The 72,089-nt window shown below is 40.9% G+C and overlaps 1 protein-coding gene across 1 annotated transcript; it reads right to left on the bottom strand.

The window, feature by feature from the left end:
• Positions 1–49,294: 49,294 nt before the first annotated feature.
• LOC138405165 (uncharacterized) lies at positions 49,295–53,295 on the bottom strand. Its single transcript, XM_069511732.1, has 12 exons — positions 53,068–53,295; positions 52,529–52,600; positions 52,281–52,399; positions 52,061–52,121; positions 51,860–51,954; positions 51,099–51,711; positions 50,920–50,991; positions 50,672–50,790; positions 50,450–50,510; positions 50,249–50,343; positions 49,556–50,024; positions 49,295–49,433 (listed from the first exon to the last, which is right to left on the bottom strand). The coding sequence occupies exons 1-11, from the start codon at positions 53,122–53,124 to the stop codon at positions 49,559–49,561; spliced, it is 1,830 nt and encodes a 609-aa protein (XP_069367833.1). The 5' UTR covers positions 53,125–53,295; the 3' UTR covers positions 49,295–49,433; positions 49,556–49,558.
• Positions 53,296–72,089: the final 18,794 nt, after the last annotated feature.

Below are 72,089 nucleotides of genomic sequence, written 5' to 3'. Positions count from 1 at the left end.
ACTCCAGCCAATACACCACCATACAACTTCCATATATTGTGTGCAGTCATGGGTATTCTCTCTCCTGAGAAACGCCACTATGGTTCTTGATGTCCACGACAAGCAAATGTAAGAAATGTAAGAATGTACATTTATACAGTTTGTGGGCGTACAGTGTTGTGACTGTCTTTCATAACTTTAATATATATATTTTAATATGAACTTATTTATTTCATGTAGATCTATGTCTTTTTCCTTCAATTCCAACCTTAATAATAAAGTATTATTTTTAACCAAGTTGTCAACGTTCATATTTCCTGCATGAAATATCACTGTAACAACACAGAGGGTGAAATATCTAAGAGATACTTTCTGAAGTCCATCTTTGGAAGATTAACCACAGCACATTACTTACAATGCAATGGTGCACAATTATGTAGTCGAGTGTAAAGAGCATTGCGGTTCTCCTAACTCCTTACAGCTTCTCATTTACATCTTTCCTTGACCTTGTGATGTTTGCTATTGGGTTCAAGTATTAATGGTTAAGAAATTTGATTATTTGGACTTTTCTACAGCAGCACTGGAGGTTTGAATTTGACCAGCACCATCTTGGCATTTTGTAGCCAGAAGATACCGTATTAAGACAGGAGGGTTAAGCTTGGTAGCGGAATGAAGGCTGTTCTCTGAACTCTTAACCCAAGGTCACTAAACACATCTACCTACTCTGGCAACTTGCATTATTAAATATAATCAAAGGTTGACCTGATCTCAGAGTCCAATAGTTTTAACGTCCACCTGGATAAATATTACATTTTTTGGGTGTCGAAGCTAGTTTTGTCATCGTAGCTGAATTTTCTTTTCAGCCTACAGTATGATACTATGAAATGTCGCAAATGTGATTTAGTTTTTACTTTTATCTTACTGAGGGACAAAGAGGGATTGAAATCATCGTGAGAAATTTGGTGTCTAATTGGGACCAATTCGGAGATGTATTGAATTGTGCTACATACAGCGCGGCTTTGCTGGAAAAGGCTTTGTGATACTGATAGAATGATCCTTCCGTATGTCAGCTTTAGATCACCGATTAAAGCCAGATCGTGGAGCATTTGGGACGGATGGAGCAGACTGTGTCGCTGTAAATGCTGAAGCAACGAAGAACTGGCTGATCAGCACGACTGTTTAGATGCAGATCCACAGATGGGCTTGCATAGGTTAGTCACTTGTGAAGACCATCATCATTTAACCCTGAACCCCTACATACTTCTACTATATGTGTGATTACAAGTACCAGAAGAAGCAGAATCGCGGGCTGAGAGGCTCAGAGAAATGTACTTCTGCGGCTGCTCATATGAGTATTGATGCTTTGCAGTGCTTCCACCTCCGGTGTGTCCCTTCCGTTATAGTGACCTAATTGATCCAAGAAACTGTGCACCAGTTTAATACTGTAATTATAAAAAATTTAAAAAACATATCCCAGTTATTCTCTGGATGTTCAGCTTTCTGTCGTAGAAAGCATAGCTTGGAAAGCAGCTTGTACCAATAAAAAAAAAAAAAGTTCAGAGTTTTGCAGACGCATGTTGTATGAAATAGCCAATAAAATGGAAATGGAAATAGAAATAACAATAAAGGGAGAGCTGTCAACTATAAGACAATAAGAGTCTAATCTTGCTGCAGGTTTTTTTCTAGTTCAACTGATGTGAACTGTCACAACAGTGGAGGTTGATTTAAAATTGCAACGGCTGGGGTAGAGGCAGAGATCCTGTAGACTGTGTGGATGACGACAGAGAAATCGAGGTGGAGGAAGGATTGGTGGAAAATCAATTGTAGATTGAAGTGGAGGAGGAAGAGGCTTGAGGTGTCGAGAGCAGCACCAGGCCGTGTGGATAGGGGTGCAGAGCTGCCTCACTCCACAGATAAGTGGTGGTGTTGCTGTGGCACTGAAGCTAACAAAAGAGGAGCTGCTGTGTTGCAGCAAAGTTCTAGCTCCAGCATGCTGTATGTAATGGCTGGGCCACACTAGCTGCACGTCGCTCACATCTGTCAGAGCTGGGACGATCTCAGGGGGGAATCCAGAGCAGAAGAGATCAGGAGAGCTCGACGCGGTGAGGACAAGGCTGAGCTTAGGCCTGATCCAGAACATTGTGGTGATTGGGGATTTTGAGATCAGTGCCATGGCTAAATTCTTGAGATGAGGCAGGAGGGAGCACTGGCTTCAGGCAGGAGTCAGGCCGAGGAACTTCGGGTACAGATAAAACAGGATTACAGGCTGGAAAGAGCAAGGAACAAGATCTTTTTAAAGAAAGGCTGGAAACAGGACCTGGCAGGGAGTTTAGGGAGGAACAAGGTATTTGTAGCTGAGCAGGATGATGGGGATGATTGGCAGCTGGTGGTCTGACTACATATATAAACACACACACAGACACATCATTTTATGTGAATGTGAAAAGCTATTTCAGTAACTCTATAGAGCAACCATGTTCTCCCCGCACAATACAGCATAGTTTATAAATATGAATACATATTGATGGTTGAATTCAGCACTACAAGGGTGTAAAATAAAGGTTTTGAGGCCCACATGTTTTTGGCACCCAAACATTTTGCTTATTCAAAACCCATTTTTTACCATGGTGTCGAAATTGACACGGTTCTGGCCTACTGTGGGGATTAAAAGGATTATGTGGTATTCACAATACCTTGATCGGTAAGACAGGCAACATAATAACCTTATTGTTATGCATGAGTTTTGAAGAGGATATTTTTGATTCAAGGACATCGCCTTGTTCTTGAATTTGCCACATTTGACATTCTTATGCATAAGCTGTCAACGGGAAAACATTGTCTTCTGTGTTTCTGTATATCCAGAGAGCCAGGGACACATAGTACAAGTTGCTCCATAATAACAAAGAGAATCATTTAAGGAAAATAAATACTGTCCCAAATTCAGAGACAGAAAAATATAGATTATCAAGGATTGAGAGCAGTCTTTTCTTTTTGCTGAGCTCTGTCTTTTTTTTATACCTCTGAACTACATCTTTTAACTTGCTTAAAATAAAGTAAAACATCTTCTACAATTTACTTCTAGATCTTTGTATCGTGAGAGGGTGTTTAATAAAACATATATAAAGTGTTCCCGACAAATAACTTGGTCCCAGTCTTTTATGTCTGCCCAAACCCTGTCTTTGCCTCCACCCGCTCGCCTCACTGCCACATGCAGCTGCCCAGACATCCACTAGCCTTTGATATGAGGCAATATCCATCAGAAACAAATAATATCTTTTCCTCCTAACTGTTTCAGTTTTTCAGGGACAACTCTGGGAAAGCAAGGGAGTGATGCAAACAGGAGCAACATGGCGGCAGAGCATCTGTCATGAAGTGCCCGTAGCACAAGTCTCCGAGGATTATGGATCTTTCTTTCTTCAACAATGTGTGTGGATGTGGCCATACGGCTAAAGGAAATAAAACCATCACCCAACAACCAACGGACAGATTTTTTTTTTCTCTACAATACATATGAATTAAATTTTTTATTATTTTCAAATCAACACAAATATATAGTTATTACACTATTTATAGCTGTTATAAGCACTTTCTAGTGATTAAAGCTGGGACATAATTAATTAATTAAAATAAAAAGTTGGGGTTTGAGCTGAAATTTGTTAACACAAGGTTAGAATTGGTTTAAACCAAGATTGCTGGGTGGCGTTCAAGAAAAAAGGATGATGATAAAATCGGGAATGACAAACTGGGACCAGCTGTTTGGATGTCACTTTGCCCAACCCAAAATTTTTTTTAGCACACATTAAACAAGCAAGAGAACATATTAATCACATATTAAGCTTATAACTTAATAAAATCTTCCCTAACAGGGTAAGGCAAAATTAAATTAAGTAATATTAACCTCCACCATGTAGAGGTTAATATTTTCACCCACATTTGTATGTTTGTTGAAACATTACACAAACGACTGGACAGATTACCATGAAATTTAAAAGAAGGCTGCAGTATGGGTTGGAGGGCTCAATTTAAATTTGTTGCAGATTCAAATTGCTATTCCAGTTGTTGAACAGCATATGGTTTTATTTTATGATAAGAAAGCAAATAAGCACATTGACCAAAAGCTCCTCAATTAAGCATTATAGAAAATGATGGTGTGGCGTCAGGTTATCGGGAGGGTAAAACAGAAATAGATGAGGAAACAGGACAATCATCTTGAGTTACTATGCAAGGGAGCAGGCTGCAGCTGGTGTGGATGCAGACGCCCACCATACTGACCTGCCAGAAGGACAGACTCCTAAACAAGTGGATGAATAGAGGTTGAGCTTTTTATTTTTTGCAAAGATCGTTAAAGATCATTCTCTTTCTTCACTTTCATATAACCCCATATTTGTGAAAAGTTTCGGTGTATGAAAGGTTTAAATAGGAAAAAAAATACCTCTCCAATAAAAGTAAACCACAGAAAACACACAATAAGTTATTTTGTTCACAAGCCTTGAAATTAAAAAACAATCAATCAATGTATGTCCTGGCACTAGACAGGCTTGTAGCAATTTTATATATTTATTTTAACTCATTTTTCAATGTTTTGTCATCACAATAGTTTATGTGCAGTGTTTTCCTGGAGATTTACTTGAAATAATTCGCTGATCAAGTCTCAACTGTTTTGGAAACAGTGACAATTGTTTGCTTTCACACACTGGTCACATTGTTTATGTTCATTTCATTAAAACTCTCCATCTGTCTGACTGTGAAAATGATATTGTTTTTCTGTGTGGGGTTTAAGATTTCAACTGTAACACTAGTATTACTCAGCCCACACCCAGAACACCGTGAACACTTTCTGAAATGGAATAATGATGCAGTGTCAGCCAAGTACTGTGCAATGTTTACTTTTTTTCCAAATATTAACGCTGTCGCTTAAGTTTAGTAACGATCAGCACCAAAGCCTGCAAAATAATCAATTAAATGGCAGATAAGTCACTTGAAATGCAGCGTGTGTTTCTTCTCCACAGGCACCAGAGCAATGAAGTAACTGGAGCAAATTTGTGGGAGCAAAGTTTTAGTTTTGCTCACCCACATTTTGTATTATGAAGATAAACCTATCAGCATACAGTCTGCGGGTGATTATATTTGAGCAGCCTTCATCAATGTTTGTTTTACTATTTTAAGACACTGACAAAAGATTTAATGAAAATCTGGGAACCTTGGACCTTTGAGCTGCTTCAGTCCCATCAGTCACTGGTTGATGAGACAGCGCTGTGACAGACAGACAGAGCTTGTCCTCACAGTGTGAATGTGTGTGTATTAACTAACAGCCAAATGTTCAGTGATAATGATCAGTCACTTTGGTTTAGTGTCAGTTTTATTCAGACTGGAATCATATTCACGTACAAGGACACATCACTCTGGATGATCATCCAGCTGCTCTTTTCTGCGCTTTCATTATGATGATCGATCTGTCGTGTTCTCATTCAGGGAACATGAGAGGCACAAGTTTACTGTGAGAGCTGGTTTCCACCTGAGGTGCAGTTCTCCAACATCATGATCCTTTAAAAACAGGAGGAGCAAAGTTCACCTTCAGAGATGTGGTTTAAAATATCCCTACATAGGTAACATAGGTTAAAACAATCTCCTTTTGCAGTTATGATTATTCATTCTTCTATAACAGGAACAATACAAACAGACTGTTTAAGACTTGTTGTTGTAAGACTTATGAATATTCAGTGTGTTTTTCTGGTGTCTTCCTGGATCCTGGGCTTGTTTGTGTATGTTTGATTGTGCACCTATACTCCTAATAGTAGCTGTGTCTCAAATCAAGGGCTGCATTCTTCGTTAGGACACGGTCTCCGTGGGCCACAAAAGGTTCGAACTGAAATGAGATGTCTGGTCTACAGAGGACTTCCGTGATCTGTGTCACCAGCATCGTTGTTGTTGTCAAGTAAGATAAAGTCATAACCCCCCTTTTGAGATGTGTACTGTGAGCTGTTAAGTTGAGTTGAAGTGCGATACTCAAGCATCCCACGCTTTAACCTCTTTGAAACACGTTAATCAGTGAAGCACAATAATCCCTGGGAGTATCCACCTGTCAGAGCCCTCGTTTCTCAGGGATGGAAGGATGCATTTGTCAGCCACATTTGAAGGAGTCTTTAAAATGGGACAGCCTGGTCTATCTGAAGGGGCCTCCCAGCAACGACTCAAAAACTATTACTCTGAAACATTTTTCTCTCTTGCATACTTTCTGTTGTTTTATTTACCTGCATGACTGTTCCCTAACCTCCCGTTTTCCCTCTGCTCAAGCTCACCTACACATCATAATGAGGAGGTGTGAAGTTAACTAGTAGAAAGTGATTCATTGTTTGTTTCTTAGTGCCAAACATGTTAGGTTTACAAACAGGATGTAGTATTATAGTGGATTGCGCCTATGAGTGCATGTGTAGCTTAGCTTAGTTTAGATTAGTTTATGTAACCACTGTTTCCTATATGGTGACAGTTAACATGCATTAGTCAACTTTAACTCACCCACAATCAATAGTTGCATCATGGTGAACATATTACACAGCAGTCAGTCACATAGAGTAAAGAAGAATCCATTCATACCATGAATGTGGTAGTCACTATTTATGAATGTATTTGTCATTTGTATAAGATAAGTTTGATGAAAATGCATTCATTGTATACAAGTTTAGTTTTTAGTATTTTTGTATTTTTTGTAATTTAAAAATACAGTAAAATACTTTCTGTGAGATGTCGACTTGATAATGATGATAATAAACTTTATTTGTACAGCACCTTTTATTGAAGAAATGCAACTCGAAGGGATGTCGTCATAAAAATGAAAATCAATGCATGCTGCCTCTGATTGGTGTCTACTCAGTGATCTGCCAAAGCTTGTTGAGATAAGAACATTGAGGTTCAGAACATTGATGACCCAGAGAAGAAGAAGCACAAAGTGAGAAATGTGCTGGTTGCCATCTCTCCATTGATTTTTAGCATAAATTGCTACAATTCTTAACAGCTCTAGCAAACTATTTAACCCTAATAATGTTAGCAGCCTTCAGTTAATATATGTTTGTGGCTTATTGTCATAAACAACATGGTGCTGCAAAGCCATGAAACAATAGGTTGATATCCATTCTACCACTGGCGCTTGTTGTAGCTCAAACAACTTCTCTAAGTGTAAGTGAGGACTGATTTTGTTTCATGTGGTTTACTAAGTGCACAATTTGATGTGAATCAAACATGCTTAAATGTCAATATGACAATTTTGACCTTCAATTTGATTTAATCGGCTCTCTTAAATTACACACTTAGTGATAATTGGATCCTTAAGATCCTAACATGTATTAAAATTGTGAACATTCTGTTTCCTCACCTAGACTAAAAAGTGGCACCCTGTTGTTCCCGCTGCACTTCAGCAGAACTACGATCGAAACAAGGGTTTTAGTCCACATTGTTGGCGTCTACATCAGTTCTTAAGTTCCCCTCTCCTTAGTATCATGGCACCTCTTTAACACTATGGCACTCATGATTTGACCTTGTTTGAGGGTTTGATTTAGTTCCGACAGTAACAGTGGATTAAGACCACTTCACTTCCAGAGCTGCAGACATTCAGGAGATGAATAGTGAGAAACGATTAAGCAGAAAAGGAGATGTTAAGCTCGGTTTCACTACACATCTTTTTTGAGGTATATGCAAAACATGTCCGTGTGCTGAGTTAGTTGTAAAACTGTAAAACTTCAGTCATTGTGCTTCCATTTTCCTCCTAAATTCACTCCAGACAAAGCACAGTTTATATTTTTATAACAAGGGTGAGTCATCGTCATGGTAAAACATTTTAAATAGCTGAAACTAACAAAATGTGTGTGTGATATGATGCATTTGTTTGCATTAAAATATATTATATGTAAATATTCTTAATTAAAATGTCATACAACAAATGGAACTATGTTGTATATTTTTTTGACTTATACTGACATTATCCGAAATGTGTCCAACAATATTCAAACCCAAAATTTTTATCAAGGTAAAAGGATGTTTTTTTTAGGGTGGGGGGGCTGCCTTTTAATCTCCTTTAATTGTGGCTTTGTTCGTTTCTGCAGATTTAGATGTTAAAGCTCTTAGTCTTTTGATTTGTAAGTAAAGATTAATGATCAATTGACACAGGGAGGATTAAAACTGTGAACATTTATTTATTTTTGATCATCTTTAATTAGCTTTTCATATCCTCATGCATGTGTAAAATGCAAAGGGCCATAGCATAGATGGGGACTAAGCGCATTTAATTATGTACTGTTGTTTTATAAATAAAATATTTCTATTGTTTGTGGCTGTTGTAATAAAACGGTGCAATTTCACAACAGTGCACATAAAATCTGGACCAGGTCCGGAAGAAGGCAAGTTGCCAGCAGTTTAGGAATAGTGTGTGATTAGTGTCAAGTTGTGAGGAAAAGAATGTTGTGATTTGTAATTCCACTTCAACAACAACAATAGCTTAACAATAGCTTAGCATTTGCAATGGTTTCCCCTCTCATTTCATGTATTCACACTGCAAAATGTGTTTAAAAAGCTCATTATCAGTCGTTTGGTGCCATTTAGATAAATGGAAGGCTAGAATATTGAAAGATAAGAATATACCATGATTCTCCTGGGGAACAGCAAGACAATCAGACTTCCCCAAGTCTAAAATAGACACAGTCGGAAAACTGAATCTGACTAAAGTGACTTCAAAGTCGTCTTCAAAAGAACAGTGTGTGGCTGTGAGGACTGTGCAACGATCAGGGTGAAAGCCACAGCCCTCCAAGTATTTCATCAACCCATGGGTGGACGGCAGGTTTATACCACAACTCTTCACAAAACAAAACCCCAAAAATGTCCCAGCAGTTGATATTTTTTTGACTTGTGTGCAGATAAATAACGTGTGTATTAAAAACGTGTTACGACTTCAGGTGCACACAGCCACCGTGTGCACAGCTAATCAATTCTATTCACCACGGAATGTAAAATAATGAAATTCTTGCTGCTCTTGTACAGAGGCATGCCAAAGGGAATATATTTAACTCTTCGCCGGCTTGTGGGTCTCTTGTCTGAGGTAGGGACCTTGACATTGGCAACCACAGGGAATCTTTTGCAGAACTCGTTCCAAAATTCAGAGGGGCGGCTGTGGCTCGGGAGGTAGAGCAGGTCGTCCTCTAACCAGAAGGTCGGCAGTTTTGTGCCATTCTCCCGGGAAGTTATTGAACCCCAAGTTCTGTGCTGATGAAGGAGGAGAGAGAGTAGGCAAGACAAGCAGTGTTGGTTCTCGTCAGCCGCTGCTTCAGGAAACGGGACATCTCCTCGAGGTAGAAAACGTTCTGCCCATAGATACACTGTATGAATGTGTGTGTGTGAATGGCAAAAAAATTTACTCTTAACCGCTTTGAGTGTTCATCAAGAATAGAAAAGTGCTATATATATATATATATACTGACCATTTATCATTTCATCTACTCGGAAATCGGAAATTTGTGATCGTTTTACACCTGCATGTTGCACGATAAACTCTTATGACTCCTTATGCAGGTCTTTAATTCTCCTAAGCACTGATGCACCTCTCACACACCTTCATGTTTCCTGACGCTCCAGTGGGTTAAATGACAATGTGCTAATTGTAATTCCTTGATAGCTGCTGCCTCCTGACAGCTGAGTAGAATCTCACTCTAACAGCAAAGACAGTAACGGAACAGTCTACAGTCTTCTGAGTGCCTGCATAAGAACATCTTCACAAATGAACGCAGAGACAGAGCTTTAGACAAGTCTGATGTGATAAGCAGAACATACGTCCCTGCTGGCACACACTCTCCTCCCTCTGACTGTGTGACAGCCATTGCCACCTCTCAGTCTCCACTGCACTGTATGAGTGTCTGAGGTTGAGGCCTCAGCTGCTGGACTCACTTGTCATCTCATCCTGTCTATTAGAGCCTCCTGTCCTCACCTGATGCCTCCGCTGAAGGACCAATCACAATTACTCTTCAGTCAGAGGGAGCTGCCAGGACTCCTCAGCCAGCCACCATCACTCTTCATATCCAGCACACTAACAATATATCTTAAGCATATATGCAAAGAAATGAAGTAGAGACTGCAAAATAAACTGAAATAAAAAGTCAGTGAAAAGCTTTTTTCTGTTGTAGCTTTGAAACTCTGTTTTGTTTTCTTTATTTACCTGGGTAGATCTAACTTAGGATTTTTCACACAAAGAACATTTCCCCAGCCCACAAGTAATACGTTTCAAATGGCATTACTAATAAATCTGTAGTATGCAGCCAACAGTAGAAATTTCATCCTTATCACCATCTACCCAATCCAGTACTACAAGGAATACCTATTTCTTCCCACAAATACCCAGTAGAGACAAATAAGTTCTGAAAAATAAGATGCTCTTATCTTTAACCATGTTATTGTTTCAGAGAAAACCCCTTCATTGGTCCCACTGGGCTTGATAGGGACCTGATTTCTTCCATCATCGCTCTGCTTTCAGACATTCTCATTTCCATTTACAGATCAAGAGCGAGTAGCTGAAGGCTGTGCTGGGATAATATTAAAAGCATTTAAATCACAACTACATATTCATGGTCTCACATGAGCCTGCAGATTATTCGTAAACACAGTAGAATAAACAAATGCAGGTGACTTGAGAGGGCGGGAGGCAGCAGAGGAGAGACATTGCTGCTCTCAGACATTTACTGAAATTGACAGCTCCTCCGTATTTTCTACAGCGTATATATGTTACTTTCTGCCTCTTTCTGCTGCACTCAGCTGCTCTGCCTCTCGCCTGAATAATGTGGAAGATTTGTTGCTGTTGTGAACATCCGCGCCGAAAACCTGCCGCTGTGTTGTGTATGTGTGAAAGACAAACTCTAGGTAACTCTGGGCCAATTCTCCAGATTCAACTTGCAGGTCATCTCTGAAAACAGCTTTACTGTGATAGTGTTAAACCGAGTGTAAGGCTTCCTCTGCATCCTGCCACAGGTAGTTTCTGGTAAGAGACGTCAGGGAGTCTTACATTTTAGACATGATGGGTTTCATTTTTCCTTTCAGCCTTTGTATGTTTTTGCTATTTCTTTCTATTGCATTTACAGCCGTTTACTTACCAATCGAACATCAATCTTCATTCCTTTACTCACCAAGAGCTGTCTCTAGTGGTGGAAAGCAACAATAATTTTACTCCTTCTTCTAACTCCTTCTTCTATCACTTCTTTGTTTTTAATGAGTTGGAGTTCGTAACAGTAAGTGACTGTATACCATGGGTTCCACGTCAATAAAGCCCCAGACTTTCAAAGTTAAGGTGATATTTATTTTATTTATTTCATCTTTGCAGACTATTTCACGTGCACACATACAAATGCACACACACACACACACACACACACACACACACTGTTCTCGCTGTGATGGGAGGTTCTCCACCTTCTTTGGAACAATCCCTTAGTCCCAGCACTCCACTGAGCCTAACCTACTGCCCCCCCTCTGAATGGGAGAGGAAGTCAGCCACAGCCATCTGCACTAAGGATCACCTTGAATTTAAAGGGTTGTAAGACCAAATACCAGTGTGTGATCCACGTGTTGGTATCTTTCATGCGGTGAAGGCACTGGAGCGGAGCATGGTCTGAACAGAGGTTGAACGGGCGTCCCAGGAGGTAACAATGCAGAGTGTTGACCGCCCACTGGATTGCCAGGCACTCTTTTTCCACCGTGCTGTTTCTGGTCTCCCTCTCAGACAATTCCTGATATACAGGTCGATGCCTCTTACCTGCTGGGACCAAAACAGGCCCCAGCCCTCTATTTGACACGGCAGTCTGACAAAAGTTAGTTGTTTGGAGAAGTGGTTTCCCACAGAGGACCTGTTTCACCCTCTCAAATGCATGCTGTCACTGCTCCAACAGGATCTGAGGCACCTTTTCAGGTCAGATCAGTCAGTGGAGTGTTCAGGTCAGCCAACGCAGGGATGAACCACCTGTAGTAACCCACCAGCCCGAAGAACTGCCTCACCTCTTTTTTTGACTTGGGCCACAGTCAGGCTGGTTTATCAACCTGAAGGCGTACCTGCCCACAACCCAAGTGGTACCCCAGATACCATACCTCCCTCCGTCCAACTGCCCCGCCTGCCTCAATAACTCCAGCACCACAGCCATCCCTGCATATGTTCTGCCCAGGTGTCACTGCGGATGATGACATCATCCAGGTAGGCAGCAGCACATGCAGCATGCGGACACTAAAAAGTGGTGGGGTGCAGAATAAACTGAACGGAAGATCGACAAATTAGGGAGTGGCCCTTGCCACTTGCCGAGAAATTTAGAGCTAGAAGAGGGAAACAATATAGGTACTTTTTTCTCCCAGTGTAAATTGCCTCAGGCTAGCCCCTCTATTGTACAGGCACTGTTGATGTGCCTGGGTCTAGAGCACATTCTTGTGTGATAACTGCGCAGGTGGGTGGAGTTTTGCTAGGTCCGGTACGCCCTGTGGTTTTCTGCCAAATGGCAACTCAAATTAAGGAAAATCCAGTGGAGACCTGGGGCACCTCCCGCACTACAAACAACAGAGGGTCAAGCCATTTATACCGATTACAGTCGTCTTTGTGAAGGAATTTACGGATCGTGGACTTTAAAGTCTTATTCAGCTGCTCAATGAGACCATCAGTCTGTGGATAGTATACATTGGTCCGAATGTATTTAATACCCAGTAATCTGTACAGTTCCCTTAGTGTTCATGCCATGAACGAGGGGCTTTGGTAAACAGTGCCTGCACAACACTCTTTGCAGAGATGGTGTGCAGCAGCACTGCCTCAGGAATACCGCATTGCATAATCCACAAGGACTAATGCAAAGCAATATCCTAATGCACTACAGTGAAATGGCCCAATGATGTCCATACCAATGCGCTCTAATGGAACCTCCATTAATGGTAACTGGAGCAATGGCACTTTGGTAATTGCTGGTTGGTTCACCAGTTGCCATTCACGCACATCCCCACAAATGCCAGGCAAATAAAATCGGTTCATAAATCAGCTTTGTGTTTTTTCATACCCCTTGTGGCCAGCCATTGGTTTGTAATGAGTTTTCCAGGTGGCTTTTAGGCACCAGCAACTGGGTGATTTCTCCTTCTGTCTGACTAACTCTGTATGGCCTGTCCCTGATCAATGAACAATATGGGAACGTGTAGAGTGTCATTACGAGACTGCTCAAGTTGAAAATCTTCCATGGAGAGTAATTTGGGTACCAGCTGGTGGTTCCTCATCCCTGCTGGCAGTCTCGGACATCCTTCCATCACCACTGAGCAAACGTCATATAACCCTGTCCATTGTGAGTGCACTCCAGCACACTGTCCCACTACTGAATGAAACTCTGGGGCCAATTAGTCCCCAGGATTAGGAAGTGCGTTCGTTGGGAGCTAGCTGCGACCTTGGTTCTATGTTTTTTTTCTACTGATTTCTAATTTCAACTGTCAACACAGGATATTTGTGGATAGCACCCTGCACATATTTAATATTCACCCAACACGCCTCCACCAAAGCCCCGGATCTGGTGAATCATTGACTGTGTGCCAGAGTTCACCATGGGCTGATGTACAGGGTGTTGCATGATGTTACAGGGCCGGCAACCCGAATCACTTGCCCCACCTCCATGGAGCGGTGCTTGTAGCAGCCGGAACCTGTGTGGTAAAAAAAAAAGCGGGAGATAAGAGGGAGATAACGGGGAGATGGTGATGGTCGAGCTGGGACATGGTGCTGGAGCCTGGCTGCTGGGAGGGTTATTCTGCTAGGGGCTGGAATCAAATGGCACCGTTCCCCGGGCCACATCTCTAATCTCTCCCTCCTGCAGCCAACACTGGTCACACCCCTGTACCACAGCATGCTTACCAGCTGACAGCAACAAGTCAAAATCTTTGAAAGTGAAAAGTTGGGTCATTAAAAAAATAGTGCCACTTTTTTTTTCTCCATGTGTAGGAAAAAGAACATTTCACCTGTTTCTTAATGCCTCTCTTATTACAGCCTACTGTGGTATGGTCTAATAATACAGATAAATGTTTGATTGACTGCTGCGTGCTGTTCTCATCATGATAAAATGTTAAGGCCAGTTCGATCATATCTGGTCATGTTACAGTTTGTAACAGTCTAATTTTCTGAGACACTGTCTCTTCTCCTTGAGATGCAGTGCAGCTGTCTGTCATGTTTGGGGAAGTGCGAGACACCCTCTGAAGTCATGGATATGACAAGAAAATCTCCCAATCCAATTAGTTAATCTGATGAGTATTGGATATAGTTGAAACAAGCATGCACTGTTTACAACTGTCTAATACATGATATTCAGCAGCTGATCACTTTCACATATAGCACTGAATAGGGCTTATGTAAAGATGAGTTTGTTTTCCCTGAAGCAGCAGAGGATGGTCAATGGCCTGAAACCAAAACTTTGATTGGTAGGCAAGCGGTAAAGCTAAAACAGCAGTAGCAAAATGTGTGCAACAGCCAAAGATTCCTGCCTTATTTTCTGCAGAGGTTTACACAAGTGTGGGATAGCAATGCTGTACAAACTTTTCTGCAAAATCTGGCAATACACAGGAATTAGGTTTTCATTTCTGAAATATTACAGCACGTAAACGTTCAATATGAATCACGACAGGGGGGTGACAATTACTCGTGCTACATTGTTAACGTTGGTATATTGTTCCACCTTCTGGTCTCCTTGATGAGAGAAAGAGGGGTAAAAAATGAAAGAGGTTCCAGTTTGGATGTTCATGTGCTTGAGGGAAAACAAACAAATTGAGGATTAGAGAGTGTTTTTTTTAGAAGGTTTATAGTAATCTTGTCAGCAGGACAACATGGATTACACTGTAGGTACTAGGTTTAGTGGATTCATTAACACTAATGCTGCCCTGACAGCAGAATGGTAACGGGTAACAGGCCTGAATTAATAATTAGCAGATATCAGATAAGAAAGACTTTACCTATGTGAGAGCCAGAGCAGAGATCTAGGGTTATACTGTAATGTGGTGTTTTAAAATCTGAACAGTAAAAGAAAGGACAGAGGTTCTGACTCTCTATCATCTTCTGTCTATTGTAAGTCAGGCTTTTAGTCTTGACTACCATGTAAATTGTTCGGTTCACTTCTGGTTTTGTCATTGGAGTAAGTATGCTTAAATTGAGTTTATTGTGTCCATTGCTTAAGCTATTTTCAGACATGACCTCCGGTCCCAATTACCCAGACTTTGCCTTTCACACATGCACAAAGCAGCGGGAGGTTCTCTGCACAAGCACGTTCACAACAGCATTAAATCCTCCACATTATTGAGGTGAGAGGTGGTGCAGCATATAGAGGCAGAAAGTAACGTTGAACTCCTCTGCAGAGATTATGTGATAATGTTTACAGCAGCCTGACACTGGTGTCGGCTCCTATCGCCACAAACTCTTGACATCTTTGTTGGTGTCTTCTACATGTGTGTCACCATTTTTTCACTGGGAGATATTTGTTTTCTTTTTTTCTTTCATCTGTCACGTGTTAGAAGCAGACATTTGCGTTCACACATACACATCCTCCGGAGATGTGCATGTCTGAAATCAGCTTTAGACAGGGACATTTATCCACCTGTTCATTACCTCCAGGCTTTCTGTGATTTCCTTCTATCCTGTCTGAACAAAACATCGCTTTAGTGCTTACAGATGCTGTAAAATGCTGCTGCTGCTAAGCTTCTGACTAAGTTGCATGCAACTTCAACCCTGACTTCTTTCCACTGTATTCCTATCAAGTTCAGAAACCAGTTCAAGATTTGTGTAATCCTGTTCAGAGCCATACATGAGCAATATGACATCAGTGGAAATCCTGAGGTCGTCAGATCAGGGCTACTTTACTGTTCCTCACTCAAGGCTCAAGACAAAAAACATCTTTTGAGGTTGTAGTTCATAAACTGGAACAATCTTCCTTTGGACTCTAGGTTCTGTTTTTCTGTTGAAAACATAAACTGTTAGAGTTCAGGAAGAAAGTTCAATGGACATCAAAATGATAGAAGGAAGAAATATGGCAGAAAAGACAACAGCTCATCACCTAAAGCCACCACCTCAATCTGTCAGACAGTGATTTTGTTAAAACTCTGATAAGTGTGGAAGTGGCTCTGGCATGTTGATTTTACTGCTGACAGAAGCAACAGGATGAATGCAGCGGTAAACTGAGACATTCTGTGCTCAGATTTAGCTAAATGTGTTAGACTCACTGGACAATAATTCATCATGCAGCACGACAATGATGCTGAACATACAAGCAAAGCAGGCATAGAGCTTTTCATGGTGGAATATCTGTGGATCATGAGCTCAGTCTGACTGAGCAGCAGACCATCTGTTATAATGGAGATGCTTTTAAGGCCCTGGGGAGTGAGGTCAGCTGTAGGGCGGGCTATAGTTCAAGAGACAAACCAACATAAGGAGGCGAAAAAACTAATTTCAAAAATGCTTTTTCTTTTAGGAGACTGCAAGAGATGGTAAGAAATGATGAGCATGATGTGATGTTACTTTATTTGTTCTTTCTTTGCTGACAGAAACTCGACTATGCAAACATAAAGGACACATGGCAATACGTGGGAAATAACAGTTTTATTGTTTGAAAGTATGCATTGCAGTGCTGCCACATGATTGGCTGATACCTTTTCTCATACACAAACTTCTTTAAAATATTTTTTTGGAGCCGTCTTTCAGCTCTCAGTCCTTATTCTGGACCTGTTACTGTATATGAGATGAACCCAATTGAGAAATAGGCAATTATGTCATGTACTGTTAAACTTAAGGCCATTTATGGCACAATGGCTCCCACACATTTGGAGCTATGTCGGTCCAAAAACATATGGTCTGGACTGTAGTTAGTCTTGTCATAAACGGACAAACATTATCACTTCAGAGAGAGCTTCATTTTTCATTCAGCTACAGAACCGGCGCCTTCATTTGGCATCTTGACAGAGCAGAGTAAAATGTTAAATGGGATCCATTATGTTCACCTTCAGGTGTTAGGTGGTGTGTGTGTGTGTTTGCAGTCGATTAGCACGTGCTGGTCGGCGTGCTATACACCATGGACCTTACCAGGCTAACCAAAGGAGCATGGCATTAAGATCGCGCCAGGCTTCTCTTGCGTGGTGGAATTCTGCAGCTTGGCAGTGGGGGTGGGTGGGGTGGGTCATGGGGGGCAGCAGCATTAAGTCCGCTGCTAGAATGAACAACGCAGTTGTCATTTTTCTAGACAGCGTAGAGAAGGCGAACACGGTGGTGGCGAGCGGGATTGAAGTGAACAATATGTTCATATCTGTTCTGCCTCTCGCTACACCGACGGTTAAAGTCACGTTATCAAGCGTCCCCCCATTTATTAGAGATGAAAAACTAATCAGAGAACTGTCAAGACATGGCAAGATAGTGTCTCAGCGAAGGAAAGTGTCCTCAGGGTGTGAATCTCCTCTGTTGAAGCATGTGGTGGCTTTACTGATCACGCTCTAGTTTTCTGCAATGTTTTAATCTCTAATTTAAGTCCAAAAGTGCGTACTGGCGTTTTAACCCAGCTCTTTTATGGATGCACATTTTAAAAATGTTTGTACGTTTTTTAAGCCAAAGCACTGGCAAACCACCTAAGAGAGGTGATGGACCAAGTGAACCACCAAGACCAGACCTACTGTGTGCCTGGTAGGTCTATCCTGGACAATGTGTCCTTAATTCGATTGTTTTGGACATCTGTAGTTCATTGGGCGTAAAAACTGGTCTAATTTCTCTAGACCAGGAAAAAGCTTTTGACCGAGTGGAGCACCTTTTCCTCTGGAAGACTCAGGAGAGTTTCGGCCTCAGCCCAGGTCTCATAGCTATGATCAAGGTTTTAACATCGAGAGTGTACTAAAGGTTAATGGATGTCTGAGTGCACCTTGTAAAGTACACAGGGGGGTGAGACAGGGCTGCTCTCTCTCAGGGACTCTTTATGCACTGTCCATTGAACCCCTGCTAAACAAGAAAAGAGCAAGCATTGAAGGTGTGATTTTAAATTATTTTAACAAAAGTCACATTTTATCAGCATACGCAGACCACATTATTGTCCTGGTCAAAAATCGGAAAGAAAAAACAGAACTGGAGAAAATTGTAATGGACTGTGGAACCGTGTCAGCTGCCAAAGTGAATTGGGAGAAAAAGCGAAGCACTGGCAGTCGGTAAATGGGAAGGGGGCTACCCAGTCTACCGGGGGCGGTTAAAGTGGAAAAGAGACAGTCTGAAATATCTTGGAGTATGCATTGGCAACGAGGCCATAGTTCAGAAGTGAACTGGGAAGGGGGTTTAGAAAAGATAAAAGGAAGACTTTAGAAATAGAAATAGCTGAAACAACAGTTATCCTTCAGAGGCAGAACATTCATAATTAATACCCTGGTAGCTTCTGCTCTGTGGCATCGGCTCGCCTGCATGGTACCACAGGATGTTGTTTGGAGACAAGTGACAAGCAGCACACTGAGGAGGACAGCTGGTCTGGGTTTCAACACGGCACTGTTCTTAAAGGATTTACGTTTTTAAACCTGTATGGATTATTTCCTTTTTATCAGTCACTTTTTAAATGAAAGAGACTGGAGCCTGCATGCTCGCTGCACCGGTTATTAGAAGAACCTCTAATCAACGGAGCCAGGCTGGATGTCCAGGGCAGCTCAACACCAGGCCTCACCAACACGCTGTGCACCACTGGAGCTGTCACCTTAAGAAGAGTAGTGGTTGCAGCAGGTCCTGGACTAACCAACATCCTGGCTACAGCTTCCCCTTTAGGACAGAGGTCCATGCAACAGACAGAGAACATGTGAAGTAAAAGATAATCAGAAGAGGAAGTAGAGATGCTGCAGGAATACAGCGCTGGAACAGCGACTCCTGGCGACAGCGATCCTTTTCCAGAGCTGGGATTTGCTCCAAATCTGGAGGGGCCCACAGGACCCTTTTTAAATAAAATATGATTGTAAACTCGTGGACAGCCAAAGGGAGAGCTGTATATAAATATTGTGTTTTAGCCTTAAACAAAAGCAAACTGGATGGGAGGACTGACACTGTGTGGAGGAAACAACGAGAAATGGACAGCAATGTGAAACCAGTATGGAGGGTTTTATATAAACCACCTTTAAAGAAAAGGACTGTCGACCTGCAGTGGTGGATTTTAGACAGAGCAACAGCAGTTAACACTTTTTATCTCCACCATCAACCAAAATGTCTGTTTTGTGGGAAGAGGAAACAATTTTTCTCTGTTTTGATTGTAAGACTCGATAACCTTTTTAACACACTAGAAAATGTTTTTAAATTATTTGATGACCAATGGTCGAAGAGCGCCTTCATCTTAGGAGTTGGATATAAAAAATCCAACTCCTGTAAGTGGCAGCTTTTGAACTGGTTAATAGGAGAGGCCAAACTGTCCATCTGCAGCAGCAGGAAAAAACAAAGTAGAGGACAGGACAGGGCAGGAAGCATTTCCTATTTTTATCTCATTAATGAAAGCCAGAGTCTGGGTGGATTTTATATATTATAAAGTAATGATCAATTTGGATGGGTTCATCAAAAAGTGGTGTTATAATGACACGATATGTTCCGTGACAGACGAGGGATTCATTTTTTATATTTTTTAAGGAAGACGTTGACGACTGGTCTGAACTGTATTTATTGTCATGGGAATATCTGTTTTTTTAGGTTTTAAAAATCAATATGGGCTTCATTATCTTTCCCAAGGACACTTTGGCATGCAGAATGTGCAAGACAATGGAACCAACACTTGAGGATCATTTAGACGTCGAACCGCTCCACCCCCTGAGCCACAGCCACCCCCTCAACATATACAGTGTATCCAAACACTATGTTAAAGATTGTTCTTCTCCTGTTTGTTAATCTTTTCTAAAAATATGAAAACATTTCAAATGTTTAACATAAATAATAAATGCAATGTTTCTTGCCTTACCACTTGTTTTGTGGTTAACATAGCACAACTGCAATTTGAGTACTGCTGAGGATACCCGGCTCCTTATTCTGCGTCATGACACAACTCCTGCATCTTTAACCTAACCTAGGATTACCTTTCTGGTCGCAGACGCCTCATTGAAGGGGCTAAGCGGGCTAAGCTTAAAAGGAACAAGCTGACCTCATCTTGCTGGAGTACTGGCTCTCTCTCTTCCTCCCTGGTTTTGTTCTTTCTCATGTACTCCTCCAGCATGCTGTCACTCCTCCTCCTCTTCGCTGACCTGGGAGTTACAGCTCTACACTCCCCCTCACTTTCTTGGTCAGACACTTACTCTGCTGTCCCTCCATCGTCGTCTTCATCTCTGGGTGCTATTCAAATACAACCATTTTGCATTGTGTTGTGTAATAACATGATAATTAAATCAAGCTTTAAATCAGAGGAAAAATTGAGAAATTTATTTTAAAATTGGGGTAGCAGGTTGGGCCAGGATTGTGGCATATATTTACGTTTTTCCTCTCAAAATGGGTCAGGTGACGCATCACTGCTGTCTGGACATGGAAATATGTTTCTGTTGTAGTTATGACTTATCATATAGATATCAGGCTCATTCATTCTTGTCAGACAGATCTAATTAATACACATTATTTTATAAAGGTTGATGTAGCCCATTGTAACTTATTATTAGCATTAGTATTTATTTAAAAATGTGGTATTATAAAATAATGATTACCTACATCTCAGCAGCAAGCTTTAATCAATTACTTTTGGAAGTGATTTTACTAAATAAATAACTAAATAAATCCAGCAGGAGTTTTATTTTGATTGAGACCCTCAGTACATTATTGATCTCCTCTATAACGATGATAGCTAAAACCCCACATGCACCCAGACCATCCCGACAGGCACCAGTTAAGATTTCAGTCAGGAACACTATGTCGTGATTTACCCATTTGTTGCAAATGGGGATACAGTTATGATTGGTGCCGAAGGCTCCATTCTTTGGCTGACCGGTGGCTGACAGCTGAGCAAATGACACGATGCTTCATTTCCTCAACAGAAGGCAGGCGACAGAAGTGAATGCTTTTGCCTCTTTTTCTCCGATTGTCCCAGTACACAAATATGTCTAATATTTGCCCACTTTAAAATCAGGTTACATTCACAGTACATCAAATGTTTTTTATTTCCCTATAGACTGCATGGTGATTGTTTCACAGTTGCCATAAAACTCTCTTGGCTTGGCCTTCATAAGCACTACAATATATATTTTCATTTATTAAAGCTGCAAAAGCATAGAGACATGATAAACCATGATTTTTTTATAATGTGCTTCAGCTTTTTAAAGTAACAGAGACGCACAGCCGCAGACATGCATGCACACACACATGTTTCAATGAATTGTATTCCTCATGAATTATATTGCACCAAATTATGACATAAATTATCTTAAGTCACCTTACTAGAGCATTTTAATTATTACACTGAACGGTCACTTTTGTGGGTCACAACATAAAAACACATTAGTGTAGAAAATATGTTTATTCAAGTCATTAAATAATATCAAAGTACAAATCTTCAAAATAAAAAAAAACAACCACAGTAATTAAGTTTTTAATTAACCTGTACAGTGTGTAAAGTGTGTGGCTGTATGGTTAAATTAATGAATTAACATAAATCCAGTATATGCTCAACTATTCATAAAGATACCAGAAAACAATCTAAGTTATACACTTGGCTGAAGATTAAACAATAGACTCCTTGCTTGTTATTTCAGGGTTTTGGGCCCAAAGCAGCAGCTTAATTTAATCAAGTGTTGGATCCGCTCCACCTGCACATATGCTCATTCAATGCCAACGGGCAATATAAAATATTTTGTCTCTGGAAAGAGTGGACACTACTAGCACATTTATGTAAATATAACAAAAACAATCCCTGTAAAAGAAGTCCGTGTGGGAAAATAGCCTCTTCATCCATGCTTACACACACAACCTGCTTCAGCTGTAAATATAATCCAGCAAGGCTGCACCCTGTGCCCTACAGTCCCTTTATAATTGGAGCAATGGGAGTTACTAAAATAGAAAACTCACTGCATTCCTCTCTGCCTTTTTGTTGCAAAGTTTCTGTGGATGGTGCTTCATCTTGATTTCCATGGTCTCCTGAACAAAAACTACATTTTCAGAATAGGCGAAAATGGCTGTCTATTTTTAAGCAGCCATATTTAGCCTCTTTCCTCCTGTCGTTTATATTGTTGAATATCATGCATATTGATTTGTCCTGTTCTCTTTTAGAAACATTTACTGACTCAGACCGGATGGTTTCGCTTGGAAGTTTAAGTAAACCACCCGGGGACCATTTCTATTTGAAAAAAAAGTTGTTTTTTTAAAAAGCTCGAGAACTAAATATTGTAATAAGTGGTATCTATTGTAGCACTGCGTCTTTGGATGGGTGCTATGGAGACATTTCTTCAGATGTCATCTGATACCTGCTGTATTTTCCATCTTAGGAAAAAAAAAAGCATCATCCTTTGGCCTTCATTGAAGCCCCTGCACCTCCCTCCTCTGCACCTCGTCACCAAGCACACATCAAGTCCATTCAACTTAACAGACATGGCAGCTTCATTATACCCTCTGAAACCCAGAAACCAACCAGGACTCACTGGACTCACTTTTGTTTTGTTTAATTTTTTCTGCCACTTAATACTTAAACTTCTCCACAATTGTTTGGACTGAGATTGAAATCCTGAGTTTGTATTAATCCATTGATAAGAATAATCTAATAATATTGCTGGATATTTATTTGATGCTGATGATAAAACTTTCAATCATCTGATAAATTATCTATGCAGGGGGCGGTGTATAGCTCACCTGGTGGAGCTGCGAACCCAAGCTGCTGCCTCTTTGGGGCCATTTCTGCAATGTCCTCCACCACTCTCTCTCTCTATCTGCTCTCTCTCTGTCCCCTGTTCACAGCTTGCTCTCCTCCCTATCAATTAAAGGCAATACACGCCCAAAAAATATACTTAAAAAAAAAAAAAGAATCAATGCAGCGATTTTAGTTTAAAAGAGTTTGTTTTTTGCACTGTACCATTGTTGAAGTAAATACTCTTTTTATCTGTGTCTAACAACACTTAACAAATAAAAAGAAATTATAAAAACACTATTCAAACAGGAGGAAATTGTTGTTGAGGAGTTTTTGGGACTATTTTCAGTATGAACCCGTATTTGATGCTGCCTTGGACTTGGATGTCATTTGTGAGAATGAGTCCAAATAAAATCCAGTAAGTGTGATCATGGTCGTAAGGTAACAGGTCAAAGTGTGTTTTTAATAGATTTCGCATATCAGTGGAGATAAATACATGGTTTAAGTTGCACGCAACGAAATGAACACATTAACCAATTGAGACACAGTGAATCATGGGTTTTTCTAAGGGGGAGATGATTTATCAGTGATATGAGACATTTCTCCCTGGTATTACTGTGCAATCTGCATATCCTGTATGCCAGTGCCAAGATGTTTATCTACCCGTGCTGTGCTGTGTGTGTGTTTGTGTGTGTATGTGTGTGGGTGTGTGTGGGTTGGGGCATTGAGGGGCAGAGAAAATAATAGTGTTCAGAGTTCCTTTAAAGGGAAGTTCTCATTATCCCTAAAAGCACATATGGCACACAAACATTTGATAAAGATATAGTATTTAAATGAATTTGGCCAAAGAATATGTAACAAACTATTAGTGACCACAAGATAATCTTTGAGCATCAGACAGCGCAGCCACAATTCATAAGACAAACACATCAGACAGCGCAGCCACAATTCATAAGACAAACACATCTGTGGAGGTGAGTTTGGTCCGGGCACTGAGCTGGAGGAGAGAGAGGAGGGGCAGAGCGGCCTAGTGCCAGCGGGCTGATGAGCACAGCTCTATCCAGTAATCTCAACACACTCTTCTATTAATGCAGTATCGGCTGGACTGAGGTGGAGGAGAGACTGACAGAGGCGCACCAGAAAATCCCAAAGAAAGAGCTGTTGATCCACGGAAATCACAGGAAAGTCAGATTAGTGGAATGAACCAGTGAAGCCAAGCAGGGAGGCATCTTTATCCTGTGGTTGGAGCATTACAATAAAGATCTGTGATCAAAGCTCTGTGTCCGTGTGCTACGAGCTGAGAGAACCCACGGTGGCAACTATCCAATGTTACAACATCCAAAATCACAATAAAAAGAAGTGCATTCCTGCCATATGCACAATGAGACAAATGTGCAATTGTTATGTTTCAGGACAAAAAGGCAAAATCAGACATCAAATCAAGAATATCCAAAGTGCAGCCAACTGTGGGCACACACTTGATTATCATCACAAGTATATTTCTTTTGCAAAGAAGAATACCTTTCACCACTGACTAATATACAGGTGACATTGTGATACCTTGGTTCCAACGTGACTGGATGAATGTCTATCACAGACTCAGATGTAAATGGAAAGGAAAGGAAAACGTTCCTCCCATCTATGCCTTACTTCAACCCTTAGAGGACATCTGAGCTATAGTGTTTATTTTAATGTGTTATATAATGTTATAAAATGACATTTTTATCTGAAAGCACAGAAATCTCACAAATTGACAGGCCAGATTGTCAGATTACTTTTGCCCAGTGGAACAATGTAGCTATTACACGTTTTGAGATGAGACTGGGTTTGTCATGACCCTTCTCTTACATGTTGCAGCACTACCTCCAGAGTATTCAGCCTCCCGTCACTTGTCAGAATCGGATGTTTTATAAATCTAAGGCTCTGGTGTGTTGTGTTGAGCACGAAAAGCCATTTCCAGACACACAACACAGAAATCTCCTGAGTGTTCAGGCGAGGGGTGATAAGACTGAACATATCAATCCTGCTGCAGAGATCACACTAACACAGATCACACTGGTGTTGGTCCGTCCCATCAAAAACTCTCAAATCTAAATTTAAATGTATGTTTATGTTGATCTTTGTTGGTGTCTTCTGTATGTATGACACCTCTTTTCATCCTGCGAAATTTGTTTGGTTTTTGTTTTTGATTTTTAGTTTTGCATTTGTTACGTGTTAGAGTCAACATCAATGTGAATCCTCCAGATAATCTCCTGTTGTATTCTCACATGTGCTCCCTGGGACATTATCCAGGGTTTTTCACTCGGGGACTGGCAGGAGAAACTCTGGAGGATGACCACAGCAACTGGCTCTGACATTAACAATTTCACATTCAGCCCCTGTGGAGGATGTCAAGAGAATATACAGAGTGCAGAGCATGTTTCAAAGCAGCTCAATGGACACTCTCTGCTTTCACTGGACAATCCTTATGAATCTGCAATTGACAGTTTTGCTGATTTTTTCCCAGAAGTCCTTTCCCTGTTTTTACACTGTGGTAGCTGGTAAAAGACACACTGCAGAGTGATCACTGTGTAGGCGGACTTATGAAGTCCATAATGGTTATTGGTTTATGGCCTGGTTTGATTTCTAAGTCCTTGCGATCAGTTGTAAATATCCGAAGACAGAGACTACATGTCGATATCAGGTAAGAATGTGTTCTTAATCACTCTGTTAATATGATACCTTTGCCTAAACCAGTTTATGAAGATGCTTTAAAAAACTTGTGAAGTGAATGCTTCACGTGCTACAACAATCTTGAATCTTGAACGTCTTTGGTCTGAATCCCAGCTGCTTTATATTCTGGTGAAATAAATTGAAAAGAAGAACAATCCTGACAGCTGTCAAAACGTATTTCCTGAAATTGCTTTGCTGTAGACATCGCTGATAAACAAAGATTATTTGTTAACTTCCAGGGCATCCTGGTCCTCCACTCAGTTACCGCACGTAGAACATACCAGCGGTCCTGTGGGCGTAAATACTGCCCCGGCCCTTTGTCACATGTCATCCATCTCGCTCTCTGCTGCCCCACTTCACTGAAAACTGTCCAAGAAGAGAAGAGCAAGAACTAGAAAGCATGCTCAATAATGTGCACCGTTTTCTGCTTCCTGGACTAATGCTAATCCTGAGGTTGCTGCGATCCCAAAGTCACTGAGAAGTCATCCAAGTAAATCTCATCTGCTTTGCTTTTGCGTTGTAGATGTTCTAATAAATGGACAACCCCTCAGCCCCACACCAGCCAATGCATAGTTTACACTGGTACTATTCAATAGCTGCACAGCCCAGTCCAGTCAGATGACAGTAGTGGGTTCTGGCTGCAGAAGGCGCAGACATGGCCAGCATGGTTCCCACTGGACTGAGAAATGTTACCCCACATATCTGCTTCAGCCAAAAACACTTGGTAACCCAGTAACTGCATGACTCTATGTCCACGACTTAATGAGCTGCGGTCATACCTTCACTTAGCAAGAGGAGGATTATGTGAGGAAAGATTAGTTCATCTGTTGACGGTTGAACTTGTTGTTGGCTCAAAAAGTGGAGTGATTGATTTAGATGTAAAACGACATATGGGAGATTTGTGGTAAGACTTTAAAGACCAATTATTTTGTAAGCAGACAGAAAATATATAACAGTTTGCAAATAAACATAACCGACCGCTTCAATCATGATTACAGCTGCTCTGAGCCACAGTAAAAACAAACTGGAGACGAGAGCCACAAACATAAATGTAAAACTTCATTAAAATAACTGGGTGATGCTGCTGCTTGTGCTGTTTTGTTGAATAAAGAGCTCAGCTCTTTCTCGCTGACTCGCTTTTCATGCCTGATTGTATTCTCTCTGTGCCATAGAATTTAATTTCATACATTTTCATGACTCAGCACACGGCCTGCACTGATAAATCAGGTGAAACTGCTATTCTACATGGATTAATTCCATAAATGTCTGTTTGTCCGTGTGTATTTGGAATGCATACCTTGTTAACCATTCATTTCATCAGCTTCACACTTGGCATGTGTTTTGTCCATGGCCCAGGGAAGTGCAGCGCTACATTTTGGTGCAGTTTGGACATGGAATAGCTTTAATATGAATAAAACTTGAGTTAAGCGGTGACCAGTGTTAGTGGGGGCGGGGCAGTGTGCCTTCATTTTATGGATCTAGTTGAAAATGTCTTCTTCTACGTCCTCAGGAAAACATAGGCGTGGTCGCCACCAGGTCATTTTGATGAATATATTAACATTAACACAGGACAAGACAACTGTCCATAAACAGGCAGGTTAAGAACAGCCACCACAGTAGTTTGTATGAGTCCCAGTTCCCTTCTTTATATTTTACATTGAGCAGCAACAGTTTGGACGAAAGTGACAGGACGGACCTACATTAGTGATAATTTCATGATGCTTTACTCTGTTAAGAATAGGCCCCCCTCGGTGTAATGGGCTCCTCTGAACTAAAACAAGGACAGGGACGGACTACAAACATTGAAGTGAAAATGTTTTTGTTATTTTCCAGCTTTACGGTACGTTATAATGTGTATCAATTGTACTAAATACTAGAACACTATTTGACAGCATGCATTTTATTGAAAATTTACTTATCTGCTCTGGCAGATGACTTCATAATGATACAGATAATCAATAAGAGAGCAGTCTCCTCCGACACAGCCTTCTAATATACAAATCCATCAGAATGCAAGTCGGAACATTTCTACCTCATATCAGCTGCACATCCGATCGCTCAATAAAGCTTCTTTAAGCTGTGTTTATAGTGAGGCTGTCACAGAGCAATCATTCAGAGAGCAGTGTTTTGACTATTACACAGGGGGGGGGGGGGGGTAATCTCAAAGAAAAATTGTGGTAAATTGAACCGTCAAAGAATGAGATGCAATTTATCATCCACATGATAATGGCAGTGAACTGCATGCTATGAAGAGTATAAAGAGTCACCTGGTAAACATGGCTGTGAGAAAGTCTGATTATGACTCATTTAACTTTTGCCTGAGGGGAGGTATCATTGTTTCATTTCTATGATGCAGCTGTAGTGGCTTTTAATTGTATTCAGTCGTCCCTTGCAAAATGTATAAATTTAACATTTCATTTCAGGTTAGCCATAGACAAATTAGGCTCTGTACTGTCTAACTGCGTCCTAAATACCTTATTTTCTTAGAAGTGAATAAAAATTTGTGAAAATTACGGAGCATTGCAACAATATGGGAGCAAGAAAAGCTTGCACCAGCTTGATTCTGAAGTTTGATCATTTCCTACAATCAAAAATAGGTATGTAGTTAAACGGTTTGTGGAGAGAGCCATACACTCAAATTTTCAAGATTAAAAATGTTATTACCAAAGCTGGACGGAAGGAGTAGTATAATAAATCAATACAGGGAATGTTGTTCCTGTTCATGTTGTTAAAAGGCCCAAATCATGAACATCCTCTGTGCAGCGGGAAGATAAACTCCTCTATAGAAAAGTATGTTTAAAAGTAACCTTATGAGAATGGAATATGCTATATGGAAAAGATGATTTATAACTGGCTTTATATGAGACATATGGCACTTCTTTCAGTTTTTCTTTCCTCAGCTGTTGTCCTATCGCAACAAAGAGGGCCTGCTGTCCAATCACAGCCGACTAGGCGTTATCAGGAAGGTGGTGTACAAGTCAAGTACAAGTTATGGTTGATTTTCATGTTTGCAGGAAGCAGGGGAAGATGGTGTTATACTGATTGTGTTTTAGGTCGTTCATTAATTTGTCCAATTGAGTTAACACTAAGTAACTCTTTCCAAATGCAGGAGTAACAGCTCTCCTTCATGAGACAGACACCAGCTTCTCAAATTGACTTACCTGTATAAAATTCCAGATCACTGACATGACTATTGTATAAAACCTAGATTTTCTCTGACGGAGAGGAAGAACCACATCACCATCTGTCGCTACGTGTCCTGATGGGACTGTGTTGGCGGGAACCTGACTTTCCCTTGTGCTTGTATGAACAAATTCTTCGTCAACAGATTCCTAGAAACAAACATTACGGGATCAGTTGTTATTTAAACAGTTTGTGTCAGTTAACTCTACTAAATGTGTTATTAAATCATGACTATCATGATTTAATAACACATAATTATATGTATTTATTCTTCACACTGATCATCTATTATCATCAGTTTAGTTGCCAATCTTTGTTGCTTCTGATCACCTTTAGTACAAGATGTATAGGATAAGATATTTAAACATCTTCAGTCTGCATCTGTTTTAGCTCTTGGCAGATTCTGCCAGTGTTAAAAATTGTGCTGACTATTTTCCTTTGCAAATATAATGTTATGTATTTGAAAACCCAGTAGCTGAAGACTGAAGAGCTTGTGAAAGATAACCAAACGTGTTATCCGGTCCCAAACCATTTCAAGCCTCATAAACAAGTAAAAGATCCTTGAAATCTATTATAGCACATTGTGGGCCATGAAAAGTGCAGATACAATTGGGGTTATATGCTCTCTCTTTCTTGTTTAAGTTAAAAGACAATGATAATAAGAGGTTTTGGTTGAACTTTACATAGAACTTTCTGGTTCAGCCTCTTATAGTTGGTTTGACTGAGGTCGTCTTGCTGTTATGTCTCTATGCCTCCATTCTGCCGTAACCCCCCTCCCCCTCTAGATCCTCTCAGGCTTGCATGATGTCTCATCATCAGCCTGTCTTACCTGCTTTCTGCTCAGACGAGACAGAGCAGTACAGGGAAGTGAAGCTGACAGCCAGAGCGAGGGGGGCAAGATGAAAAGGAGTAAAGGAGTGCAGAGGGTTGCTACAAAACCTTCCTCTCTCAATCTGTCTCCCCGCTGCCCATCCCTCACCTTTCCTCCCCCTGTGCTGATGTCTTTGGTGTCCTGACTTGTTCTCTTCTGACGGGAAGCCTTTTAGGTTTCGACATTAGGGATGAAGGAGTTAAGGAATGTAACAGCAGACCTCTCAGTAGAAATCAGCAATCTGTCAATTGTGAGTTATTCTTCTAATGTATCAGAAACAGGTACAAGTGAAGAGAGCACTGGTTGTACAAGCGAGACATGAAGAGAAGTGGTCAATAAAAATGGTTGTGAATTCTTTTATTATCCAGGCGCGCACTGATTTTGACTGTGTCTGCTTAAAAACGTCTGTGATCTAACAAAATAATATATAATCCATCCAGTTGTACTGCTCTCCTCATGAACACACACTGTGCTATTGTCATAATCCACTGCTGCTAATGTATTCACTTTGCAAATGCAGTGCCCCATACACCCTTGAGACAGAAAGGGGCAGAGGGAGCAAAGACAGCAATGTGAGAGAGAACAATAGTGCAGCATTTACAGCTCTCCATCTGGTTCTTTTGTTCTAACAGGGCACTGGTTCCCTCGTGCTGCTCTGAAACTGCTAAATACTAAAGCAGAATCAGACTACTTTGTGCAGACAGACCAGCAGGAAGGGGACAATACCACTTTAAGCCTCAAAACACAACAATATGAATAAGGTAAATCTTGAAGCGTTATAATAGAAATAAGTTCTCTTGGAAGACATTGGGTGAACATAGCACAAACATATGAAGGCTCCGACACCAGAGCCCCAGACTCCTATTTTGTTTGTCAGACAACTAAAACACTTAGTTTAAATCTGCACTCGAAGATTTCTTTTGTAGCCATGAAAAAAAGAGAATTTTCTGTCAGTGATTTATTCAATTTTGCAATAGCTTGCAGTTTATTTAATGAATCCATACATCCATTGGCAATACAGCTTATCCCATCAGGGTCAACAACGGGCTACAGCCAATCCTAGCTGACATGTGGGGTACACCCTTGATATGTCACCAGTCTTTCACAAGGCTGACATACAGAGATGAAGAACCGTTCACACTCACACCATCAGACAAATTAAAGTCTCCAGTTAACCTGACCTTATTTGCATCATGTCTTCACACCGAGCGACCCCAGTCAAATCAGGATTCAAACTCAGATCTGCTAACCACTTCACTGCTGTGCGAGCCTCAATTGAATTCAGCACGCCTTTGTTAGTAATCAAACTGCCTAGTGTCTTATTTGTTCAAATCTGGAGACGACTATTTTAACTTATTTGGAGCCATTTTGAGAATGAGGTTTATACAGTTAGAGCAGAGGTTTTGGATCAGAAAACTGAGGTTTAGTTATATTGTGGGGAAACCAGACTTTTGCGTTTCTACAAAAGAGACATTTCAAATATTAAGTTGAGCCAGTGTTCATATAAAAATTGTTGTTAGGGGTGGGCATTGCAAATGAGCTTTACGTTGTCAAGCGATAGTCTTGCAACTCTCAAAATTAAGTAAATAAAAGGAGGAGCACAGCTGTAAGGTTTGGATGAGATTGTGGTGGCCGTAAAATCAGTCAGAATGTTGACCTTTTTAATATTGAACCGAACCGAAACCACCATCTTTCCTGTGCCGTAACTTTGGTACAGATCTATTTAAAGCGTATTCATATTTGATGTAAGCATTAAAAAGGTAATCGCTGTCATACTTTCGTCCATCTTATACCACTTGGTCCACTTATCAAGCTTTAGTCCAACTGCAATATTATGATTCATAATCTTCCCTTAATTAATTACCTAAATAAAACACGTTGGACCACCACCAACCTTCTGATAAAAAACTGCATCTAACAATCATATGCCCTATACACCAGCCCCACCATTAATATACAGAATAGCAATCAGAGCAACACAATAATACAAGTAGACTGGATAAGTGAGCAGTGGCAAAGCCAGACACATCATATACAGAAGGTTAATAAAAATAAATACTGCATGCAATATAAATGTTTTCTCATTTTGCTGATAAAAACATAATCCAGGCAGCATTACCTATTCAACAAAAACATATTTGCTAATGCAAATTAGTTAGATATGAAGATAATTTTAAGGAAACATGGTTACTTAGCTGGCGGGAGGTAATTCAATGAGCCAGCTAAACAATAAATGAACTAATAGGAAAACAGGCAATGAGATAAACAGCTAAGAACATTTGCATAAAGACATCCAGTCAAAGAAACATGTGAGTAAACATAATACCAGGCTATTAGGCAGTTAAAACGATACATTAGTCCATCAGACAAACAGGTATGTAAATAAAGATGCATTTAGGGCAGCTCCCATACAGGAGAGCAAAAAGAAAGGTGGGTAAGCCACATTCAGGCGATCAGACTGGTGTTCAGCCGGTCAGGCTGCAGAGATATTGGTATTGATTTCCTCTCTTTGATCCACCCTGTAAATCACATCAAAGGTTCAGAGCCAAGCCAGAGAGGACAGAGAAAGCGAGGCATTACTTGCAATCAAATATTACACATAGTTGAGTGAGCTCTGTTTTTGGTTCAGTTCTTTTTAATGGCCACATCAAATTAAACACAACATCGATACAACATTGAATTTCTTTCCATGTCAAGTGTTATAAAAGTGCAATCAGGACGACTTCATGCTCTTAAAGATCACTTCTTGTCCCCTCATTGTTTTTAACTCAATCACCTCACTGAGGGTGTTCACCAATCATCCAATCAGAATTTGCCAGGACATATTACACTCGGATCCATCGGCATTTTCGCCTTCAAGACTTTAGACTCATACAGGTTTTTCCATCCAAAACCTGTTTGAGTTCGAGAGTTGGTGCTCCTGTCGGTGTTTTGAAGTTGTGCTCAATCTTACAGCCCCAGGTGCGACAAACTCTAGCATGCAAGTTGTACGTTTTTATTGCTAAGTTAGCAAAGCTGTGCTGTTAAATATGGTGCTGATTCATCCTCTGGGGATCACAACATTAGATTTTAATATTGCCAAAATGAATCGGATGATCTGATAATGATCTGATAATACACAGCTGCATCAGTTTGTACACTTATTCAAGATGCCAGAAGTGGATAATGTTCTGTTCAAAATGCTAGACTGCAAACATAATCTGCATCACTTCCTGTGCGTGAGAGGTTTTTTGCATGATTACGAAACACAGCCCACGAAGCAATTTTGGTTGCGTTGGCTGAATGACTGTTGTCACAGCAATCAGAGAGTAGCAAAATGGACTTGAATTTATATGGAAATGTGGCAAATATTTCTTGAACAGAATGTACACACTCCAACCTGGATAATATTTGTCTATGGGACAAGTAGACCACATAAATGTTGATATTTTCACTGCTGCCTGTTGTAAGGAGGCATGTAATTTGTCAAACGCCCCTGGCCATCATTGAGAGAGCACAGCCATTACTGTGAGAGGACTGACAGCTGTGACAGCCGAACGCCAGTAGAAGGCAGGTGAGTCTTAGGCCTCATGGTTCCGTTTCATTCGTTGTTTTGTTTGCATTCATGACGATAAGAATAAACGTGATCCTCCTCTGCAGTAAAACTAATTAGCTCGTGTTGCTGCCAGCAATTCTTTACGCTTTTTAGCATTACAAGGTTGTCAATTAGAGGCAGAGCAGCAGGTTGCAGGGAAAAAAAGTTACTGGTTGCAATTCCAAACTGGTTGCCAAACCTTGGGCAAGATGCTGAACCCCAAAAAATGTCCCCTTATAGATGCTGAGTGCACTAATTGATATTGTAAGTTGCTTTGGATAAAAGCCTCAGCTAAATTACTTAGAGTAATGTAACAGCAAAATGGGAAAATTCAGTGTACCCATCAGCAAGACATTGGACTGTTGTAAAGCAGGATCATGGTTCATCATTCAGGATTCTGAAGTAATATCCTCTGTAGTTTACAGGAATTTAGGGGTTATGGCAGTTTCATTCCTGGCAATGTGAAGAAGGCATTGAGGCAATATATCTAAACCCATACATCCCCTGCCCCTGCCCTTTTTCTTCCTTGAGACAAAGTGTCCTTTTTCTGGGGTGCTTTTTTAAAAATATATATATATAAATATTATACTCCTTTGTGTGCACAGATTCCCTGTCAACAACTATATTTATTGAATAAACAATCAAAATATCAGGTCTGGAGGTGAGTCCCTACCCTCCCTCCCTCCACGTCTCCTGCAAAATGTTGAGCATTAGAGCTGTGGACATTTCTTGATTCTCAGATACATTTATTGGTGGACGACTCTGCATCGATGCAGAGACAGAGCAAAATTGATTTTGTTGTTTTTATTGTTTCCACCGCTGAATAATTTTAACCAGCAGAGACTCACATCAAAAATCGGTCGTCTGGTGTCAGAATCTCTGTCAGAGTCTGCTTCATGCTCACTCCCCCTCTGACCTGTGCTCACTTTACACTTTAACAATAAACACTGATCACAAGTTATTAGGACATGTACAGAGCCATTTGATACAGTAAAGGCTGTAATGACAGTTTGTCCTTTTAAGCCTTAGGCGCAGCACTCAAGTCTAAACTGAATGAATGTAAAAATCAGTGTGGCGAGCACTGACCACTGTCATACACTTACTGTTATAGTCTGATTTAATTGTAAAACCTTACTTGTAAATTACAGTACATTTGTTATAACAGTAACAGACTATAATACTTTTTAAAGCACTTTCTAAATAAAAAGGAATTTCACATTTCCTTGATTTTATTAACTGATATTTACTGATGAAAAAGCAGCCATGTCCAGTGTCTCTGTGTCAACTGTTGAGTATTTAACAATTACATGAGTGTGTGGGTAATGAAAAACATTCTTGAGTAGGTCAGAGATCTTCTACTATATTCAACTTTTTGTTTTAAAACATTTACTTGATAAATAATTACGGGAGGTGCCCCTTTTCTCACTTGAGCCACTGCCCCCCAAAATGTGTGTGCACGTCCCTGTTATATGCTGGGGGACATAAATCATTATTTCCGAGGCCTGTGGTTGGGGTCTGTTTGAGTTTTACTCATGACTTCCCTCATTTCGACGGTTAGGGTAACTAACTAATGTATCTTGGTTAAAAATTGTTGGGATTCTTTTGTACAAAATGTCATCTTATTAGTGTGTTCTACTTGGAATTAGTCTGACTGTGACAGCTGCTGCACAGGTGGAGTAAAAAACGTAAAGTCAGACACTTTTTACTTTGCATAGAGACAAGAGAAAGTTTTTTCGGTGCAGATTAAACAGGTGTTTAGGAAATCCCTGTGTTTTTGAACAAAGAAGAGAACGTACAACAAAGTTGACTGAGAACTTTGCTTAGGCTGAAAACAAATCATCTAATAAACAGTGAAAACTTTTCTCTTTATTATTTATCAGCACATTAGAAAAACAAAATTGGGCCCAAATGAAATATATTATTAATATAATTATATTTTATACATATCAATATAGTGTATATGCCTTAAACACACAATGTATTTAATCAAATGATGATTATTTCTTGACTGATTACAAAAACCTTTTAAATATAACCACCATTTGTGTCTGGATTTTAGGCTTGTCATATATTACGATCATGAAATGTAAAATCTGTGAGTTATTATCCTTTACAAGTTTATGGCTTATTATGTTATTATCTACTTCACTTTGTTCTCAAGTACATATATATATATATATATATATATGTGAAGTCGGACAAAAATTCTAACCAGCATACATTGTGTTAAGCATGCATTATGTAAAGTTAGTGCTGCATCAAGTTGAGTGCGTCTGTTGTCATGGCTCCTCCGTCTGACTCAGGCTAAAATGTCAGAGCTGATGTGACTCTTTCCCCCACAGTGTAAATAATGACATGAATGTGACATTTAAAGTTAGTTATTTTGCATTGGAAACAAAGCCATTCAGTTGCCATGGTGACAAAATATGATGCATAATAATTCAGATTCTTTAAAGCATTGGCACTTAAAATTAGGAACTCTTTCTGAAACAGTCAAGAAACTGAATGTTGATTGATTTTATATTGATTTGTGTTTGTGGAAATGCTTATTTATGGATACGATCAGGACAGGACTCTGGTCCTGGGTGTCACCATCCACACCAACCACAATCTTTCTGCATCCACTGCTGTTCATCGGATGAAAAAGATTTTGTTTCAATGGAGAAAAAATAGTACATTCAATTTCATGACCATTTCACAAACTGCTGTGAACTAGGTTGATCATAATAAATTCCTTGGAGAAATTCCTTCTGTGACTGTAGATTTGCTTTAGTAATGTCTGATGATATCATCAGGGATTTTTTTTTTCACAGCTCTGGGCTTGCATTACTTAATTTTATTGAGTGGTCATTTACCAGGCAGGAGAGGTTGCATCATGGGGAATGTAGCATCCAGTGTTTTTGCAGCTTGACTCATAATAGTAACAAAAAGCTGTGATTTTAACTTTATGGAAGTTCAATATACTTACTGAAGCACCGCATTAAAATACTACTGCTAAGTCCATTTTGTAGTATCTCCAAATATGTTGAATGTCCCCTTTTTTCAAAATGTACATTTATATTTCAATTTGAAGTCTAAAAATACTCCTAAAAATACACTGACTGTGTGAGTTGGATTAGATGGTTTGCCTTATTTTGAATAATATCCTGTTTAATCAGATTTCAGTATCACGCAGAAGAGGTCCTGACATTTAATTATTAAATTATAACCTGTTCTGTTCTTCTAATATCCAAAGCTATGTACAATTGGAACAAAACATATTTTACCCTATAAGCATATACATGCATTTAACTGTTGTTTGTCTTGGCCCACTGAACACTGACATTTAAAACAGTCTGACTTGAGAAGAGAGTGAAGTAGATAATGAGATAATGAACCTGAGACTTGCAAAGGATATTACCTGACAAATTATACATTTCATGATTGTATGTATGACGAGCCTAAAATCCACCTTAAGTAAATGGTGGTTATAATTGAAAGGTTTCTGTAATCACTCAAGAAATAATTATCATTTGATGAAACACATTGTGTGTTTAAGGCATATATTTATATATTACTAACTTTATTTAATTAAGTCACTCTCAAACAATTTGATTTATTCACACTAACTCAACTAGTTTGAATATAGTTACATGCTTATTAACTGAACTTATGTAACAATGTTACATGAACATTTTCTATGTAATTGAAATACAAAAAGTCACTTACAGTGAAGTACAGTGTGTAGAATTTAGTGACATCTAGTGTTGAAGTTACATGTTGCAGCTGAACACCCCTCACCTCACCCTCTCCTTCCAAACATGAAAAAGAACCTGTGGTAGCTTCAGTTGTCATAAAAACTCAAAAGGTGTTTAGTTTGTTCAGTCTGGAATACTGTAAAAAACATGGCGGCCTCCGTAGAGAGGGTCCCCTCGATGTTAATATAAAGTATTTAAATATAAAGGGACTTTTCTGGGGTAAAGAAAACTACAATTCATACAATTTAGATGCAACAAACTCGTGAAAACATCATGAGGATTATTCTGCATAAAATTTCTGCCAATAGATCCCTTTCACCTAAATCTTACACACTGGACCTTTAAGTTTATTTATTGAGTGATGCAGCAGCCATCACATTCACCTCACATGCAAAAGGTCCTGGTTTGTAGAGCATTTTCTAAAGCCGCTCTATGTGATAAGTGAACTGAGATAACTTTTCTTGTGATTTGGGGCTGTATAAATCAAACTGACATCCAGATCCACATGATTATCCAAAACGTTTTAAATGAATTTGTGTGCTTCTGAATCAGAAGAAAATGGTCTATTTTCCTGCTTTAACACTAATAACCACATTTCCAAGTTCTTTGGCTACACTTCACTGTTCGTCTGTCTACACTGAAAACTGCAAACAAACGTGTCATAGGAGTCGCTAGAAGTTTTTACAAATTTCCAGCATATCAGGATTGAGCTTTCTCTTTAGCCATGATATATAGGAACATAAAAGTTCCCCTTGATAAGAAAGGTCCACAAAAATACCATGGGACACAACTGTGGTCCCATGCCAGATGCATTATATAGAAAAAGACACACAAATTACAATTACATTTAATTACATTTAATTGCGCAAGTACATTAAAGGTATTTGACATTCTCCTCAAACAGAAGCTCAAGCCTACAGGACCAAGGGTCCTGAGGCTCATGCCTGGTCATCCTGATCAGCATCTCATCATCATTCCTTCAATGACAGTACAAGCTGCTGGATGCCTGCAAGAGAGACAAGGTGTCAGCATTATAACTGCTGTGATTTTACATCCAGGACATGTTGACATCTGCAATTGAATCAATAATCAGCAGAACAGAGTGGTGTCAGTGTCAGCGGTTGACTTATAAAATAGTAACCTCAGGGCATATTGCTGGTAAAGAGCTTTGGTGCTCTCTAGTGGTTTAGTAAGATAATGTAGCCATTACAGTTTTTTTTCCAATTGTTAAATCACTAAAATGACATGCATAGCACAATTATTTAAACTGACACACAGACAGCAAAAGCACTTCTCAAGTCTCCAGAAGCCTAAACACATTTTCTGCTTTGCACACATTTTGCAATTTAAAATGACACTTTTTAAATGCACTGAACACGGTTCTCTGCATAAGACACAACAATCTGACATAAAGTCACGTTTGCTATTTCAAAACACTGCCATTCAAAATGACACTACATGTGCTAATTGATCAATATATGTGCCACCTGGTCAAACACCTCAATGGTTAATTGTTACCACTTCAATCAGGAAGTAAGCACGATGAAAAGACCACAGGTGAGCACCTTTTTGTTTTTCACAACAACAATGGAAGACGTTGCAGAGAGAGGAAGAGGGAGGGTGAGAATGAGAGGTAGGGGTAGAGCTGGTAGAGGAGTTCATGGCCAAAGAAGACAACAACTTTCAAATGAAATCAGAGCAACCTTAGCTGATCATGTCATCAACCATGGGCTGACAATGCGAGAGGCTGGACAGAGAGTGCAGCCCAACTTGAGCTGTTTTACTGTGTCATCGAGACATTTAGACTGGAGTGCAGGTATGTAACCAACATTTCTTTCACACCATGTAGTACACCCCATGTCATAGTGTATCAGTTGGGTGACACCTGTTTACTTCATGAAGGGCTGATGTCATACACTAACTGTACAAGTTTCCTGTACAATTTACTCTACTGTGGGGGGAATATCTTTAGGCTGCATTGTCCAAGCCCTATATTTTAGCTTTTTTGTTTTTCTAAAGGACTGAGAGACGCAACCACCATGGAGGAAGGGGCCAAATGTTCACCTGGGTACAGGAAGCTGCCATTGTAAACTTGGTTTTGGAAAATAATGAAATCAGATTACGAGAAATTCAAAGCCACATCATCCAAGACAACACCATATTCAACAACATTCAACGCGTCAGTCTGTACACATTGGCTCGCATTCTCAAGCGAAACCAAATCAGAATGAAACAACTTTATAAGGTGCCGTTTGAGAGAAACTCTCAAAGAAACAAAAAGCTCAGGCGAGCATATGTGGATGTAAGTACAATATTGACTGCAGTACACTACATGCAACAATGTACTGGATAACACCATATTGACTGATTTTTGTTTTTTGTTTTCAGGGAGTACTGGAAATGGATGCTCATGCAATCCCATGAGTTCATCTTTATAGATGATGCTGGGTTCAACCGAGCAAAGACCAGAAGATGTGCGCTGCCATCTCCAATACGCATGGTGTCCTCCACCATCGTGCCAACCTTGGACCATACAACACAGCCCTTATTCTCACATTTCTGGACAAACTCCACATTATTCTCATACCACCAGAGCGTATGATGATGCAGACCAGCAAAGAAACCGGTGCGTTGTAGTAGCCCCAGTCCAAAATTGGTTTGCTGACCACCCACCATTTCTCGTGCAATACCTCCCACCAGACTCACCATTTCTGAACCCCATAGAAGATTTCACTTCGACATGGCGGTGGAAGGTATACGACCGGCAGACTCTTAAAAAGACTTCAAAAAAGGAAAAAACCTACTCTGTAATGGGCAAGTTTCCGTGGTTATCTGTTGGCGCTTCACCTGGGGGGCGCAGGAGACAAAGACTGCGAGGATCCCGGGCCGGGGTCCTAGTCAGGCTGAGAAAACGCGAAAACCGGCCTCCTCTACCAAGTTTACTTCTGGCTAATGTCCAATCCCTGGATAATAAACTGGATTAACTCCGAAGCAGGATGGCATTTCAGCGTGACATTAAGAACTGTAACGTTATGGTTTTCACAGAGACTTGGCTTGACCCCTCGATCCAGCACGCCGCCATTGTCCCGCACAGATTCTCCATTCATCGCCAGGACCAGACAATAAACTCAGGGAAGAGTAAGGGAGGGGGGGTCTGCTTTATGATCAACAACAACTGGCGCTCAGATGTGGAGATAATTTCTTCGGACTGTTCTCCCAGCTTAGAGCACATCATGATCAGATGCCGGCCTTTTTACCTGCCGAGGGAGTTTACATCTGTGGTTCTAACAGCAGTGTATGTGCCGCCGCACGCTGACAACAACATAGCGCTGGAGGAGCTGTACGGAGTTATCGACAGGACAGTGACTTCGAGGCTGGAGGCTGCCTTTAATGTGGCCAGGGATTTTAACAGCGCCAACATGAAGAAAGTCCTGCCGAAATACTATCAGCACGTCAGCTGTCCCACACGCGGTGGAAATATGCTGGACCATGTTTACACTCCCTTTCGCAATGGATACAAAGCCCTCCCCCGCCCGTCCTTTGGCAAGTCGGACCACGTATCTCTTCACTGCTTCAGCACCACGGAGTGGTGTGTGTTTGAGGAGGAGGACATAAACACACACACAGACGGGGTCATTTGCTACATCAGCAAATGCATCGATGACGTCGTGCCGCGGATTACTGTACGAACATTCCCAAATCAGAGGCCCTGGATAAATGGCGAGGTCCGAGCCAAACTCAAAGCTCGGGCTGTCGCACACAGCGCCGGTGATTTGGATGAATACAGGAACTCCAGGTATGCGCGCTTGAGAGCTATTAGCGGTGCTAAAAGACAATACAAGAACAAAGTGGAGTCTGACTACAAGGGCTCCAACGCTAGAAACATGTGGTCTGGACTAAAAACTATAACAGACTATAAAAGAACAACAAGTGGTGCCGAGGAAGTGTGTGCATCTCTCCCAGATGAACTGAACACATTTTATGTACGCTTTGAGAGACCCCCGGCTGTGGAGGTACAGAAGGCTCAGGATCCCTGCCCCTGCCCCCTGGTTCTAACCAGTGCAGATGTGTGCAGATCCCTAAAAAAGATCAACACACATAGGGCTCCTGGGCCTCACGGCATCCCTGGCCGTGCTCTCAAGGTGTGTGCAGTTCAGCTGGCAGAGGTGTTCACATGCATCTTCAATAAGTCACTGGTCCAGTCTATAGTCCCCACTTGTCTCAAAGAGTCCACCATCATTCCAGTCCCTAAAAAGACAAAACCCATCTGCCTCAACGACTACCGCCCAGTTGCACTCACCCCCATCATCATGAAGTGCTTTGAGCGGCTAGTCAAACAGTTCATCACCTCCTCCCTCCCCAACTCCCTGGACCCCCTGCAGTTTGCTTACAGGGAGAACAGGTCCACAGCCGACGCCATCACCCTCACCCTCCACACTGCCCTCTCCCACCTGGACCAGAGGAACACGTATGTGAGGATGCTGTTCATTGACTACAGTTCAGCATTCAACACTATTGTGCCCTCCAAGCTCGTCATCAAGCTCAGGGACCTCGGGCTCAACAGCGCCCTCTGTGACTGGATCCTGAACTTCCTGACGGGCAGACGCCAGGCAGTGCGGATGGGGAACATCACATCCTCGAGCCGGACCCTCAACACCGGAGCCCCCCAGGGTTTCGTGCTCAGCCCTCTCCTCTACTCCCTGTTCATGCACGACTGCGTGGCCATATACAGCTCCAACACCATCATCAAGTTTGCTGACGACACCACCGTCATCAGCCTGATCACAGACTGCGACGAGACGGCCTACAGAGAGGAGGTCAGAGCCCTGACATCTTGGTGCCAGGACAACAACCTCCATCTCAACGTCAGCAAAACCAAGGAGCTGATTGTGGACTACAGTAAGAAGCAGAGAGACGGACACGCCCCCATCGCCATCGACGGGACTCCTGTGGAGAGTGTCAGCAGCTTCAGGTTCCTCTGGGTTCACATCACTGAGGACCTGACATGGACTCATCAAACCAGGGTTATTACAAAGGCAGCTCGTCAGCGGCTCTTCTTCCTCCGCAGGCTGCGGAGGTTCAACATGGACTCCAGGATACTCTGCAACTTCTACAGGTGCACCATCGAGAGTATCCTGACCGGATGCATCACGGCCTGGTATGACAGTTGAACCGCCCTCAACCGTAAGACTCTACAGAGGGTGGTGAAAACTGCTCAGCACATCACCAGGACGGACCTACCATCCATGGAGGACCTCTACACCCAGCGTTGTAGGAAGAAGGCTTACAGGATACTGAAAGACCCCCATCACCCCAGCTACAAACTCTTCTCTCTGCTGCCGTCTGGCAGACAGTACCGCACAGGGCCGGGTCTAGGCAGGGGCAAGAGGGGGCCTGGCCCCCTCAAATAAATGTTGTGCCCCCTCAAACTAAATCCCCCAAAATATATTAAATTTCATATATTTTTTATTATCTCATGCTTCTCTCCTCCGCTCCACTTCTTAATGTCTTAATGTCTTGCTTGCCCCCTCAAATATAAAATATATCAAGTTGTTTCTCATGTCATGTTTCTCACCTGTCACCGGTTCACTGTGAGGGATAGCTGTCTGCCCAACTTCCAATCACCCTTTAGTATGCAAATGAGCTAGTGTCAGGGTTCTAATAGCAGCTTGCAGCAGTAAACTGCGAAGCAAAGGAGCTCTGTTAAATTCGGTCATAGTGTTTTGTGTAGTGACATACTTAATTGCTAATAACATAATAAAAACAAGAGTTAATATTTTTCTTGAAAATCTTTATTTGCTCAGTCAACAACAACAACCAAAACCACATAATCAAATTCTTGTAGTAGCTAAGCTGTAGCCTATTCTCCTAGATCAGGGTGTGTGGGCCCACAGTCCCTGTCATGTGTCACAGCACGGGGAGAGAGCACTGTCCGCTCCCTGCCACAGATTGAGCACAAATGATCTGTGCGTGCAGACCCCTAAAGAAAGCCCCGCCCCCGTCCAACTTCTGCAATCTGGCTGCTTTTTTACAATCCCATCTTCACTTTTCCACTCCTGTAAAACTTTCAGCAGACTTGTCCCAACCTTGTGTATCTCATTCTCCTCAGGGACTCAGCCTTGTAAACAAGTGACATACAACACTAGTGTAGAGATTGCTTGCATTCCATTCTGCTGATCATTCTGAGGTTACATATACAATGCACCCGTTTTTCAGAGCTTTTAAAAAACATACTCCTCCTGCCCCTACCAATGGAGATCATGGTGGCAATGCTCTAGCTAGCACCTCAGCAGCTAGCGCTGCACCTACCCCTACCAGTGTTGTAGCTAGCAGCGCATCAGCTAACGTTAGTAGTGGTTCTGCTGCCTGCATCACTCCAGCAGTAGCTAGCATAACACCAGCAAGCACTACTTCTACTCTACCTCTCCTCCTTTCCCAGCTGTTCTTACAGTTAACCCCAAACTTCCCATTTTACCCAGTGACTTAACCACCATTGCACCATCTCAGCTATTATTAAGTAGCTACCCAAAACGTGCATTTAGCAAAAAACTGAGGTGGTTCAATCCTGCCTGGTACCGCACACGACCATGGCTTGAATACTCTGCTGAACGGGATGCATGTTTCTGCTTTCCCTGTCGCAAATACAGTGAATGAGAGGGATGTTGTGTTCACTCTGACTGGTTTCAACAACTGGAAAGTTGCACTGGAAAGTGACAAAGGGCTGCAGAGGCATGTGTCCTCCCACAACCATGTGCATGCTTCTACTCTCTGGGCTGAGCACCGGAAGAGAGAGGCTACTGGGGGAAATGTTGACACATTATTGGTTGGCAAGACACAGGTAGAGAAAAATCGGCACTATGTTAAGAGTGTGGGCAACGCTGTGAAGTTCCTCTGTGTCAATGAGTTGAGTCTACGTGGAACAACGGAACACAGGCGTGATGCTGCTGGTCATGATGATGATGATATTGCTTCTGGGCTTTTTCTTAAGTTAATGGAATATACCCTTGAGAAAGATGAAAAACTAGCCAGCATCGTCAAGGGTATCCCAAGGAATGCATCATGTACATCAAATCACATACAAAATGAAATTATTGACACACTGGCAAACATGGTGCTCGGAGAGATAAAAAAAAAATATGAAAATGCTGATGCTGTGGGTTTTTGCCTCAAGAGTGATGGGAGCAGGGACAGGTGTAATGTCGAAAACCTGTCAGTTATGATTAGGTTTGTTAGTGCTTCCCTACCCGAGGAGCATCTCATTGGGTTGCTTGACCTCGACCAACTAGATGCACAGTACATAACCTCTGAGATCCTGAAGTGCCTCTCTGATGCTGGTTACAGTGCTGACAACATTCTGAGCCAGTGTTATGATGGAGCTTCAGTGATGAGTGGGGTGAGAGGAGGTGTTCAAGCTCTGCTCCAACAGAAGCTGGGAAAGTATATACCCTACATTCACTGCTACAACCACCAACTGCACCTGGTAGTTGTGCATGCCATGCAGAGCGAACAATGTACTAAAAGATTTTTTGATCTGTCTTCTTCCTTGTACAACTTTTTTCAGCACCACTACATCACTAGAAAATATGATGCTCCTAATCTTAGGAGGCTAATTCAAATCCGATGGACTAGCCACTATGAGGTGACACGTTGCATTACTGAGAATGAAGATCAAATAATCACTGTTCTGTCTGAGGTGGCAACGGATGATGATGCTGCAGTGGATCTGTGCACTGAAGCATCAGGCCTGCTCTGCCAGATTAAGAGGCAGCACTTCTTTAAAATTGGCAAGTTTCTGGTGCAAGTGCTTGGTCTACTGAAACCAGCAAATGCCATACTACAGTCTCAGTCTGTGGATATGTGCAGAGCCTCAAACGAGGTTGGTACAGCACTGGATTCTTTGAGGGCCATGAGGGATCACAGCGATGAGTGGGGAGAGGGAGATCACACAGCAGCTGGGGATGACATTCCAGCAAAGAGAAGGAGAACAATGAATAGGCACCTCAGTGACAGTGTTGTAATTACAACAGTGGGCCACACAGACACAGATGACAGTGTCCCCCCCCCCATAAGACACTTAAAAGACCTCTACTAAACATTCTGGACCGGGCAATTACCGAGTTGGAGACAAGATTCTGCCAGAAGAATTTGGAGCTGATGAAGGCCACGTCCAGCCTTGTGCCTACATCTGGCACATTCCTCCATGGAGCTCTGTTGCATCCTTTGGTTGAGCTGGCTGGCACTGATGCAGGATGTCTGAATAATGAAATCCTGGTGGCAAAGCCCATGTTGCTTAAGGAATGCCCCAATGAACCAGATCTGGCTACAGTGTGCAAAACCCTACAGCTCTACAAGGCAGCATTGTTGTACAAGTTATACATTACAGCACTGGTCATTGGGGTTTCTTCAGCTGCATGTGAGAGCTCTTTCTCCACACTGTCCCGTGTCTTAACCCCCTTTCGCAGAACTATGCTGCATCACAGAAAGAGGAACCTGGTTATCTTGGCCCATGAAAAGTCAATTACATACAAGCTGGACATGAACGAATTTGTGAGGGAGTTTGCCAAGGGAAACAGGAGGCTGACGTTGACCTAGAGACCTAGGAGAACTTAACTAAAATTAGTGGCCAGCAAAAATGCTGTAGTTAGCCAACGTGGTTTTTTTCTAGACTAATAGCCTTTGTTTTATTTCTTTAATTTTTATTTTAAAAACTAAACAAAAACATCCTCCTAAGGGTGTTATAAAAATACAAAAATACAAAAAAAATACAAAAACATCCTCCTGAGGATATTATAAAAATACAAAAATACAAAAAAATACAAAAAAAATACAAAAACATCCTCCTGAGGGATTGCCACCTTATCGTGGTCAGGTCTTCATAGGGACACCCAAGTTGGGCAGGTCTTAGGGTAGAGGCCTGACAAAGTGCAGTCAGTTTAGGTTGAGGGTAGGACATACAACTAACAACCCAAGTTCATATATGGTTAGTCTAACAACAATAACTACAATGAAATAAGTGTGCCAAGCATTTGAGACCACAGTACTTTACAAGGCACTTGTTCAGTGTACCCGCATCCTAGTGAGTGAATTTGTCAATTAGACATGGTAAAAGGTGCTGGAGCACAATGCCCCCTCAAGATTTGTGGCTGCCCCCTCATACATGCCTGTCTAGACCCGGCCCTGGTACCGCAGCATCCGGACCAAGACCACAAGACTCAGGGACAGTTTTATCCCACAGGCTGTAAGACTGCTGAACTCCTGAGCTCTGTGAAAGTCACCACATCCGTTTAAAACAACATAGTTATTTTCACATTATAATATTCATTAGCAATAATTGATATTTATTTATTTAGTTTACAATAATTCTCATTCTGTCACTGCGTTTCTATTCATCATATTTCCTATCAATCTAAAAATATAAAGAGTGCAATACTTCTTATCTGTCCATTCCTCCCCATAACTGCTGCTAAATTAAGTCTGACATGTATATATCTCATTTAGCACCTTATAATGTTTTATTACTTTATTATAATGTTTATTTTATTTTTTTGCACCTTACAATGCTTACTTATTTTTTTTTTTGGCACTAGTGCTGACATTTGTACTTATTGTTTCATTTGCACTAGTGTATGTTATTGTATTTTTAGTTACTCTTATCTTATTTTATGACACTTGCATGTCGAGTCGCTTGAGGTGCCTGAGATTTAAGATTTTCATTGCAAACATGTACGCTGTATCTGTTGTGCAGATGACAATAAACCTTTGAACTTGAACTGTTAGACCCTTTGTCCTGGTTTGGTTTATAGAGTCCCCAGTTGAAATGATATCTTTCTGCCCTAGCACAGAATGGTACTTCACACAACAGTATATTTACAACTTTGTGATTTACAACTTTACACTTTTCTTTTATCTCTTCACAATTAAAATTGGAGCTTGGGCTGTCATTACCTGACAATAAATGTGTTGACCAGTAAACTGTAGTAACCAGTTGTAACGACCTCAGACACGATTGCTGGTGGACTCAAATGCACGACTCAAATGCAGGTAGTGAATATAACAAAGGTTTATTTCTAGTCAAAAAGGTGCACGAACAAAAAGCGCTCTCTTGGAGGATCAAAAAGAAACAGAACAAAACGCTTGCAAAACTGCAAATCAAACAAAAGATCATAAACTTGAAAAAGCACACAAACTTATCACAATACACACACACAAATACATAGAACCTACATATCACAATAAACACACACACAAATACATAGAACCTACTTATCACAATACACACACACACACACACACAAATACGTAGTACCTACGTATCACAATAAACACACACACAAATACATAGAACCTACTTATCACAATACACACACACACACACAAATACGTAGTACCTACGTATCACAATACACACACACACAAATACATAGAACCTACATATCACAATACACACATACACACACAAATACATAGAACATACATATCACAATACACACACAAATGCACAGAACATACATATCACAATACACACACACACACAAATACATAGAACATACATATCACAATACACACACACACACACACACAGAACCTACGTATCACAATACACACACACACATACATTGAACCTATGTATCACAATACACGATCACACACACAGACACACACACAAACAAATACATAGAACCTATGTATCACAAAACACACACACAAAAATACAAAGAACCTACACATAACAATACACATACACACAAATACGTATAACATACATATCACCATACACACACACACAAATACATAGAACCTACTTATCACAATACACACACACACACACACACACACACACACACACACACACACACACACACACACACACACACACATGCCTCCTACATTCAGACATGTGTAGAAAATGTGCTTCCATTCACATGTTGGGTTCAAACCAGTGGTAGGCAGTGTTGTTAGTGATAAGACCACACATTTATAAATACTTAGGTGTGCACCTTGACAACAAACTATGGTCTGGTAATACAGATGCCCTCTACCGAAGATAACAGAGCAGGCTGAGGTCATCTGATGTCTGTACTGAGTCGCTGACACCACTCAGTGGTGGCAAGTTAGAACTTTTTTGCTCTGTTAACTGCAATTATTTTACATACTTGCAACAAATTTCAATTTCAATTCTTGGATATGGGCAACAATACATTTATGATTTGTAAAATGAAATGACAAGAAACTCAATATAATATACAACAAAATTAAAAGGATTTCTTAATCGCACATGAAATGAGTGAAGAAAATAATACAATATAAATACATGCAATATTTAAAAGCGTTTGTTATTTAAATATGAAATGACTGATCAATCAATCAAATGTATTTATATAGCACAGTATCACAACAAACAGTTGTCTCAGGGTGCTGCACAAAAGTCCAAGATCTTAAAAAAGACAAAATCCAACTTGTTCCACACCGAGCAAGCATGAGCAACAGTGGGGAGGAAAAACTCCCAGGTGGAAGAAACCTCCGGCAGAACCGGGCTCGGTGTGGACGGCCTCTGCCAGGACCGGTTGGGGTGAATGGAGAAAAAACAAATAGGGGAACAAAAGGAAATAAAGGGGGGGGGTTGGAGTCACAGTCTCAGGTCATGGGCTTGAATCCAGCCGGGGAATCTCCACGTGTACGTTGGCATGGTCTTCCAAGGGCGCGTTGATCCCCCCGGGCACTCCTGCCTCCCTCATGGTCTCCCACCCATGGCTCCAGATGGTCCTCAGGGGAGAGTGCTGGAGGTTGCGTGACCCTCCATGTCAGCCCTGCGACAGACCGGCGACCTCCACTAGGTCCATCCCTCATCAGGACCCGAGCCAGGACGACCTCCGGAGAGCCGCACAGCATCGACCAAGGAGGGGAGGAGAAGACCCAAGGAATTAGAGACATGTAATAAGATACAACAAAATAAACAAGGCAGAGAGTGAAGAAGAGAGAAGGTGTTGGTTTCTGGTGCCTGATGGGTGATCCCCCAGCAGTCTAAGCCTATAGCAGCATAACTATGCATGACTATGTGTCTGCCTCCCTCACTGAGAGTGGGAGCTGGTTCCACAGGAGAGGAGCTTGATAACTAAAAGTTCTACCACCCATTCTACTCTTAGTAACTCTAGGCACTACAAGGAGTCCAGAGTTTAGGGAACGAAGTGGTCTGTGGGGCAGTAAGGGGTTATGACTGTGGCTGAGGGGTAGAGCGGTCGTTCTCCAACCAGAAGATCAGAAGCTCATTCCCCAGTCCTCCCATCTGAACCCCAAATTGCCCCATAGAACAACAAAAAGTGCTACTAATAGATGCACTGTATGTATGAATGTGAGTGAATGGGTGAATGGCAAAACTGTAGAGTAAAGCACTTTGAGTGGTCATCAAGACTAGAAAAGCTCTATATGAATACAACCATTTACCATTGATGAGGTCTTTAATGTAGGATGGGGCCTGATTGTTGAGGGCCTTGTAGGTCGGTAGGAAGATTTTGAAATGTATCCTCTGTTGAACAGGGAGCCAGTGAAGAGAAGCTAAGACACTGATGAAAATAATACAATATAAATAAATAAAATAATGTAAAGGATGTCTTATTCGCACAAGTCATAGGAAGTGGAGGAGTGAAGGAGTGAATGCTGACTCCTGATGAGGCTCCTGCTTTACCTCTTAAGCAAAAGAGATTGGCTCCTTTGTAGAAATCTGTGGCTGAAACAGCTCACAGATGTTCTTTGTTGCGATGGTGGTGATGGACTTTATCAGATCTGATGCAAAGCAGCTGATCTTCTTCATCAGGACGGGGCGACTGAAGCTCTGTGTGACACTGTCCTGGATCGACTGGACCAGTTTGTCCCTGGTGGAGCGGGTGAAGCTGACTTCACGAAGCAGTGAGGGCAGAAGTTTGGAGACCTTGTCCTCAACTGCTTTGGTCAGGCTAACAGCAAGAACACTGAGGTGCTCGGACGGCATGTTCAGGCAGGTGTCTTCAGGAGGCAGCCAGAAGCCCTGAAGCACCTTAGGCACCACCTCCAGCACCACCTCTCGTGGGCCCAGGTGTTTGGCGGTGAGGGGCTGCCGCTGCAGCTCCTTCAGTAAACTGGAGAAGTTCTGAGCCAAACTGATGATGCTGGGATTTCTGTATGTTACATTCAGTATAAGTTTGTGTTAAAACCACTTCACAACAGCACAGACAAAAAACAACCACTGCAGAGCAACCAGATGAAAAGTATTGGAGGAGCAATGTGTACACGCACGCACGCACGCACACACACACACACACACACACACACACACACACACACACACACAGACACACACACACACACACACACACACACACAACAATGTGACTCAACTCACCTGAACTCAGGAGGTATGGTCTTTGGGGACTTGAGGAACTGTCGTGCCTCAAACTCAATGTCCCTCCTCTTCAAACTGTTGCTCACCTCCCAGACCTGAAACAAGGAATGAGGATGTGAGGAGAAGATTGGACCAATGTACAGAAGAAATCAAGAGTTTAGGCCAAACTCCTGAGACGTCTTCTCAGGACTGTGTACTCACCAGATTGAGCAGTGGGAGGAACTCAGGGTCTTTGTAGTCCTCCAGCTGAAACTGCCAGAGCCTTCACACAGAGAGAAAACACAGGCTTTATGTTTACTGCTCCTCTTCCTCACACACACAGTGGTGTGACATGAGAAGAGTTGAGGTCAAGTGTAGTACTGGACTATGTGTGTGTGTGTGTGTGTGTGTGTGTGTGTGTGTGTGTGTGTGTTAATAACTTACTGCACTCTCTGCGACGCATTGCTCTCCTCCTCGATCAGGTTCATCATGTCTTCACCAGACACTGATGATGGGAGCTGATTGGTCTCCTGCAGTCTCAGCAGCTCAGTCATAACTGCAGTCTACACAACAGACAATAGGACAAACGTCTTTATATATAAATCTTTGTTTTTATCTATAAATAATGGACACAGTTTATCTTAGTGACTTCATTTTGATGCAGACTGGAAACTCCAGCGGGTCTAACTCACCTGTCCAATGTATGAGATGTTGTGCCAGCAGCACTGCTGGGACATCTCATAAACAGGCATTTGAAATAATTCCTGTAATGAAATAAGAGAATGTCATTCTACAGTTTGTTATTCAGAGTTTACACTACATCTTTAATTGTTTACAGTCCAACTCCAGCCGAAAAAGTGTTCACACAAACCTTGATGGGCTTGTAGATGCCTTTGGTGGTGTCAGATTTCTCTATTGTTGCATCCTCCAGGACCACAGCAGGCTCAGCAGGAGGAGTCACAGGAGCTGGTGGAGGAGGAGTGAACGCTGACTCCTGATGAGGCTCCTGCTTTACCTCTTCAGCAACACAGTTTGGCTCCTTTGTAGAAATCTGTGGCTGAAACAGCTCACAGATGTTCTTTGTTGCGATGGTGGTGATGGACTTTATCAGATCTGATGCAAAGCAGCTGATCTTCTTCATCAGGACGGGGCGACTGAAGCTCTGTGTAACACTGTCCTGGATCGACTGGACCAGTTTGTCCCTGATGGAGCGGGTGAAGCTGACTTCACGGAGCAGTGAGGGCAGAAGTTTGGAGACCTTGTCCTCAACTGCTCTGGTCAGGCTGACAGCAAGAACACTGAGGTGCTCGGACGGCATGTTCAGGCAGGTGTCTTCAGGAGGCAGCCAGAAGCCCTGAAGTACCTTAGGCACCACCTCCAGCACCACCTCTCGTGGGCCCAGGTGTTTGGCGGTGAGGGGCTGCCGCTGCAGCTCCTTCAGTAAACTGGAGAATTTCTGAGCCAAACTGATGATGCTGGGATTTCTGTAGGTTACATTCAGTATAAGTTTGTGTTAAAACCACTTCACAACAGCACAGACAAAAAACAACCACTGCAGAGCAACCAGATGAAAAGTATTGGAGGAGCAATGTACACACACACACACACACACAACAATGTGACTCAACTCACCTGAACTCAGGAGGTATGATCTTTGGGGACTTGAGGAACTGTCGTGCCTCAAACTCAATGTCCCTCCTCTTCAAACTGTTGCTCACCTCCCAGACCTGAAACAAGGAATGAGGATGTGAGGAGAAGATTGGACCAATTTACAGAAGAAATCAAGAGTTTAGACCAAACCCCTGAGACGTCTTCTCAGGACTGTGTACTCACCAGATTGAGCAGTGGGAGGAACTCAGGGTCTTTGTAGTCCTCCAGCTGAAACTGCCAGAGCCTTCACACAGAGAGAAAACACAAACTTCATCTTTACTGCTCCTCTTCCTCACACACACACTGGTGTGACATGAGCAGAGTTGAGGTCAAGTGTAGTACTGGACTATGTGTGTGTGTGTGTGTGTGTGTGTGTGTGTGTGTGTGTGTGTCAGTAACCTACCTCACTCTCAGTGAGGCTTTGCTCTCCTCCTCGATCAGGTTCATCATGTCTTCACCAGACACTGATGATGGGAGCTGATTGGTCTCCTGCAGTCTCAGCAGCTCAGTCATAACTGCAGTCTACACAACAGACAATAGGACAAACGTCTTTATATATAAATCTTTGTTTTTATCTATAAATAATGGACACAGTTTATCTTAGTGACTTCACTTTGATGCAGACTGGTTACTGCAGTGGGTCTAACTCACCTGGACCTTGTAGGAGATGTTGTGCCAGCAGCACTGCTGGGACATCTCGTAAACAGGCAGTTGAAATAATTCCTGTAATGAAATAAGAGAATGTCATTCTACAGTTTGTTGTCCTGTTTCACATCTTCTCCCTGCCCCTTGTTTTCGAGGGTTATCTTTCTCCTTCAAACAGAGTTCAGTTCAGTAACATTGCTGCTATACGTTGGTTCAATCAAGTGCATAGTGTTGTCAAAGGGGGGGGGCGACATTAAACTGTGCATGCTAGTAATAATTACGATAATATTCCTAATATCTTAGTTTAATATCGTTTAAATGTATTATGGTCTTTTCTTTCACAACAACCTTAAGAAAATCGCTAGCGTTAGCATGCTAGCTAAAATCGCTAGCTAGACCCTCTAAAAAATCGCTAGCATGCGATATTTTAAGGGTTGTTGTGAAAAAAGGAGACGAAGGACTGAGAGGTGAAACTGGATGTAGACTTGAAACTACATTTACATGTTTTCAGTCCAACTCCAGCAGAAAACAACGTCCACACAAACCTTGATGGGCTTGTAGATGCCTCGGGTGGCGTCGGAGTTCTCCGATGTTGTCCTCATGTTGTACGTGACGATCCAGAAGCAGCAGACAACGCAGAGTATCCGACAAAGCGGTGAATCTTGTGACAGAAACAGTCTCAGTGCAGAGACAATCCAGACACAAGGGTTCGTTGCAATCTCAGGACGAGAAGTGACAGAAGCCAGAGTTCTGTACTCACTGACGTCTGCAGATCAAAGGCACTGACGCACTGTTTCCATGAGAACACCCAAACCTTTATGTTTGAATTTTAAAAACAATAACTGTTTCTGTTTGTTCATCAATTAATCAATCAGTTCATTAATTATGCATTTTGTGTTGTGGACTCAATGATATTGTAACAGACTGGTAGTTAATGTTGACTGTTATAATGTGTTGATGGTTTAGTGACAGAGTTTAGTTTAGTTAGAAGGATTATAGTTTAAATAAGTGAGTTTTACAGAATGTCATTGAACATGTCAGTGTTTTTCGCACGTGTCACTGTTGTCAGTTCCAGCAACCAATGGCTGTGGGTTGGGTGAGAGTGAGAGCTTCTCATTGGCTGGGAGACAGGGGTTCGTCCTCAGGTCAATATACATATATACATGTAATATATATATACACACATATATATACATATATACACATATATAAACATATAATATATACATATACACATATATATACACACATATATATATACATATATACACATATATAAACATATAATATATACATATACACATATATATACATATAATATATATTATATATATATATATATATATTATATATATGTTTTGTCTTTTCAATCAATATAACAATGCAAACCCTGATAGATTGAAACACTTCAATGTTGCTGGGAAGAAGTGTTCACCCCACATTGCCAAACATAAAACCCAGAAGTACTTATTCTGTTTTACATACACCACACATGTGAAATTGTTGATTCATACATTTTGTATTGTTTTATCAACATTTCAAGAAAACGTTCAGAATGATTACCACTTTTCTGCAGCATAGTGGTTGTTGAGCTAAATCATATTGCTGTATTCATTTGAATAAACATTTTTTTGTTTCATCCACTCGCCTCTCTTTGCAGCAAAACAATATGCATCATTAAATGATCAGGAATGACCTTCAATGGAATCAGAGTTGGTACAATGTTAAGTTTGACTTCAAATGGTGATCATTTACATCTCTAAGCCCAACTGTTTCATCTCTTATTTGTTGCTAATTGCTGCAGATTTAACAGTTGATATAAACAGTTGTATTATAATAGTTTTAAGTTTTTTAGGAAACAACATATTACAGTGAATCAGTGAATATTGGCTGTTCTCTTAATCTACAGCAGGTGGTGATAGAGTGCATGTGTTGCTCTCACATGTTCCATTTGCAGTGAGGATCCTGTGGACCTTCTTCTTCTCTGACTAATGATTAAAAGCTAAAAAAGCAACACACTGTGTTAGATTCACATGCCAGTATACCTTACATTTTATTTCTGGGACCCTTGAATTAAAAACCCATGAAGATGATAAGCCCGCTTCATGTCTTGCTTATGTTTGAAGGTCCCTCTGAACCTGCTATCACATACTGAATAACACTGCAGATGAACTGCTTTGAAATGATTCCTGATCAACGCATTTAAAAGGTACGGTACGAATGTGGGAGGTGAGGTAATGTAAACTTTAGGTACCCATAGGGAAACTTGCCTTGGGCTCCAGGCCACTGCATCATAGAACATGTATCACAATACACACACACACAAATACATAGAACCTAAGTATCACAATACACATACACAAATACATAGAACCACGTATCGCAATACACCCACCCACAAATACATAGTGTATCCATAACATTACCAGTTATGTATTTATGAATTTAAATCAAAGATCTTTTTGTTTAACAATGATTTTTGTAGTCATTTTTATTTTCACACACTCTTCAGATTATATGGTCAAATGTACTAATTACTGTTACGTCTCCCTCTTGTGTCAGTGTGGTGTATGTGTGTTCTGTTCTGTTCCTCTGTTTTCTCCCCAGGTCATCAGTCACTCAAGTTCACCTGTGTCCAATCATCCCACTGGCCCTGTCTGCCAATCAGAGGGCGCCACCGCCACCTATATATATGTCTGCTGTGTTCATGTGTGAAGTCCTTTGAGAGGGAGGGGCAGAGAGGGAGTTAGAGGTGTTGTGTTGGTTGGCTTGTTGGTTATCTGTGGTTTCTGTGTAGTTTGTTAGATGGTGGTGTGTTTGGTCAGAGTTGTGTTGTTTCTGTATTCCTTGTTTGGTGGTCTGTACTCGGTGCAGTGTTTTTGTTCAGTTTTGCCTCACGCACAGGGGAAAAGTGAACAGGTAAGACACCCATGGGTTTACATTTCCACCAAGTAGCCTTACATCCTTCATGTTCACAAAACACAATTTTCCTTAGAGGCTTACTGTAATAGTGTGCGAAATCCGGCGTTTACCCTCAACGATAGTAAGGGAAAACTACAGGGAACTCAGAAACCTCAGAGAGCCACAGGGATCCTAGGATGGACAGAAAGTGCAAAAGATGCCATGTTTAACTGAACACATTAACAAAGAACATCTACACTGATGAGAAAATGAAGTGTCTAACATAAATGGAGAGGTGTATCAATGTTTAAATTATTTATACAAAAGAAAATATATGACAGAGATGAAAGAAGCAGTATTTCCAACAATAGTAGAATATGTGAGGAGGCATATTGTGTATCTGAGCAATATAGTTGTAATGATAATCCACGATCAAGATCCAGGATCCTCTGTCCCTGCATCTGCAGACAATAAAGCACAACGACATCAGAGAAGAAGTCAAGTTAATAATATGTTTCTATGAGAAATGAATGTGATGAAGACTGAGGGAAACTGAACTGAACATCTTAATAACATTGGTTAGTTGATTGCCTGTGCATTATGCTGTCTGTCTAGCATCATTGCATTGTTTGTTTTCACACTCACCATTGCAGTGTTTGTTCTCTGTCTATTTTTATAACTGCTTACAGCTCTTTTCATCCCTGTTGGTAACATATAGCAACATTACTTTCTCTTTAAAATGGCTTTCACATAATCCTGAGAACATGTGACTATCAGTGAAAATCTATGTCAGCTCGTACCACAAGATGGCAGACTTATGCAGAATATGTCTGTTGGCTGTGGATTCTCCAACAATTACATCTGTTAATGGCCACAGTTGGACAATAAAGCGCTTCAGGTACTGCTGCTTCATTTCATAATTATTTTGTATATAATAAGCCCAACAAAACTGGGTTCAATTGTAGTAGTTATGGATGGATGGATGGATAGATAGATAGACAGATAGATAGATAGAGGTTTCAGTTCAGTAATCTCTTGTTTCTGCTTTGAGGGACTACTATTATATCTAACTGTCTATGAATAACTGCTTAAAGGAAGCATTACAGTTTTTGCCCGTTGCTTGAACATGTTTTGCAAAACTTGGCTCATTGTGTCAAAACTCTACACACAAGCAAAAGGGAAACACTGGGAAATAAACCATTCACATCTATGTCAAATTGAAACTCTGCTATCAAAACCTAACAATCCTTTGTCAAATGTCACACTGATGACAAAATGAGACCCACTTGCATCATATGAGTAAACTTTCAGATCAGCAGCACCACACCAGTCTACTTTATATAAAACACTGCAGTCTTTCGTTTTCACTGTTTTGTGTATTTTACAGTACAGTAAATTCAGTTAAAGCAAAAATAAAACAAACAATACACTACTGTGAACACAGAAAAACACAATAGTGCGCAAGTGGGCTTATGGATCCTGCCGTCTGTTGGGGTCTGGCCACAGGATCTCATCCACATCACAAGCAATGCCTTCTCTCGCTAAGCATCGGGGAACATATCCCCTTGTGTGCCGAATCCATCCCAGCACATGGTTTGCTCTGACTAGGTTCACTATGGCAAGTTCCTGCTGTTATGTGAACAGGCGTTGGCGTCCACCCCCAGCAGGTCTTTTAGCCATTCTGTAGAAAAATGCAACTGTTATTGTTTGCTTCTTTTTAACAGTACTGTATATACTGTACTTTACTGTATTTAGCATCCACAGTACTGAAACATCTCAACACGTTATCAAGGTATGTTTCACAAAACTACCACTTTTGTTCGAAAAGGAGCATCAGCCACCCTGCAATACAGTACATGTGATACCATAATGTGATATGGTACAGTACTGTAAATACTCTAGATACAGTCTGAGTAGAATAGAGAGTTGAAGACAAACCTGTTTTCCAGTCGGAATGTCCTTATCATGGATGAAACTGTGAAAATGTTTAGATTAGAGTGGACTCTCTGCCCAGCTTCCCTCATAGTCAGGCCATGGTTTATGACATGGTCCACCGAAGTTGCTCTTATGTCGTCCGAAATAATGGTCCTCTCTTTCTCTGTCTTCCTCTGCCTCTAGCTCTCCCTGCATCCATGCTTGCAGAGTTCTCAGAATGGCTTGACTGAGGCCTTTTTGTAGCTGGCTGATTGGTGTTCAGTTTTTAAGTAAATATTTTCAGGTGTGTGTCTAAGTATTTTCAAGGAACCAATGTGTGTTGTATTTTGAATAGATGTGTTTTCCCAATGGTACCTTGAGATTTCATTTTCGATCTAAGTGTCTTATGTATGAAATAGTGCGTAGTGTGCAGGAGCAAGTGTGTTGCAGAATTGCAACTTGAATGCAAAGCAGCGCTTTTGTTTAAGGTATGGTTACACTTTGTTTACATTTTACACGAACACACAACTGCTGAACACATGAACAAGCAACTAACGTGAAGACTTTGTGAAGGCTTTGATTTATGTCAACGTCTGCATTGAAACCTACACAATCATTGTGTCAGTGATAGTAAAACTATATTTTATGTAAACTTTGCAAGTAAAGTTTATGTTTATGTTTACAGGCATTCTGAACTGTAGGGGTCAATCTGTGTGGATGATGAATCAGCCATGGTCCATTACACCACTTCAAAATGCGGCTGTTTGAGAGCAAATGGAGGAAGTACCCAGTGTCAGTATGGTGTTCCTTATAAAGTTCTCCTTGCTTGTGGGTCTACATGTCGGCCTAGGATGCGCTGAAGAATAATCGTAATCCCTGGTGTAGGGTGAATGTATCAGTATGCACCACTGTATGTTATGTTCTATGTATGCAGGTCATGAAGAGCACACGCAAGGATTCATATGCGAATGTACAGACATGTACATGTTTGTCGGATTTATCCTTTATGCTTGAGTGTTCTTTTCATTGTTCAGACCTTCATCTTTACATGACATTCGTTGTTCCCCTCTGTTTACTGCAGCACACTGTCACATTCTGTATGGCATTTGGCAGAGCTTTTTATGTTCACCGCCTCTCACCACAATGAGAGCTTATATCTTTAGTGTTAGAGATTCCAGTGAGAATCTAATTTTCAGCCCCCTGGCAGGATTAGAGTCACACTGTCCTTTTGGAGCGGTGTAAAACCACATGGTTATGAATTATGAATGTGAAGAGAACATGATGTACGTACACGATAATGTAACCTTGACAATTTTTTTGTAAAATTTTTCTCTGTGCTGTTTTTTTCACCATACATACATGCTGATAATTACGTAATGTGAATACAGCATGTAATATATTCTTTCTATATCCAGTTATTCTGCTGCTATTGATACTGCATTGACTTTGTGTGCAGTACCCTTTTACATTATGTATAATGCAAACTGTTTCATGTGTAGTAATGCTCACATGGAGTAAATGCACCCAAGATGCACTGAAGATAGATTGTGAACCGATTATCTAAATTACCTCTTGAGGCTGTCACACACTGCATGTGACCACATTGTAAATACAGTCGTGTTGTCATTTCAATCCACATACAACAACTACATAAATATGTAGGTAATGCTGTTGCAACCAGGAACGTAGCAGCAGCTAGGCAACTAGCAGCAAACACGCAAGACACATACTAATGCCAGGTCTTTACGTAAACAGGTTAAAAATGTCTCTATGTACAATTAATTATTTTTCTTTTTTTGGTACAAAACTCTGCTGCTGCTTCCATCAATGTTGCTGAGCAGCATGCAGTTGTATTATCAAGGTTTCTCTTAAAACACTGCTCCACTCGGCTGCAGGAAACCAATTAGTCAAAAATACATAATTAGTGTGAAAGCATAGTTAAGAAACCAGCCACCGAAGAGCCAGATTTTGCTTAGTAGGTTGTGGAGACCAAAAAGGAGCAAAATGCTTTTCACACCGGCCATTGAAATATGTCCTGAATGTGTCTGCTGAGACTGCCTGTGATCAGATCTTGCTTCCTCGCTCTATATGCAAATAAACATGAACCTCATTTCTTCCTTTGTCATTGTGTTTGCGTGTGTTTGTGCCTGTGTGTGCGTGTGAGTTAGAGAGAGAGAGCGAGGTAGAGAGGGGTGTGTGGGGGTCAGGAGGGGCTGAGTGAATCAATGATCTGTGCGGAGCCAGCTTATGGAATAAGATTTTATCCATTTGAAAAATGGATCAATCACACAGCAAATCAATGTATGGGCACTGAGAAGTAGAATAATCTGTTTGATTCATGAGGAAACTATAGCAGATCGGAGGATGTCAGCTGAGAAGGCAGTTCTTTATCTGAGGGCTGGGACGCGTTCAAATGGTAAGAAGAATGTGACGACATGCGTCCCAGACCACCACCGAATGTGGTTGGTGTAATCCCATCTAAGGTCACATTGCAGACTTACTGCTTCCCACTTGTGATCAGATCATATTGTATGGATGGTAATACCAGGTCTGAACAGGGTCTGTGTGAGCAGGAGTAACCAACTTACTAGGTCATAAATTGTCAGTGTTGTTGTGGCAGTTGACCACGGAGCTCTCACCACAGCAGCCAGAGACGAACCATTCGGGTTTAAACATCTTTTATTTTAAACTTCAAACAAACTCACCAAAATATAAACTTAAAGGTACAGTGTGTAGAATTTTGTGATATCTAGTGTTGAAGTTGCATGTTGCAGCTGAACACCCCTCACCTCACCCTCTCCTTCCAAACATGAAAAAGAAACTGTGGTAGCTTCAGTTCTCATAAAAACTCAAAAGGTGTTTAGTTAGTCCAGTCTGGACTAATGTAAAAAAACATGGCTGCCTCCGCAGAGAGGGTCCCCTCGATGTAAATATAAAGTATTTAAATATAAAGGGTCTTTTCTGGGTTAAAAAAAACTACAATTCATACAATTTAGATGAAATGAACTAGTGAAACATCATGAGGATTATTCTACATTAAATATCTGCCAATAGATCCCTTTCACCTAAATCTTACACACTGGACCTTTACAGAATCCAGCTATTGCTCTGTCTGTCACTCACTCCTTCATGGGTGTTCAAGCATCTCTCTTCTGAAAGTTCTCCGAGTGTTCTCTTGAGGCAGCTCAGGCGCTGCCCTTTTGTACCAGAGGATCAATCAGCTCACGTCTCTCACCAGCGCTGATTGATCCTCTGGTCCAGGTGAAGGCGCTCTCCCAGCTACCTCAACAGTTGTGTACAGAGCTTGTGCAGCTGCACCACACGGAAAACAAATTACAAAATCATGACGGTCTTTTTTCTTAAGGACACACTTGAGTTTATTAATTGCCCCTGTTGAGCTTTCGCAGCTCAAGATGCTCACTTCTTTCATCTGAAGCTGAACCTGCCTGCTTCATTTTTACCAATAACATCACAATGACTGTGTTGCTCTACAGTTTTTCATCCAGGACCATCACCAGGTCAACTTGTCCAGTACCCTAAACTGTGATCCCATTAATAAGCTAACAGCTAATGAAGGCCTTCCTTTTGCTCTCTACAGACATCATAAGTCAGCACGTACATCTGTGCCCTGTCAAAGCACAAATATGCAGAGATTGTCTTCTGAATAAATGTTTTGCTTTCAGCACCAGGCTGTTGAACAGACATGTCTGCACTTACATGTACTTCAGACTTTTTATTTTGATATTTTACTTGTTTCTATTGCAGATTAACAAGTGTTCAGGATGACACGGTGAAAACAGCCTCATGAAAAATCGAAGGTCAATTAATCTTTACACTCTTTCTTAATGACTCCCTCAATATGATCCACTCCTTTCTCTCCCTCCCACTGTAACTCAGGCAACAAGAGTTTTGCCATAATTTCCCATGGAGCGTTGCAGTTTTAATTGCAATGCAGGTCGATGTTTGACTGTGATGAGGAACATGATGAGATACTTCAATTTTATAGTGGTGCTCCCAGAAACAAAACATTTCTTATTATCTTTTATTATATGCTTTTTTTTAATATCAGCACAATATCACCATCAAGATCAAACAAGTAACAATTTCATCCCCAGATTGTCATCATTATTTCTGCATATAAAACAGTTTTCCCATCTTTACAATGTTTTAATATCTCAACAATGACAATTCTGACCTTTAACAAACTAATTTTGTTGTGGGCAGCCTCACTCTTGTGTTGCACTTGAAGGTGGATGCAGTGTTTCCCATTAAGTATCGAGAGTGTGGCTGCCCACCATACGCTGAACTTTGCCCAATTGATGGTAATAGGTTCTCTTTGGCATTCATGTTTAATCAGACATTTTGCATAATGTGCCCTTCTGTTTTTCTGCTTTTGCTTTTTGCACAACAAATTCTCCATCTCGTCGCTGCTCTGTGATGAGACCCTGCTCTGGATTTCTACAGAAATCAGACGTAATTTTAGTTTCCAACAAAGAAAATAAAAATGAACAAAACCCTCTGCCTGAACACTGTGTAACACCAGTCATCCACTGAATGCTGCTTAGGGCATATGGGAAGTGGTGTTCATTAAGGACCACTAAAACAAAAACCCTGAACTTACAACATTTAAAAGTTGGCAATCTTGTCCAGAATAAGTGGATGAACTGCACAACATACCTAAAACAGTCTTGGCCTCACATTTTGTAATCTGCACTCTTGAACCTGCCATGGATCGTCACTGTTTTACTCGTCCTATTAAATCTATTAGCGCAAACACACCTCTACTCCTTCACCTTGACACTGTTGGTATGCATGGCTGTGAATATATTATTTGCTAACCTAACTTTAGGAGATGCCATTGTCGTTGATGGCCAGTCACTTCATGCAGTCACTGTTGCTACCCAAAATTGTTCTCCTATTGGACGCTGATTGATCCAAACCTTGGTTTATGAGAAATCCAGCTCTCTTGGAAAGTTACTTAGTTTGAGTTGAGGCCAAACCCTCTTCAGTTTTGTGTCAAGACAATCTGATATGCATTGATATGTGTTATCAAGTTTTTATGGAAGCAATCTTTGTAAATGAGTAGCATGCATCAGGCAAATAGCCATCACCTATTGCAGACACAAATTGTCTCAGCTGTGAGTGTAATCTGCCAAGACTTGGAACCCTCATGCCCTTAAGGTCCTTTGTAATTGGAGCGTTTTCTGATTTGAGATTCTAGCACGTAAACTGCCTCCTCACTTGCCTGAATGGCTGATAATGATGCTGAACCTTTGTGCAGCCTCCACGTTAGCTTTTAGAGGATTCTCTCTGCAGTGGCGTGATTTGGAGGAATTCAATTATGGAAGAGTTCAGTAGACAGGCCATAATCTCGAAAAGAGAATTCTTGTATTCACATATAATTTACATACAATATATTCATGACATATGTAGAGCACTCACTCATTTTCACATGAGTGAGTGCTATCAAAAGTCAAAGTACAGTGCTGTCAGTCTGGTGATGTGGAGTGCTCTTTCTTTGCAGACTTTAGATAAATCCAGACCTCAGTATGAAATGTTGTTAATATATTCATGTAATTTGCACTTGTTGAAGTCAGACCGGTGTGTCTTTGAACGTTGATATTTGTCAATTCATATTGCTGAGGTGGCCGAGTTTCCTCACAATAATTTATATGTCATTTATGTTAGTTATGTAAGTATTGGTTGATTCTATTCGCTGTATTTTAATTACACTGGGGTTTTACATCAGACTGAGGAATGCACTTCAGCCTTCCCTCTCTTTTTTTTCCCAAATTTCATTTTTGTGATATTTGAATTAATTACATTTTAGAATTAGTAATATTTGACTGGCAAATAAATTAAGAGTTAAATAACAAAAGTATATAAATAGATCTAATGAGGAAATCTGCAAATTGAAAAAAAATCATGGTGTCTTTTCTGGTGAGTTATCCACAGATAGGATTTAATGACTTTTTAACTGATTGTGTACAAAATGTCCCACCTGGCAGCAGCCTCCTGCTTTCAGGGTTTGCAGTTAACAAATGTAAAGGGATAGAAACAAAATTGGAAAAAAGTGTGATGATAAAACGTGAACTGAATAACAGTGTTTGAATGTATGTGACTCAATGAGGCCAACTTATACAGTGAGGACTTCCACACAGTCTAATGGGGATTATCTGAGTTTAAATAAAAGATCAGATCTACTGTCACTTAATTACAAAACCTAATTATTACCCAGTGCATAATAATCAGTAACAATACAGTCCACTATCTTTTAAGTAAAACAGTCAAATGACTGCAGTCAACAGTAAGTTATTGTGCAATGTTTATCAGTCATGAGAAATATGGTAACTTTCAGGCCATAATATGTTCAATTCAATTCGATTTTATTTGTATAGCGCCAAACATAGAAGGTCACGATCTTAAAAATGTATCGAGGACCCAACAGTCTGCACAAAGAGCAGCACCAGACTCAATGTGAGCGTCCATCTGCCTCGACCGGTTTGAGTGGGCAGAGAAATATGGGGAAGAAAGTAAACTTGGTGGAAACGCAGGACCAGGAACAGTTGTGTAACCATCAGGTTTCAGCTCTGAGAGACGAGTTGTTTTACTGAATGCAATAAAAAAATCAAAATTATAGAGGTACAGATTTTACTAATGATAGCGTTGCGTAGTGTTGTTCCTTTAATCCCTGCATGTAGTTCCAGTATCTGTAACAGAATCTTAACTATGGTGTCAAATACGGCACTAAGATCCATCAGGATGATTATAGAGACAAGTCCATGATCTGATTGTTTTGTCTCGTCAATTATGTTCAGTTATTCACGTTCACGTTTAAAGTTATGTCATGCCTGTGTTTAGTTCATGTTTAGTCTTGTGTGTTTTGAGCACTCTGTGTTAAGTTAAACTTCACTTATGTCTTGTCTCGTCGTGCACTTCCTGTTTTATTTTGTACTCACCTTTTCCCTCTCGTTTCAGACCCTGACTTCCTCCCTTTGTGTGATTTTCCCGCCTTGGTGATCGTCTTCCCCGCCCCTGATTGGTTTCACCTGTTTTCCCCTTCCTCAGGTATAAATAGTCCTCGTCTCTCTTTGTCCTGTGCCAGTTCATCTTGTTCTGTCCATGAGAGTTTATGAGAGTTTAGCTGCCAAGTTTGTGTGCTTTTTCAAGTTTATGAACTTTTGTTTGACTCACAGTTTTGCAAGTGTTTTGTTTTTGTGTTTTGATCCTCCAAGAGAGCGCTTTTTGTTTGTGCACCTTTTTTGACTGGAAATAAAACCTTCATTTTATTCACTACCTGCATTTGAGTCGTGCATTTGAGTCCACCATCATTCGTGTTGATGATATGAAACGGTCATTAGTAACTTTTAACTGTGCTGATCTGTGCTGTGGTAGATTCTAAATCCTGACTGAAAGTCTTCCAACAAATTATTACTGTCTAAGTAATTGCACTTCTGGTTAGCAACTGCTTTTTCTGGGATTTTGGAAATGGAGGGAAGTATTGATACACAATAAGTACACTGTAAAAGGGACATTGACAACTTTGGAGTTGTTGTTTATGTGTGTGGTTAAGATGGGACATGAGACTGACAGGTGGACTGGTGCTGCATCAACAGTACTGTGTGCACTTTCCCAGCCTGTCAGTAGAGAGGGAGCTGAGCCTGAAGGAGCAGCTCACAATAGACCAGTCAAAGGAATGAGACTGTGGCTACAAGCAGCAAGTTGCCTCTTCCTTTACAGGAGGGCTGAGCTTTGAGACAGTTTGAGCAACATCCAGAAGAAGCACAGAGTAATGTCAGGCATCTGATTCCAGGAGAGATCGAACAGGGAGGAGACACATGTAGGCCTGGCTCACTCTGGTGGGTTAACATACTGTACAATATCCCATCTGGCCTGGGACAAGAAAATGAATCATTTTCAGTTACAGTTTTGTAATGTAAAACCTTGGATTATGTCAGAGACACTATTGAAAGATTATAATAGATGCAATATTGTTGTGATGGTAATTGTAATAATAAGGTGACAGGGATTTTATTACATGTTCCACACCCTGGACATGTGCTCCATCAGACCAGTTATATTTTGTGAAAAAAACAAGTATTCTTATATAGATGTAAATGTAAAAGTGTGGGATACTGGGCTGGCTCCTCTGTTCTAAGGATCCCCAGGAAGAGCTGGAGATAGAATGGTGGAAGGATGACTGGGCTGTCTTGCTTACACTGCCATCAGGGGAAACATGGCCCCAGATATGAGGCAAGTCACCTGTTACCACCATTTAGTTAAATGCATGGTAGCAAGATCGAATTTATGATTAAGATAAACCTTCTCAGTTGGAAACATTATTTTGTTGAGTTATTGTCACGGCTCCAGCCGTTTCCATGTTTCTCTTTCCTGTGTGTGTGTGTGTGTGTGTGTGTGTGTGTGTGTGTGTGTGAGAAAGAGAGTTCCACACCTGGCATCAATCATCCTCATCACCAGCGCTACAAGAACCCTGGTCTCCTCCACTCAGCGGCACATTGTTACAGTCACTCCTGTGGTACACACACTCAGCCCCACTTATAGTGTTCATAGTTAAGAGAACCTCCTCGCTGTTTTGACGTGCGATTAATTTTGTTTCTCCTGTGCCTCAGGATCGCCAGAACGCTGCCTGCTCTCGCTCCTGCTCACCCTCAGCCTGCCTTCAGCCCGTTGTCTGCCTGCCACGTACTATTCATTAAAACCCTGTTATCTCACAAACTCTTACTCTCTGTGTCTGCAACTGGGTCCAGCCACAACAAGCCGTAACAGTTATGATGAAATAATAATGTTGATAATTACCTCAACTTAACATTGTGAATTATTCCAAGTCAAATGTCTGCATTAAGTGATTTTACATAATCAAATCAAATATACTTTTATCCATAAAGGGCTTGAGAACTGGAGGGTGGCTGGCATAGAACTAAGTTTGAAAGGTGGACTGGTAGTAGGAGAGGTGCCAGTTCACCTCCTGGGCACTGCCGAGGTGCCTTTGAGCAAGGCACCAAACCCCCAATTGCTCCCCGGGCGCCTTCATGGCTGCCCACTGTTCCGTGTGGTCACTGTGTGTATTGTGTTCCATGTGCTCACACGGATGGGTTAAATGCAGAGGTCAAATTTCCCCATGTAGTGTGTGTGCAAGATTGTGGGACAATAAAAAGGAATCTTAATAAGTGCAGCTGCAGAAGAGTACATTGTATGACAAACAACAACTACAAAAACTACATATCACGCATGACCCAGAATAATAATGCAGAGGTGAGTTGAATAATAAACACTTAAAATGATTAAACACTAAAAGGATATTAGAAGATTATATTTATATCAGTTATAATAAAGTGAGTTACTGCCTCCCCGCGTCCAGTGAAGGCAGTGCCCCATGTCTCATTCCGCAGGAGGGCCAATGCACATCTGCCCGAGATGGTAAATATGGAGAATGCAGCGCGCTGCAGAGCAAAAGGCTGCTCAGGGAAAACTCGAGTGCAGTGTGTTACATACAAGGTGTTCCTCTGCTTACAGAGAGATCACAACTGTTACACAGCCTTTCACACATAGGTATAAACACGTTCCCACAGGAAAAAAAAAAAAAAAGTTTGAAGTAGCAGTTTTGAAGTGTAAGTGAAATGTTTCATGCTTCATGCAATGTTCAGAAATTTAAATGAACAGTAACAATACAAAATGTTTATGTTTTTTACTTCGTTTTGTGAGCCATATTGCTCAAAGGGCCACAATTATTGTTTCTACTTTTGTTTTGCACTCAGGAAAAATGCTGCTGTGTTCAGGCACAAAATAAAAGTTTTGCACATCATTACTTAATTGTGACTTCATTGTGTTCTATCGAAATCTAAAACTAAAGTCCTCATTTGTGGACATAATTTTTCTCAGAAACTACATCATGTAAAAAGTTAATTCTTTGTTTTTACACGCATCAGGTGCCAATCAGCCCAAATAGCAAATAGAAATTAAAAATGCATGCCATGCGAGAGTTCGGGTCTTAGGAGTTTAAAAATGACTTACTTACTTTCCTGTCTTAGTAACTGGTATTTGGTTTCAAGTAACCTCTCTGGAGAGTAACTTAACTTAAAATATCATACAATACCAGTGCCTCATTTTAGTGCCTTCTTTTTTTTTTTTTAACCACTGCAAGTTCACACAAATATAGAATATTTAGTGTATTCCTCTTTAATTGATGTGTTCTAGTATGAAAACTGTACATAAAATGGCAACACTTAATTATCCTATTTTTGTGTTTACAGATAAATAAAGAATTCAAGAATAATTCCCATGTGAGACTTGAATCTAGATTCATGGTCAAACTTGACCATTGCACCCCAAAACTGACTTGGCCTCATCAAAGGAAGGAGCTGCAGGAGTGAGAATCAGGCAGATCAAGGACATGCTTTGGGAGGTATGACAATTTCTCAGATTTATCTTTGAAATGCAAATTGTTGTTAGCCACCAATTCAGATTTTATTCATGTAGGCAGTTTCAATTGATCTTTTTTTTCCTTTTTTCTTAAATAGAACAATACAGTTGAAGTACGCAGAGAAGTAGCCGTCCTTTTCAAGGGATTTGCTTTAAGTAATTCAACATCTTGACATAAAGTGAAATCCACACAAGACACAGTGAAACCTGTTCCTGCAATTGCTGCTTATGTAGAGACAGACTGAAGGTCAATAAAAAGAAAGTAAACATTTTTGAAGAATATGAAATGTTCTTGTTGGTTACATTATTAAAGGGACGTTTGTAGTCTATTGCAACTCAGGATAGCCATATTAACTGAACCTTTTTTAAGCCTCAGAGCCGGCAGCAGCCAGTGGCCGGAAGCATTATGTTTTCTGGTTGTGTCCGTCTGTATGTATGTCCCATTTTTGTGAATGCGATAGCTCAAGAACACCCTGAGGGAATTTTTTCAAATTTGGTATGATTAGATTTTGCATAGGGTTAGGATCACTTTTCAGAGAGGTGTGTGCGCTGTCCATACGAGGCGTAATGGCGCTCTTGTAGGCTCATGATTACACTTGTTGACAGAAGTCCGCATGCAGGGACACTCTGTTTGTGTGACAGAGGAGATGTACTGACTTAGTGTCATGAGTCCATGCTGCTTGTTAACCGAAAAGTTAATGGCGGCCGGCTCACACAGTGTGGGGGATCTGTGTGTAACAGATGCCAGTCATCAGACTCGGGACCAGGCTGTTTTTTAGAGGATAACTTGTCCTTCTGTGGAAGCTGTTGAACTTTATTTCTGAACATTCCACATATATATCACACATATCCCCACCAACCAGTCATTTGTGCCGCCCTTGCTTCTGCGGCGGTTCCTCAGGAGGGTTGGACCAGGAGCAGGCCATGCGGCGGTTTCTGTTCCCCCATCGCTGTGCCTGTGATGCGGGTGGAAGCAGTGGCTGAGGTGGAGGAGGGAGGGGAGCAGGCAGAGCTGGAGGCCGGGACACTGTTGCTGCTGTGGGGCGAGGCGTCTTGCTCGCTGGTGGTGTGGCTCTCGACGATCTCGAATGGTCATGTGGTCGCTGGGTCTGGCCCATGTAGCCGGATCTTTTCTTCTTCATCGGCTGTCTTCTGCATGTTCTCTAACGCAGTCTTGAGAAGGGGCCCTAACAGTCTGTTAGGACTGATGGGGGCTTCCAGGAGCTCTTTCCTGAGCGGCTCGGACAGGGAGGACAGGTCCAGCCAGATGCACCTGATGCATCTTGTGATCAGACTGACCTGAGTATATTTTCAAATGAATGTTTGTAATGTTTGTCATTCACTCACCAAGGTCTGAGGAACAGAGGTCGCAAGAGAGAAAGAGGCAATGGGAGCAAAATAAACTACAGATAGAGGCTGTTGTATAATGAATCGATCAGTCTGAAACCAGTCTAAAGATTATACTTTTAAACCCTCCACTTAAAATATGTTTCAGTATGTAGAAATGTTATGTCTGCAATGGTGAAGGCTTGATGCATAGTAATATATAATTGTTGTGATGACTTGTTGAGTAGTTATAGATATCCCCAAAGTAAAAGGGGCTCTTGTTTTAGTGCTATTGTTAAAGTGTGGTCATGATCATCCAATGAACAACTATATTCTTAATCTTTGTTTTCTCTTCAGAGACAAAGATATTTTTGGAGACACTGTAAAGGCAGCAGAGTGGTGTCAAACTGTCCTGTCATGCGCACATCTGATTATATGCTCAATGTGGGCAGGGTCAAATGTTCGACTCCGCCCACATTGAGCACCACACCGAATTGCACACTGCAGTCAAGGGTATTTGGAACATTCAAGCAGTGGACATATAATCAAGACAAAAAATAACTAAATTTTTACACCAGGATCCAAACATTGTTTCTCAATGAAAATGCTGTAAAATGCTCACAATGTTAAAGAAAGTAATGAAAAAAACCAGGATCTCCCTTTTTAACTGGATCTCTTCTTGCTTCCCTGCAAACTTTTGTGCAAATCTTTTTACTGCTTTGTGTGAAATCCTGCTGACAAATAAACAGACAAACAACAGACAAACATAACCTCCTTGGTACAGGTAATAATGAACAGCTTTCGACATATCAGTAAACATGCACAACACCGGCAGAAATACACAGACGAATTCAGAGTTTCAATTATGGTCGCTTGGAACAGTGCAACAAACCTCCAGGTGTTAATTTAGTTGAGGGTTCTAATGACTTAAGCCTTAATGCGACACAAAGCTGGTGTTTGCTGCGCCACCTCCCGATCATATTCGGGGATCTTGTTTGTTCAAGTGACCAAAACTGGTATCTATTCATTTTACTGCTTCAAATAGTCAGCATAGTTTTGTCTCCAGCCATATCGAGTGGCATAACTATATATTTGAAGCATCTGATTTCTGAACACCACAGTCTATTCAAGTATTTATATCCCCACAAGAAATTACTGCCCAAACATCATTTCTTAATCCACTACCCAACGTCGATGCAGAAACTTGGCCCTTTGATACATAGCCGGTGCATGCGCTACGAAGGAAAACACAATTACTTCAAAAGACAAATAAAAAGTTTTAAAAACATTACAAAAACATTGGCCAAAAAACACCAATGTCATGTGGCATATTTGTGGCAAACATTTAATCCAAATGAATTGAAATTAGGCCCTGGCAAAATGGTCCCCTTGAATAGACTAGAATCCTACACAGAGATCGCTGTTAAGCTCAATGTTCCCGTTTGGACAAAGATCTACAATGTAAAATGGATAAAGAGTTTTGGGAATTTGTATCGGCCTGGGCTGGCTGTTTGCATAAGAGTGGAGAATGAGATGCCTGTGTTTCATGTAATCCAGAATATTGTTGTAAGAGATGAGTGTGTTCTTTTTGTAACGACTGCTATGAAAACTCTTTATTTAGAGGAACATGTCCATGCTTTCAAGGTTATGCACACCGCAGAAGCACCCATTGTTTTGGAATTTAAAGACCTTTTGCACCACAAGTCTTTTGATATTCTAATGTCATGTGGTCTTGATTCAGATTTGTTTACAATCCCTTATTTTTTCATGTAATGCTTTTTGTTTAGAATGATGTCAACTAGGGCTGCAACTAACGATTATCTTGATAATCGATTAATCTGTCGATTATTTTCTCGATTCATCGATTACTAATCGATTAGTGTTTTGGTCCGTAACATGTCAGAAAATGTTGATACATTTTCCAAAGCCCATGTTGACGTCCTCAAATGTATTGTTATGTCCAAAAGACACAGATATTTCAGTTGACTGTCATAATAGGATTAAAGAGACCAGAAAATATTCACATTTGAGAAGCTGAAATCAGAGAATTTGGACATTTGTTATTAAAAAATTACTCGAAACGATTAATCGATTATCAAAATAGTTGGCGATTATTTTAATAAGTGATTAATAATCGATTTGTTGATTAATCGTTGCAGCTCTAATGTCAACAGTGTGCATGTGCACAAATGGGTTGAGAATTTTCGATTGAGAGCAAATATTTGGTGCCAAATAAAAGGACATGTGGAATAATTGATCTTTTGTCATTTTTAACGATTGTACGAGCTTAATATTGAATTGTGCAATTTCTAAAATGGACTCCTTACAGAGAAACAATTACTCAAAATTAGGGAATGTTAACTCTTTTTAAGGGAGTAAATTTTTGTGGAGCAAATTTGTAGTTCCTCTAGTAGGAGTAAAAATAGAGTGAGAGTCAATTGAAATTGTCTCTATATAGAGTGAATTATACTATTAAAGAGTAGAATTTTCACTCTAAATTGAAGAGAAATTACTCCGATTAAACAACTCTATCGAAAGAGTTAACTTAACTCTTTTTAGAGAGGGACCAAATGTTATCCAAAATAGAGTAAAAATTTCTTCAATTTGAGTAAATTTTACTCTTGTAATTTTACTGTGTGTGAAAACAGAGTTGTAGAGGAAAAAGTGCATTGAGTCACTTAAATGTACAGTGTGTAGAATCTAGTGTTGAAGTTGCATGTTGCAGCTGAACACCCCTCACCTCACCCTCTCCTTCCAAACATGAGAAAGAACCTGTGGTAGCTTCAGTTGTCATAAAAACTCAAAAGGTGTTTAGTTTGTCCAGTCTGGACTAATGTAAAAAACATGGCGGCCTCCGTAGAGAGGGTCCCCTCGATGTGAATATAAAATATTTAAATATAAAGGGCTCATTCTAGGGTAAAGAAAACTACAATTCATACAATTTAGATGAAACAAACATCATGAGAATTATTTTACATTAAATTAT

This window comes from Paralichthys olivaceus, chromosome 16 (genome assembly GCF_024713975.1).
Source record: "Paralichthys olivaceus isolate ysfri-2021 chromosome 16, ASM2471397v2, whole genome shotgun sequence".
NCBI classification, from domain to species: domain Eukaryota; kingdom Metazoa; phylum Chordata; class Actinopteri; order Pleuronectiformes; family Paralichthyidae; genus Paralichthys; species Paralichthys olivaceus.
Note: the sequence above shows the minus strand (reverse complement) of the source record. Positions and strands in the feature narration are given on the sequence as shown.

Coding starts and splice junctions, on each gene's coding strand:
- LOC138405165 (XM_069511732.1), bottom strand. CDS start 53,124: ATGAGGACAACATCGGAGAACTCCGACGCCACCCGAGGCATCTACAAG. Junction 51,955..52,060: donor TCCTCCCACTGCTCAATCTG/GTGAGTACACAG, acceptor TCCTTGTTTCAG/GTCTGGGAGGTGAGCAACAG. Junction 50,025..50,248: donor ACCATACCTCCTGAGTTCAG/GTGAGTTGAGTC, acceptor TGTAACATACAG/AAATCCCAGCATCATCAGTT.